The sequence below is a fragment of the Perognathus longimembris genome, chromosome 1 (genome assembly GCF_023159225.1).
Source record: "Perognathus longimembris pacificus isolate PPM17 chromosome 1, ASM2315922v1, whole genome shotgun sequence".
In the NCBI taxonomy this organism is placed as follows: domain Eukaryota; kingdom Metazoa; phylum Chordata; class Mammalia; order Rodentia; family Heteromyidae; genus Perognathus; species Perognathus longimembris.
In genome coordinates this window covers 103,239,246-103,311,334 of record NC_063161.1, presented here as the reverse complement: position 1 = coordinate 103,311,334, position 72,089 = coordinate 103,239,246, and the positions used below count along the sequence as shown (strand labels likewise).

General features: G+C 43.2%; 1 protein-coding gene across 1 annotated transcript; it reads right to left on the bottom strand.

Moving 5' to 3' along the window:
• Window positions 1–21,067: 21,067 nt before the first annotated feature.
• LOC125352446 (ral guanine nucleotide dissociation stimulator-like) lies at window positions 21,068–54,206 on the bottom strand. The gene is given in 24 exon segments (XM_048347539.1): window positions 21,068–21,130; window positions 21,133–21,221; window positions 22,815–22,929; window positions 23,807–24,049; window positions 24,225–24,429; window positions 24,728–24,823; window positions 25,020–25,141; window positions 25,434–25,466; window positions 25,949–26,035; window positions 26,468–26,533; window positions 27,911–27,995; window positions 28,439–28,542; window positions 28,860–29,075; window positions 29,693–30,477; window positions 30,741–30,934; window positions 33,821–33,880; window positions 34,456–34,643; window positions 37,941–38,002; window positions 39,049–39,128; window positions 46,325–46,482; window positions 50,775–50,934; window positions 52,141–52,148; window positions 52,270–52,391; window positions 54,122–54,206. Coding segments are annotated over 24 exon segments (3,426 nt in total).
• Window positions 54,207–72,089: the final 17,883 nt, after the last annotated feature.

Below are 72,089 nucleotides of genomic sequence, written 5' to 3'. Positions count from 1 at the left end.
AGTACTCTTGCCACTAGGCCATATTCCCAGCCCCTCAAATACCTTTTTGAATTCAGCAAGAGTAAAAATTCTGATCATTCCTGCTGACACCCCTTCCCCCAAAAGAGGATATGCTTACTAGAGTTGATATAGGCATAAGTCAATAATCCCAGCATAAATGTACAGCTTGTATTCAAAATTCAAAACTTCCTTTCCTGAAGGTTGGTGACAAGACTGAAAATGTGTGGAGTTTTTATATGGACCTTCTGGTGCTGGGTTATCAATGTGAGAGGATCAGAGCAGATGACAATTCCCTCTCTGTCACATGACTCCACAGTGCTGTGTGTCCAAGCTTGTATTATTGTGTTGTACCTCCTTTCAAGAGCTACTATCACTTCAGAAAACTTTGGTATTTAATAAGTTATATCACAATTGAAGAGCTCTGTGCATTTTTATCCTATTAACATCTATAATATATCTGCAGAACCCCTTGGTTAAACAGTTGGAAAAGGTACTGGCTTTCAGATGCAAGATCAGTATATCACTTTGACAATGAAATATTTTCAAAAAAGATATAGGTCCATTTAATGCTACAGCTCAACACCATATATTCTATAAACCAAGTCATAATTTTAAATCCATGTTACAAAAATGTTAAATTATTTCAAAGGAAAGAAAGATCACTCTAGTTGGAAAATAAGTTAGAATTTGTGGGTGGGAAAAACCAAGAGAGACTGAGGAAAGGGGTTACATTGTCTGAACAATATTCCCCTTTTTCCTGACATAAGCCCTCTGCATATCACCTCTATAAATAGAGATGAAATGACACAAAGAAAATAAAACAGAACATCACTTGCCCCTTTGAGGCCTACAACTGTTTTGGTAGGCAATATAAATAACTCAGAACATGAGGCACATGCCTTTATGGAATTTTGTGTGTTTATTGTGACTTGTTTTTCATACCAGAACTATAGGGCAACTGCATCGGGTTCTGAAGAAAAGAGGAATATTATCAGGATTAACTATGATTCTAAGAAAAAACTAAGAAAAATTTTACTGTCAAAGATTTGCATCAAGCATGATTGATTTAAACTAGTAGATATTTAAATAATTAGACATCTAGTTAATAAGTGTTCATTGTCCATTGCATTTCAACAAATGCTAGTAATGCATCTGGCCCCATTCACACACACCCCACTCCACAGTAATTCCTCTTTTATATCATTAGCCAGTTGGGTTTTGCTTCTCCTAGTTTCCACAAATAAAACAATGTGATACATGCTTTGTGGGAATGGCCTATTTTACTTAACATGACAATCTCCAGGTCTATACATTTTTTTTTTTTTTTTGCCAGTCCTGGGGCTTCGACTCAGGGCCTGAGCACTGTCCCTAGATTATTTTTTTCTCAAGGTTAGCACTTTACCACTTGAGCCACAATGCCACTTCCAGCTTTTTCTGTGTATGTGGTGCTGAGGAGTTGAACCCAGGGCTTCATGCATGCTAGGCAAGCACTCTACCACTAAGCCACATTCTCAGCCCCAGGTCTATACATTTTTTGAAGCAAATTACATCATTCATTCTTAATGATCAAGTAAAACACAATATTTTATTATCCATTTTCAAACAGTAAAATGGCAAATACATGAACAATAGTTCAACATTCTAAGCCATAAAGGAAATACAAATCAAAACTATACCAAGTATGGTTATCATCAAGAAGATAAATAAGAGCCAGGCTCCAGTGGCTAACGCCTATAATCCTAGGTACTCAGAAGGTTGAGATCTGAGGATCATAGTTTGAAGCCAGTCAGAGGCAGTAAAGTCCATGAGACATTTCAAAATCTGGAGCTGGCACTGTGGCTCAAGTTTTAGAATACTAGTCTTGAGCAGAAAAGCTTTAGGGCCTGCCCAAGCACTGATTTCAAGCCCCAGAACTAGCTTATACACACACACACACACACACACACACACACACACACACACAAAATGCTAGTGAGGATGCAGAGGGAACAGAACTCTTATTCACTGTTAGTGGGAATGTAAACCAGTCTAATCATTATTGATATCAATTTGGAGTTTTCTCCAAGCCAGATTCCAATATAATACACCCATACCACTCTGGGAACATACCTCTCCCCATCCCCTGCAAGAAAAAAAAATCAAATTAAGTTTACTATGTTACCCCTTTCACCATTCTTTGCCATCCCCTCTGAACCCCATTCCTTCCCTCAATGTTCTTAATTTTCTAAGATATGCATTGAATTTTATGACTACTTTCTCCCTTCCTTGCTTCTCTTCATTCATTCATTTCTTTCTTTTTATCTCACCATGTCTACCTTTAGAGTCCCTTTTCCTGGTGCTGATTTTATTGGACCATGAATTTGCCCTTCTAAGCAATTTTACCTTTCAGGTTCTCCCCAGAATCTAACAGATTATAAATAATTGTATTATTTAAAAATATATCATTCTAAAACCTAAAACACACATTTATAGTAGTAACTGTAAGGAAGTGGGAATTAAGTTCTTACTATCCCTAAAACACTCAGTAACTGCATGGAAAACATTAGATGACTTCCTGATCCGTCAACAGACAGCAAATCCATGATCTGAGCAAAAATATCAGTTACTCAGTATTGGCAATGCTGAGAATTACAAGGTAGAAAAAAGGAATCATTTGTTTGTATTAAATTATATCATTCTGAAATTTTATTCAACAAATTGAAATCACAGCAGTCTGTCCAATGTCCCCAATGGATATAGGGTGTTTGGGACACTTGTGGATTTACAACCCATGATTTCAGCATTTGAAGTACATACAGAGTGGTACTCCTGTCTGGAAATTAGTAATTAGGCAAGCACTTGTGAGGAACAGCAGAGACACAAGCCATCTCAGTTACATACCTCTGGCAAGATCATGTCCCTTGTAACTACACTCATATTCCATGACTGAAGGCACCAATAGCTGGAAGGCAGTAGTACCTGAAATGCCTGACAACCAACAAAAGCAAAATGTAGAACAAATTCAAATGAAACCCTCACTAAGTTTCCTGCAAATAGACTTTTCTGATTATTTTTAAGATGGAGATGTCAATACATTTAAAGTATGGTTTCTTAAGGACATTAAAAACAAAATGAACATGAATATTACAGCCTGTTCTTATTTCATCAATTTTGCAGATTGCATCAATTTTTCTTTTATATGTGAAATATGAATGAACTTTCAATTTTTAGCAAATGTTAATTTAATGTTGAAAAACTGAAAACTTGTTCAGGACGTTAAGATGCTCTTTTTAGTAACTCACGTTTCAAGGTATAAAAGGGTAAAAATTATATTGCATCAGGGTCCTCTTGCAAAAGGTGTATCTTGTACCAAATCTCATTCTTAAAATGACCTTCTAGAGGAACCTCACAGATAGATTCCAAAAATAAAGTCTAGGAGCACAGAGGTCTAAATTCACAGAGGTCTTGGGAATTTGTCATCTCCCCTTCACTACCCATGGCACCTTCACATCACAGAGGTGTAATGCTGTATCTTGGATTTCCTCCTGTAGCTCTGATATTGGTTCCTATATATTTTTAAATTAATTGGTTTTAGTTTTTCTTAAGTAGTTCATTTGTCTAGTCAACCTCCTCTAGCCAGTTGATAAACTAAAAAGAGATGACATATGTTGAAAAGATTTATAAAACCCAATGGTTCCCTTCTGACCTGATTTTCCTTTATGAGCATTTATTGTTATTCAGCATAAGGAAAATCAGTAAAACCACAGACAAATATATAATAAGCAAGAAGAAAGCTATAGATTATAATACCATAACAAGTTTCTTCAATTTGATTAAATACAATGGGGTTAAATTTATAGCTATAAGAATGAAAAATAGTTAGGAGCATAAAACTCTTTCTGAAGGAGTTCATAACAAATTTGCGAGAGGACGATAGCAAACTCACCATCTTTGAAAATTTAGACTCCTGAACACAGGACTGCAGGTGCTGGACAGCTATAAGTTGCTACTTAAGGACACCTGAAGCAAGGCTGAGGCCAGGGAAGCATCACCATATCTAAAGAAAAAGTCACACAGATTAGTAGACATGCTGATAGAAGCCTTCCTTTCTTCTTCTCTCCTTTTTAGTTAACAGGTAGGAAAATGCTTGAATTTGTAAGAAACATCAATCTTGACCAAGATGTGCCAGTAAATCTGTAATAAGAGGCTCCCTAGGAGAATAAAAACCATGATTTATACCATGTGTTCTCACCTTGACCAAAGATTGAATCTTAGCCTTACTTGACCTCAAGGTCCAAAAGTGATGCTCAGTTTCACATATTGTATGACTTTTCCTCGAAGAAGTTGGAAAATAGATGAACATCTATAGAGCTTAAAGCATACGTAGTTGTCATGAAATAAGGAACCAAGTTTGAGAATTGACCTTACATCATTTATAGTATTATTTTATTTTAATTAATGACTGGAGTGAAAAATCTACTGAAAAAGTAATGATTGGCTCACCCTAGCTAATGAAAATTCAAACCAATACCCAAGTGGTAAGTAAGAATTATTAAACATATTTAATTTAAAATATGGAACAAGACTTCAAGGAATCATGGCTTTTGTTAAACATTGCCCTAAAAATATAGTGGCTACACGAGCAGTATTAAAAAATTCAGAGCACACGAACTGAGGGAAAATACACAGCCACCAAAATTTCTAGAATGCGATGGTACAGCTAGAAAACCCAAAAATGTATGGTCAACTATTGACTCAATTTTCAAAAACAGTATATTTCCAGGTAGATCTAAAATTCCAACAAATACAAAATATGTGCACCCACAAATATTTGTGTTTGTGCAAAAACACAATGTTACAAGATAAACTATTGAAATGCATTAATATGAAAAATGATATATGTTACATCTATAAATAAATATGGTAAAACTAAACTTGCCAAAAGTTGTATCTTAGTCAGTGTCACCAAATATGATAGAACACAAGTGGGACATGGTCAGCCTGGTTATAGTTTGTGTTGTGAAACACCAGTGTGGGAATCCCTTTGAATTAATAACATGCACTTTAGAAATAAATGACAAGATTGTAAAGCAGGTTCTTCCCGTCCAGGGCATGGGGACTAGCAGAAATGGAGAAGTTGAACAGAGAGGATGAAAGATGGTGAATATGCTTGAAATGTGTATGTGTGTTTATGTGTATGTGTGGAAATGGGAAAATGAGCTTGTAGAAATGGTTTGAGAGGGGGAAGAGAGGAAAAGGGAAGGTGACTGATTGGATGAATCTGATCAAAGTACATTGTATACCTATATGGTCATATCAAAATGGAGGAAGCTTGTAGTCACCAACAACTAACTAATGCAAATAAAATGTAAATTAAAAATGTGAGTATATTTTACGATAACCCATGCAGAAAACAGAAGAGAGAATTTAAAATGGCAACAAAACATAAGAAGTCTCTAAGAAAGCAGGTTGGTGGTACATGCCTGTTATCCTAGCTATTCAGGAGGCTGAAATTTGAAGACAATAGTTCAAAGCCAGCCTGGGCAGGAAAGTATCTCTGAGATTCCACTACCAAAGGAGAACAAACAAAAAGCCAGAAGTAGAACTAGGGCTCAAGTGATAGGGTGTGAGCCTTGAGCCAAAAAGATTAGGAACAACACTCAGGGCCCTAGTTCAAGCCTCAGTATCAACACACAAGCACACACACACACACATACACACACACACACACACACACACACACACTAATAATTCTTTTTTAAATTATTTATTTTGCCAGTCCTGGACCTTGAACTTAGGGCCTGAGCACTGCCCCTGGCTTCTTCTTGTTCAAGGCTAGCACTCTGCCAACTTGACCCACAGCGCCACTTCTGGCCTTTTTCTATATATGTGGTGCTGAGGACTCGAACCTAGGGCTTCATGTATATGAGGCAAGCACTCTTGCCACTAGGCCATATTCCCAGCCCCATGAAAAAATAATTCTAAGTAATAGGAATGTGGGAGAAATTATTAGAAAAATCGTATGAAAGATATTTAAGAAACACTTCATAAATGCGTACTTATTATAAGAAACCTAGATGGGAATAATAATGGAAGGTTCTAGTAGTTTACTCAATGGAACAAAAGATTAAATTATCATTTATGGAGTTGGCAACTATGTCTTCATTTTAACTATGGCCTCAGGCTCAGCCTTTTCTTCAGTCATGAGTGTGGACAGCGCATAGGGTCAGCGCCATCTGAGTCTATTACTAAGGTAACTACAATCTTAACTACAGCTGATACATTGTTCATCTCATCAATTCAAAATAACATATTTAACACATTCACCATCTAATTTGTTATTTAATGTGCTGCTTAATAACCATAGATAGACACCTATCACACAACATTTCTTTCTTTCTTTCTTTTTTTTTTTTTTTGGCCAGTCCTGGGCCTTGGAGTCAGGGCCTGAGCACTGCCCCTGGCTTCTTTGTGCTCAAGGCTAGCACTCTGCCACTTGAGCCACAGCGCCGCTTCTGGCCGTTTTCTGTATATGTGGTGCTGGGGAATCGAACCTAGGGCCTCGTGTATCCGAGGCAGGCACTCTTGCCACTAGGCTATATCCCCAGCCCCGCACACAACATTTCTACTCTCTCAAAAACTTCACTTCCGTGGCATTGCTTTTCTTTGTAGCCTTCCTTATAGATTTTTTTCTGAGACTGCTCAAAGGTTTCAGCAAAGTGTAAAGGTGTTTTCCAGAAGGATCTAACTAAAACCCCAAAGTCTTGAGGTGTTACTGTGGCATGATAGGCATTTCAGAATGAATGGCAATGAATGGCAAGTTTTCTGCATGCTATGCATGCTATGTTGTGTGGAAAGCTAACATAGGAAGACCTTAGGTGCAAGGATGTATGTAGCAGACCGCCTGCACTGTTCCTTTTGAGTATAAAGGTAGGAATAGGGGCTGGGAATGTGGCCTAGTGGGAAGAGTGCTTGCCTTGTATACATGAAGTCCTAGGTTCAATTCCTCAGCACCACATATATAGAAAAGACCAGAAGTGGTGCTGTGGCTCCAGTTGGCAGAGTGATAACCTTGAGCAAAAAGAAGCCAGGGACAGTGCTCAAGCCCCAAGTTCAAGCACCAGGACTAGCCAAAGAAAACAAACAAACAAAACAAAAAACAAAAATAAAGGTAGGAAGTGTACCAACTTCCCTAAAGCCATATCATTGGTTGAGGCCAAGTGTAGATGAACTCCATCAGCGGTTTAAATAAGCCTGCTCCATTTCCCACACACACCTTTTTTAACAGTCTACCTGGCAGCCAAGGCCCATACTCCCTTGTCCTAAATATTAGTCTTCCCACAAAATAAGCCCCCAAACCTAAATCTTCCTGCAGATTGGAAAAACATATTGGCTCCATCAAAATGTAGGTTTAGCTGATTCTAGTGCACTGTTAGATTAATGAAGTGGCAAGTGTTCTGCAAAGAGAAAACATTTGTAAAACACATGTCCAAAGCACGTGCTGCAAATACCATTTGCAATGATAACAGATTTATGTAGCTTCTTAATATTTTTAGCAGAAACTTAACAGATCACACAGATTGATACCATAAGATTTTCAACTTTGTACTGAACCTCAAAATAGACCGCTGGACCTTATATAGTGTTTGACTCAGAAATCTAGTATCTGTACTGAAATATGGTTTCAGAAATTTTCTTTTAACATCAAGAAAGGATTTGTAATTTGAAGTTTACTGAGTAGTCTCAAACATTTTAAAATATAATTCAGTCTGTTATACTGAAAATGTTTGAGGCTTCTCAGCAATGTGTGCTCCCTCCACCCTCAATTATTGTTGCCTTTCATCCAAGACTGCACATTTTACACCACAGAAAAGATGCATTCTGAAATGTCAAAGCTTACAAATGTTCTCACTAGAATATCCATCAACCAAAGCAACACTGCCCAGAATTCTAATATCCCAGACACATTGCATCTAGCTAACTTCTCAGTGTCATACAGTGTTTTAAGTTGTATTCATTTGGGTGTATAAGGTTTTATACTTGAGTTTCTGAACATTGAAAGAGCTAGCAAATGCTCAATTTTGATGGTCTCAGAACATTGCATCACACATATAGACATGCAGTGTCCAGCAAGGTCTGAGACATAATCAACAGTTCTTAAAATATTGACTAGTTGCCAACACCTCACATCTGTAATCCTAGCATTGCAGATCAAAGCCAACCCCAGGAAAGTCCAAAAAGCAAGAAACAGAGCTGTGGCTCAATGGCAGAAATCTAATTGTGATTATCACAGTTCAGAGGCAGCTCCCAGGCCCTCAGTTCAAACCTCATGACTGGGATGTGAGTGCATTCATGCATTTCACCTGCATGTGTGCTTGCACACTCACAATTGTCTTTTGTAATAGATTTTTTGAATTCAAATGACTGTTGAAACAATGCTTTTTTATTTTTTTTTTAAAGCACTGAGGATGAAACCCATGGCCTAAGTTCCTCCTAATGCTGTGTTCTGATTATCATTGTTTGCTGGCAGGTAGATGTATGCCCTCCAGGCCCTTTCCTGGAGCTATTCTCATGTTTCCTGGTGCTGTTCCCCAGGATAAAGGCAGCCAAGAGACAGGGTGCCTGTTAGTTCCCCCCAAAAGTAGAGATAAGCAAGAGAAAGCTTTGTGAAGAAAACTCCCCAGCGAGGGAAGCAGAGATTCGACCCCGTCAGGGAAGATGTGAGATTTCTCCATCACCCTCACCTAGAAAGTGAGGTTGGACAAAACCCGTTTTTTCAGGGAACCAAAGAAATCACTCCCCTTCCAAGCCCCGGGTTTGAGTGTCATCGGCCTGGGCCTCTGCTGGTTTCCCAGCGGTTCTCACCTGGCCCCTCCTGGGACTCCAGGACACACTCAGAGGGGCCCTCCTGAGCCTCGGGCCAGGCAGATCCCAAGAAGGGCCCAAGGCCACCCAGCTTTCAAGTAAGGAGCCAACGGAGACAGCCATGTGTTGGCGCAATCACACTGTCCTCCAGTGTTCCTCAAGGACCACAAGCTGAGCGCGGCAGCCCTCACCAAAGCACATTCCTGTCCCAACCGCCAGAATAAACCGTCCCCGGAAGTACTCACTTGCTGTGCAAACTGAGTGCCCTCACATATAAATGTTAACCAATCAGAGTGTGGCACAGGGGCATCATTCACTGACAGAAAACCCACCCAGTAGGATGGCCCACCTGCATCTTTCATTTACATGAGCAGATCAGGGAACTCTGGGTAGGAACTTTGTCTATATAATCCAGGTTCTCTACTACTACCGAACAAAATCTTCTTTCCAGAAGAAATTCTCTCTCCCTGTTTTGCAAGTTGCTTATAGCTTATTCTTTTTTTTTAAATGAGGCCTCTCTTTTTGTCTTAAGTTCTTTCTTAGTGAATTCTTATTACAAGTTATAATTTTTTCACTTTTACTTTTTATTCTTCACCTCTAGGAAAACTGTATTTTGTTCAGTTTTATCAAGCCTTCATCCGTTTGCCCCAAAATTTATAGATGTTAACAAAAAGCTAATTATAGAAAAACTAATTATAATTTTGAGTACTCAGTTTGATGCCTTCCGTCAGCAAGTTGCTAGTGCATTCATCTATCCAGGATTTTCCGTGTTTGCTCACAAGTTCCTGAAGAATTTAGTCATTTCCTAAGCACTCTAATGAATGATACTGAAAGGGAGTTGTGGGGTCTGACCTCTGAGTCACAGGGTTCAAAGGACCACACAGAGTCATGGAGACTGTTATGAATTCATTAGCATAATATTTGCTAACAAAAGGTTTCAAAGTCCCTTAAGGAAGCAATTGTTTAATTTCCATGTATATAATTAGGTTCTGGAAGGAAAAGAGAATTGTGGGATCAGTCTCCAACTAATTTGTAATGTGCTCACTGAGAGCTGGAAGTAAGCATTAAGTTAGAAGGTAGGATTTTATTCCTGGGATAACCAATATTCTCCCTGGTCCTGGTTGACTCATTGCATGGAGAAATTACATAAGACAAGTATACGGAACTGCACAGGAAATAGGAAGCTAATAAAGACAAGATAAGTCTGGGTGCCAGTGGCTTAAGCTTGTAATCCTAGCTACTCAAGAGGCTGAAATCTGTTGATCATGGTTTGAAGCCAGTCCAGACAGGAAAGTCCATAAGACTATTATCTCCAATTAATCACAGAAAAAGCCAGAGGTGGCTCTGTGGCTCAAGTGCTAGAAGTACTAGCCTTGAGCAAGAGGAGTTCAGGGACAATGACTAGGCCCAGAGTTTGAGTTCCAGAGGGAGGGAAGATGAGAGAGAGAGAGAGAGAGAGAGAGAGAGAGAGAGAGAGAGAGAGAGAGAGAGAGAAAGAGAGAGAGAGAGACAGAGAGAGAGACAGGGACAGAGACAGAGAGAGAGACAGAGAGAGAGAGACAGAGACAGAGAGACAGAGAGAGACAGAGACAGAGAGAAACACAGAGCGATATCACCTAATAGTGTAGATTTTACAACCTTGTCTGCAAAATATCAAACATAAAGAAGATGGTTTTATTTACAATCTATTTTTAAAATGTGTGCAGTTAACTTTCTGATTATAATGTATCAAAATGTTAGAGGAAGTCTGCATAGTTATCTCAATCATTGAATCCAATGAGAGATTTCAGACAAGTCACAAATGATATTGAGAGCAAAGTTCATTAAGACAAGTTTATTAGAATAGAAGGGTACTCTCAGAGGTGAAAGTGGATCATATCAGAAAGAAAGGTCCAGAATGACAACCACATCCACCCAACACAGGCTTTTATTGAAGTTTAAGGGGGTTGGAGCATCAGTTCCTCTCAGGCTCAGCCTGCAACAGATGATAGACATGAAAGTTTCATAGCATTACACACATCTGAAGAATCATTTTGTGCAAGCAATTACTCATGATCACCCAAGAAAATCTACCAGAGAGAACATTCAAAAGTGCAATGAGGCCAGGTGTTGGTGGCTCATGCTTGCCATCCTAGCTACTTAGGAGGCTGGGATCTGAGAACCATAGTTTGAAGCCAGTCTGGACAGAAATCTCCATGAGACTCTGATCTCCAGTTAGCCATCAGAAAGTAGGAAGTGGAGGTATGGCTCGAGAAGCTTAAGGATAGTACCAGGCCATGAGCTCAAATGGCATTCCCCCCACCTTAAAAAAGTACAGTGTGGTTATAAGCACATAGTAATAAGCAAAGGCAATTAAAGCAGCCCACCTTAACTGTTTTAGGTCACAAGTCACTTTTCCTTTTGAACCAGATGAAGGACGTGGTGATGGAGTAACTTTCTAGAGCTCTTCCAAACAAATGGCCCCACATCAGATTTTTTCATATCAGTTATTATCAGGCATCCTCCCTATTCATAAATGTTTACATAGATTTATAAATGTTTAGTTTGCAGCATGTAGGTAAGTGGGGGTGATAAAAGAAGGGTGAGGGAAGAAAGGAGGGATGGAGAGACAGAGACAAAGAGATGCAGAGGGAGAGATGAACAAAAGCCAAGATCCACATCATTTGCCCACTGAATCAACAATTCTCTGTCTAAGGTTCCCTCTGCATATCCCCATGGCTCATGTCTAACTGCCACCTGTCAAAAGAAAGGCTTGGTGCTGCCATGACTGTAGTGCATTCAGCTGCTGTAGCTTTCCAATCTGACTAATACTTAACAGTGTTGGAATGATATAGAGTATCCCTACCAAGCCATGAATTAAACAGATATTAGACATGCAGACATATGAGAAGGCTTCCAGATAATATATACATTATTTCTTCTCCTTGCCATGAGTCACAGAAGCTAGGTAAGACTGATGTCTTATCAGAAAAAGCAAGCTAATTGGCATTGAAGAAAAAGACCAAATCAATTTTTATTGAAGGCCCTTGCGATCCTGTAGGCCTCTGAAGGGAGGTGTTCCGAGGAGTCCAGCACACCAGCAGGCAACATAGGAGCCTGACTCTCCATCAAAGCTCTTCAGAGATCCATGTCCATACTTCATATAAATAAGCTTATCTTTATTTTATAAAAATAGTTCATGAAGAATGGCTATGGAGAGTAGTATAGTGAGAGTTAAACGAATGGTTCCTATGATGACTGATAGAAGCGTATAATTATCCTTAACCATGGAATACCCCATCTGCTGCCTCTGGTTATAACATTGCTGTCAGACCAGATAAAATCCTGTACACTGAATTGTCCAATGCTAAGGAAGATTGCCTACAAGCGATACGAAGCCGAGGGCCCGGGAGCAGCAGTATGGCAGCCTTGAGGAGCATCTCCCCGCTGATTTGGAGACACTGCAGCTGGAGATTAGCATGGCTCAGGAACACTTGGATCTAGCAATTCTGGCCTACCATCATCAAAACAATCCCCATGATCCTCAGGGAAAAGGCGGCCAAAGTGGGATCCAAAGCTGGATCCAACTCAAGCAGTGGCAGTAGGAAATCAGGAGATGAGAAGACCATCTGAATTTAATCTCTGCTGGGTTCAAAGCTTGGGCTTTTCCTGGTTTAGAGTAAGCAACAGCTCACTGAATAATGACTTACGTTGAGGAAACATTTGGCTCTGGTTATCTTCAGGGATGCTGTTGGTTCATGATCCAGACTCAGGGAACTCTGAAGGTAAAGCTGGGATGAGTGAGGAGAGGGAAACTCAGTGTTCCCAGGCACAAGTTCTCAGAAATAATGCACCTGCAGAACTTTACATTCATGTCTTCTAGATCCAGAGAACAGATATATTTAAATCATCTTTCATTAAATTATTATTTAGATCCATTTTCTGCCTTATGTTTTGCATCTTTTTAGCATTCTTTTCCCCCCTTTGCATTCTTTATCATATCCTTTTCTGCTTCTGCAGAGTTGAACCTCATTCCTCAGCTCCTGCACATAGTTTCAACTTAACAGCCACATAAAGTATCTTGTCAATGCCATTCTGCATTTAAGCAGCAGCAGCACAGGCTTGATGTCATTTTTGGAAAAAGTTACACCTTAGGAATTTGTTACTTATGTGTAATCAGATTAATGTCATTGAATTTAAACTATAGAGACTCCCTATAATTATCAGGACTGATAAGTAAGTGGTGTTACAACTTAGAATTAGTATTATTGGATTGGACACTACTTGTACAAAAATGCCAAAATTTATTCCATCCTTGGTCATACTCACTGGAAGTAGACTTATCAAGGGCAGTAGCCAATTATTTCCCTGAATCCAGTAGTAGTCCACATTCAATAGTTGTTTTCCAATCTATGCTTGCTTAGCCATTTTATCAGTGCAGCCATGATACAAATGGTCACTTGCCCATATGTAAGGACAGTCATGACCACCAAGACCAGTCATTCTATTTTTTTGTGGGGGGGGAATCAAGGTATCCTTTTATTTTCATAGTTAAGATAAGCTCTTTTTAGTAGCATTTGGCATAAAGTTTTATGGGTTATACAAAAGTCATTTTAAAAATTGATGCCAAGGTATGATGAGTTTTGGCTTTATGAACAATCTAGCTAAGAAGATAAAACTACTCTGGACATAGAACATACTATAGGCTGTTTCTATGTTTACCTTCAGAGTGACATTGATCCATGTATGATCTCATTGCATAAGACCAGCAATTCTAAAAACCATCTTACTTTATTTTGTCTGTAAGTTGGCAGGGTAGTGAATGCTGTTTATTGTTTTGCCTTAGTGAGTGGACACACACACACACACAATACATACATAATTTTTTTTTGTCAGCTGGTCATGGTGCTTGAACTCTGGGCCCATGTGCTGTCCCTGAGCTCTTCAGCTCAAGGCTAGTGCTCTACCACGTTGAGCCACAGCACCACTTCTGGTTTTCTGCTAGTTACTTGGAGATAAGAGTCTCATAGACTTTCCTGCCCAGGCTGGCTTTGAGCCATGATCCTCAGATCTCACCCTCATAAGTAGCTATGATTATAGGTATTAGCCACTGGCGCCTGGCTTATATTTTTCTTCTTAGTGAGCAGTTTACAGGCAATTTTCCCAAATGCCTGCTGTACTAGAGTCTTTGCATCACAAAAGCAAATAAGTTAGATCACTTTATATCTTAATATATATGGTAAGTAAACACCTTCATTCTTATATTCATAACATTTAATTTTATTGTAGATGTGTATTTTTAAGTAAAATATTAAAAGTCATACCCATATGTAAAGTGATGGGACAAGGTCTGCATGCTAGTTAGTACATAATGTGAATAATTGTGTGTAGAGTATACATTTACACTTTAAAGCTATCAAAGTATGATAAGTATTGGATAAAGGAGACTGCCACTTAGTTCAGTCAGAAGAGAGTTTATTTGGGAGAGCCAAACTGCTGAGCCACACTGGTGTAGGGTAGAGTATGTGGCATCTCACCTAATGGTGGACAGAAATTATATAGGGAAGGGCGAGAAGAAAGTGTGATCACTGCATAAGAGAAAGTAACTTCAGAGCCTAGGGGGCCTCCACTGTCTCACAGGTGCCCAGTGCCCTGTGACCTGGGTTACAGATGCTGAGCAGGGACTTCTAGGGAGAGCCATGTGCAGTCTTGCACAGAGTACAAAGAGGCTTGAATTCAGCGTCTGGGTGCTATCTTTGAGATTTATTTTGCTCAAGACTAGGGCTAGACCACTTGAACTACAGCTCTACTCCCAGTACTTTTTGGCGTGTGTGTGTGTGTGTGTGTGTGTGTGTGTGTGTGTGTGTGTGTGTGTGTGTGTGTGTGTGGTTAATGAGAGAGACAAGTCTCACAAACTTTCCTGCCTGGGATGGCTTCAAACAGTGATGCTCAGATATCAGCTTCCTGAAGAGCTAGAATGACAGGCATGAGCCCCCGGCACCCAGCTCACAAACATTTTTAATTGTTAGAACTTATGAGTTAGGTATACTTCTAAACATCGTACTGTGCATAGCACAGCTCCCTAAAAGAATTAATTATGCCACCCAAAACATCAGTTGTCCAAGGTTAGAATTCCATGGCCTAGATGCTTGTCAGTGGTTTTATTTGTTATTCCTTCAATTTACCAAATGAAATACTTGTAGAGAGATGCTCCCCTTTAATCAGCATTTGTTCTTAGAAATTCAGATTTTAGGGGGAAAGAATTTCTAGAGAAAAGAGTTGAATTGCTTACTACTCATAGATTTAAATATATTTTATGTATTTTTGTTCCTTGTAGTTATTAGTGACATATTGTTTCATCTTGTTCTCTTAAGGCTGGCTCTGAAGTTTTTTGTGCTACAATTCTTTCCTGATTTGCCTTTTAGAATGGCTGGGTATTTTAGGCTTGTTTTGTGTATTTTTTATTTCAGACCTAGAATTAGTCATTTCTCCAGAGTCCTAGTTTCTTTTGTGGGAAGTGGATTTCTAGGGCAGTGTGAAATCTAGGGGTAGTGCTATTGTTGAATTTATTATTTTAGACTGCTTTGGCAGAAGTGGACACACACAGAACTTTCATGGCAAACAGGGCTTCTGGAGATAAAATCGCAATTTCCCTTCATCTGAAAATACCCTTTGCCCTTGTTTTTAAATTACAGTATGATTTCCTACCACTAGGTATCAATCAAGTGTGATGAAAGTTTTTTGTTGTTGTTGTTTGTTTGTTTGTTTTGGCCAGTCCTGGGCCTTGGACTCAGGGCCTGAGCACTCAGTGTCCCTGGCTTCCTTTTTGCTCAAGGCTAGCACTCTGCCGCTTGAGCCACAGCGCCCCTTCTGGCCGTTTTCTGTATATGGGGTGCTGGGGAATCGAACCCAGGGCTTCATGTATACGAGGCAAGCTCTCTCGCCACTACACCATATCCACCGCCCAGTGTTGCTGTTGTTGTTGTATTTTTACTAAACTATATCTATTTTATACTCATTTTAATGTCCTTTTTGCTGAAAATATTTTTCATATCTAAATTTTACTCGTGCATTTAAACAAGTAAAGATTATTAGTAGCAATACTGCCACTGAAAAAATGGTTACCAAAGGCAATTTCAACTTTTTCTTTCCCTGTTAATTTATGTGTAGTTCATAGCATTGTAGGGATATATAGACAAATGATTGTGTTTTAAAGATTTGTGGTATAGTTATTTGCCATATTGTTATTACAGACTTGATAAAAGGCTCATTAAAGAAATAATTATAGGGGCTGGGAATATGGCCTACTGGCAAGAGTGCTTGCCTCATATACATAAAGCCCTGGGTTCGATTCCTCAGCACCACATATATAGAAAACGGCCAGAAGTGGTGCTGTGGCTCAAGTGGCAGAGTGCTAGCCTTGAGCAAAGAGAAGCCAGGGACAGTGCTCAGGCCCTGAGTCCAAGGCCCAGACTGGCAAAAATAAAAAAGAAATAATTATAGAAATATATATATATATATCTAGTACCAAAGGAAAAGCTAGGAATGTAGCTTTTATTCAAATAATATGTTCCAAGTTGTGTGTTTTGACTTGAGTGCACACATGAAAAGCTAATAACCGGACTGGGCTTGGTAGCATGAGGCCTAGAGTTTAATAACCAGTACAACAAACAAAGAAGGAAGGAAGGAAAGAAGGAAGGAAAAGAGCTGGTAACAAACTCCAATCTTCTCTGTTTGAAGCTTCATCAATTTTCAGGTCGGAATTTTTAGATGGCCTAATTGTTTTCTTTATAATGTGTGTGATTATTACTTCTCTTCATGCTTTCCTTTCTATGGAATAGATTGAGTTTGTATAACAAATCTCTTGAATCTAGTCTCCCTCCAAGGTGCTGCTTGGTGCTTGATGATTTACATCCACATTATTTGTGCTCTGCTTTGTTTCCCCATTAATATTCTAGCTTTTATTTATTATTGAAGTTTCCTCTGACTTCTTTAACATTTTTGTGAAACCTGCTTACTTTAGTTATGCTATGTGAGTCCCCTCTCTTTTCTCCTCTTGTTTTCTCTTTTCTCTTTGTCTCTCTTTTTCTCTCTCTCAACTCCCTCTAACCTTAGGTAGGCTGTTGTTTCCACCTTTTCATTCACTGTAGCATGCTTATGGTTATGATTATAAAAGGTTTGGCTCCTCTGTCAATGCATCTATATGAATTATCTGTGCCCCTCCAACTTTAGTTTTTTTTTTTTCTTATAAGTACACTTAAACATTCATTTACTTTGGAATGTCAAGTTCTTTTATGGAATCAATCTGTCTCTGGTTGATTGCCCAGGCTGCAAAGAAACACTGCATCTGTTCTGTGTGTTAGGATCCCTGTAAAGTCCAATGCTGGAGTTCTTAATAGATGTTAGTTTTTTTTGGCTATGAAGAGGCAATTAGCTTGAAACTGAGTGAAGGAGGATTTTTATGTTTCATAACTGTACAGAATAGCGAATGATGTTAGGAAATAGATGAATTCATAAAAGCATAGAGCATGGAAAAGCATTTGATGTTCAAAATATTAGAATTCTACATTCATCAAATCTCATTAATAAAATGTTGTTACATAGCTCTTTTCAAACTTCTGTTATAGTGTTTCTTTGCAGCCTGGGCAAGCAACCAGAGACAGGTTGATCCCATAAAAAAAGAACTTGACATTCCAAAGTAAACTTGTTTATAGGTTATATATGTGATGTACAGGTGAACTAGTGTCTCTAAAAAGCATCTTCCTCAGTTTTTTAATTAAAAACAGCTAGTAGAATCTTAAATTCATATGTATTGTTGGATTTTGTTTTTGTTGATTTATTGTGAGTTTCTTAGGTCATTACTAAATTTATTTTCCAAGGTAAACTATAAATATTTTATAGCTCTGTCTGAAGGGCAAATTCTATCAATTTTGTTGTTACTTCTTGCCATTTTGATATTTTAGATTTTAGATTTTTGTCAGATGGGGATTATTTAGAAGCCTGTTGTTTCTTTCCTAGATAATATTTTTACAGTTATCTTTCTTAAGTTTCTCATTAAGTACCCTATAAATTATGTGTGCATATTGAATGATTTTGATTCTTTAAAATTTACCTAACATTTGGACTTCTTTTATTAATACATATTCTAGTTTAATATTTTATATCATGGGCTAGGTTGGTCTATTAGTTTGAGAGGGTAGTGTAAATTTATAATTGCAGAATTGTTTATTCCTCTCTTTAATTTGATTCATTCTTAGTTGAGCTATTTCAAGGACCTATTAGTAAGCTTATATACACTTTAAAATAGTATTTTCGTGAAGAATAATTATCTTATTATGAAGTCGTATTGTTTTATCTTGTTAGTATAATACCCATTCTTGCTTTTAAGGCTTTCTATCTACATAATTTGTCATTTTCCATCTATTTATGTTCAAATTTTCTGTGTCTTTACGTTTAGAGTATGTTTCTTGTAGACAGCTTATTTTGTTTGTTTTGATGCATCTCTCTCGTCGTGATTCTTTCTGGAGACTCCCATTGGACATTTGATCATATACTCTAATAGTTTCCCAAAATTCTGTTCTTTTTGTCCTTCTTCTGTTCTTCAGGTAGGATAATTATACATTCATGTTGTAGATATTTTTAATCACTACAGTAATTGGTTATTTTTAATTTCTAAATTTTCTGTGGATTTTTAATACAGCTTTGTTTCTCTACTATCTCTTCATTCATTTACATTTTACTAAATCTCATGAACTCTAGTTATTATTCAAGTCCTTAATTATTTAAACAGAGCCAGAGAAGGAAGAAGTCTCATTGAACTTGGCAGGTGCAGGCAGGGTAGGACCAAAGAGGTAGGGGGTTTGTCAAAATGGAGGTACATTCAGGGGTACAGTCAGAGGGGTACAGAGGGTGAAATTGGCAGCAAATAGTTGTCACCACTAGAGAGGAGTAGAGCCTTAGCTCATGCTGCTCAATGCTACAGGGGCGGAGCCCCAGAGAAAATGGCTGGAGCTAGGACAGGGCCTCTGCTGTCAGGGCTGGAGATGGGCAGAGTGTCTGAAAGCTGGGGAGCTCATGGGGCAGCACCAGGATAGGCTGCAGACCAGAGCTGCGGGCTTTGGCCTCCCCACCAAGCCCAGGAACAGGTCCAGGGCTGGGCTGTATTCAACATTTTCACTATTGTCTTTGGGTCCCTTTGGGTATGCTCAGAGGACTCATTTGCTTCTATCAAGTGCACATTCAATAAAAAGGAGGACAAGGTTTCAGGCTATTCACGTGACAACTCCATCTTGTGAGGCCCTTTTTAGTGCATGACAGGCCTTTTTCCAGATTGATAACTGTAGTCAAAAGCCCTGTGCAGGCAAGAGCCCTCCGAGACCTGGGGGGTTGGTGGGATCAGGAACACCTCACCACTGGGATCAGAATGTGCTGCCCTCCTAAAGGAGTGGTCTGTGCCGAGGAAAGCTAGGAAGCAAAGCCCAAATGGCCTCTAGAGCACATGCTGAGGCAGACTCCATTCTGCAGTTAGCTCCCAGGAGGTACTGGACCTGGGGGCTAGGATGGGAGGATGATGGGCTGAGGCACTAGTTAATAGCTATACCCTTATGAACACATAAGATGATGCTGAGAGAAATGAACTCCATGTTATGGAAACAATTGTTATATTATTGTTGTAACTACTGTCAAAGTGCTATGTGTAACTCTAGCTTCTATTATTGATGATCCTCTTGTATCCCCTTCCTGTGGTTGTACCTACACTATCTCTGTATCTTATCTGAGTATATTGGAAACCATGTATACTGGTAAACAGTGGTATATAGGGTAAAAAATTACAAACAACTAAAAAAGAAATACTTGCAAAACTGTTTGGTGTAAATGAACTGAACAAATCCTGGGGGGAAAGGGAAAGGGGGAGGAGGGAAGGGGGAATGAGGGACAAGGTAACAAACAGTACAAGAAATGTATCCAAAGCCTAATGTATGAAACTGTAACCTCTCTGTACATCAGTTTGATAATAAAAATTTGAAAAAATGCACATATACGTACAAATAGGAGTCTTTTACTTCTGTAGTTAAGGTTATTCCTAAGCAGCTTTTTTGAGGCTGCTGAAAAAGGAGCTGTTTTCCTGATGTCCCCAATTTCTAATTCTTATCCTCTTCCAGATGCCACAGGTATGGATAGTCTAAACCACCTCCTCCGACCCTGAGTGTAATTGCTGTTCCCCTGGAAATGTTATTTTTAAATTGGCCCAACGTCAGATTTTCTTCCATGGTCTATGGGATGACCGAGAACCTCCAGTCTCAGGATTTCTTGCACCATGTCATGGCATCACCCAATTTAGTAAACCCAGATGAACACTTGCTCTCTACAAGGTAGACATCCCCTGCTTCAGTAGAAAGGAGAAGGGTGCAGCATTTCCGAATTCTGCATAAAGTCCACTGAACTGAGCATAAGAAAAGGTTTCTTATTTCATATAAAGTGGAGAAGTGTCTCATTTACACAAGACATGAAAGTAAATCATGATGATCAGAATACAATGGAAATAAAATTTTCTTATAAATAACAAGTCTACATTTTCTAATTATGATATTTAAACATCTCCCCAATCAATAGCACTGTATTTTCTGCTATTTGTACAAATAATAACTATAAACAAGAAATATACACAGTGTCAATGCTTCCCCCAATTGAATCCATATGGTCTCAAATGCTCAGGATGCTTTTTCAGTGTGGTCTTGGTATGCCGTTGACTGTCTGCCCTTGAGGAAGAAAGACTGAGTTGTAAAAGGGGCCATTCCTCTCTGGAGCTCAAGAGACTCTTCAGTGTAGCCTAAAAACGACTAGAATGGCTGAAAGGCAGGGAGGCATACTCCTGGGACATCGGAATTCTCTCGGCAGGACAATAGAATTAAAAGTCATATTAACTTGGGAACAGGGTTTCCTGCAGAATAAATAAGCATAAGTGGTAGTGCCCTACATCAGAGAAAAGTAGCAGGTCGGGTTGGGAGGACAGTCCTCCACTCTAAAAAGGAGGGGGCTCCTGAGGCATTGAGGGAGTCCCTGGATGACTGGACACTCTGCCAAAGTTCAAGAATAATTTTGACAGCAGGAGAAGACTGGGACTATATGATTCTGAGTGTGTCCTGGACATGAGGTAAATGGCAAGCACAGTGTGGCTTGGGCCACTGGAGTTTGAAAGTGCTTAGTCCCTGGCCAGCCAGGGCCGACACACTAACATTATCTTTCAATTTTTCAATCCTTTCTCTTCAGGTAGGGTGGACCTGGCTCCATGCTTGACTGTTCCTCTGGGGAGTAGGTCAACTTCTGCAGCATAAAATTGTATTTTGCCATGCTGTTCATCGCATAGAAAAGATTAGCATCCCCAGGGATTCTCAGCTCTAGTGGAAGAGGAAGAGAAAACTAGTAAGCAGCACTGACAGAAATTGGGACAGAATCACTTGAGAGCCTCCTACAGATCAGGTCTGATCCATGACCTGAAATCCTCCAATCCAGCCCCAGAAAGATCAATGTTTATGACTCTTGCCTGACAACAAACTCTGCTGACTGCTGAGATCTATCCTGTCTTGCTCAGAACACAATGTGGGCCTCCAGCTCAGGCCAGTTCATCTTGCAAGTGGCACAGGGTATTCCTATTCTGCTCTTACTGCTGTGTGAGTTGCCAAGACCTGCAGGCAGAGCAGGCTTTCCAGAATGGAGATTACCTTCTGTGAGCACTGTGCCACTGAGAACAATGACTCCAAGGACCCTAACAGCAAGCATCCACCCAAGCTTTCTGCAATTGCTCACTGGGTCCTCCAACACAGTGAGCTCAAGCACTGAGCAGGTCTTGCTTTCAGGCTCTTATTTGCCAGCAAGTGTTCTCTGTCCTGGTGTCTCCTGTCACCTAAATCTGGGCAGGACATTGCTGCTTCTCATTGTAGTTTGTTAGCCTCCCTAAGCCTCTGACATACTTTCCTGAAAGAAGGGAACCCATGCTGCTTACATAGTGAGAATAGTGCAGGAAAGTAAGAATCATTTTATGGCAGATGCTGTCGGGAAATTGCCATCAATGCTGATCATCTACACAAAGAACCTGGGGAATTCCTCAGTTCACTATAAAAACAACAGAGGAATGACACCACGGAGTGGCCTTTGTGGTCCATGTACAGATATTTCCCTTTCTTTCTGCTTTGTATTTCTCTCTCTCTCTCTTTCTCTCTCTCTGTCTCTCTCTTTCCCCCTCCTGCCCTCCTTCCTTCTCTCTCTCTCTCTCTTTCTCTCTCTGTCTCTCTGTCTGTGTGTGCACATGCGTACCTTTTCCTTTCTGTCCTCTCTACCTAACTTCTTGGCTATTTTCATCCCATTTTAAAGAGGAACACACAGGAGAGATGACTTGGAACTTTCTTCTGACCTCAGAAATCTCACTAGCTTGCTCTGGGGCTGCACATGTGCATGAGTCTGCTTTTATCCCTCTGTGAACAACAGCACCGACTCAGCTGCCTATTGTATGCTTTTATGTCATTTGCGTGGGATACTGACATGAACTTGGATATGCTGAAAATGGGCATGGGGGCGTTTGTGTGGCATCCCTTTGCAATGGCCTGGGACTATATAGAGGATCTCATGTAAGCTAGGCAAGCACTTTGTCATTGAACTATACCCCCACTTTCAGATTGTTTTCTGATGCCACCATCTGATATTTTGGCAAGCAAGACAAAGCCTCTTCTAATAAGCATCCAGGCCACCCTGCCACATGGAAGCTGCCTCCACTCCACTCCTTATTTATGGTCTCCTTGCACTGTCTCTTCCCTCACTGGGCAGGGCAGGAGATATACCTACCCACACCTGGGGCAGTGATGAGACCTTAAGCATCAGATGTCGGAGGGTTGTGCTAGGTACACAATGTCTACCACCATGCTGCTGGATCCCAGATTTGGGTTTCTTGGGGCTGAGTACATGCTGACCCCTAATGACATTACTCAGTGACTCACTTTTATCCTCTGATATGATCTGGACCAGTTCCAAGTGCTCTGGCTGGTAACCGTGCAAGAAATGTTTCTTTACGGCCTTAAGGATGATATCCTGGGTCTTCTCCTGGCTTGTTACCTGGGTAAGAGCAGGAAGTAAGACATGAGGTGAATGCCAGTGTGCCTTCCCAGAGTTGAGAGAACAAGGATCCTCTGGATCCACCTCAGCACCAAGCACAGAAGTCACACATGGTGTCAAGGAATATTCTAGCTATTTCTTATGAGAATGTTCTCCACATAAACAACAATGACATTTTCCCAACTATTCCCACTCCTATACTTCCTCCAGACTCTCCTTCTCCCACTTATTTGCCCTTTATAAATAACAGCACGAATATACAAGGCAAAAGGAAACAATGACATCTTCTTCAACCCCAAGAAAGGGAGGAGTTAACCCAGTAGCCAGTCCTGCTCTGGGCTTATGGATGCAGTGGTGGTCATTTCTAACACTCCTCTGGGGTTCCAAGCGTAGGAGAGAAAAAAGATACAGAGTCTCCCTGCCAGGTGGCAGATAATGCCAGCCATTCTAGCATCTGGCTAAGAGAGAACAGAACAGGATTGGGTGTCATGGGAAGCACCCAAGCATGAGAAAGAAGAAGGTATCAATGCCTCTTTCCCAGTTGAGGACTTGGAAGAAGACAGAGACCTCGTCACTATAACGCTCTTGTTTGAGTACAGCCTATTGGCTCAATGGTTAACACTGGTTTCTTCTCCACAGACCTCCTTTCTATCCCCAAACCTACAGTTCCATTCCAGGCTGCAGGCTGTGTGCACTGCTCCCCACCCCTTTCAGCTCAGTTCCTGAACACTGCTCTCTTTGTGCACCATGATCATTTCTTCACCACTCACTACAGGGTCAAATTCAGGAAGGAAGCAAAGGGAAATGGGGAATTTTCCAGGTCTGTGTCCTCGCTGATAGAAAAAGACTAAGAAGAATGCCATGTTGCCCAACTTACCAGGATACTTTTGTATACATTTCCTGTGTCCTCTTGTAGGCTCACCCTAATGACACAGGAGTCTCCAATCTGCTTGTTATATAGAGGCATGGTGGAGCTCTTGCTTCTGACCTCAGATGCAGGACTCTTGATGTTGCCTCTGTTAGCCCCAGATTTGGTAATGACTGAGGGTGTGAAGGTGGTGGTGGAAGACAAGGAGGTCTCTGAAGTTCCTGGAGATGAGGGGGAGGCTGATTCCTTGACCTGTGGTGGAGAGCAGCAATGTCAGGGAAGCCAGGATATTTAAAAGTGCTCCAGACTGGCAGGCAAACATAGGGCCTCCCAGAAATTGTATTTAAACTGAACTTTTGGGGAATGTGGTATGGATATAGAGAAAGATGGCACTAGGAAGGATGGGTATGGGACAGACAAATGTCACCTTTTCCAGGACTTTGGAGGATTCATCTATGAGGCTCCTGTTGAGGTCCATGTTGGAACTTGATGAGACAGGCGGCTTCATGTTGTTGTCTGAGGGCACTTCTGTCATGTCCCCACTGCTGTTGCCAGGGCCACACTTGGCCAGGTCCAATGGCATGCGCTGGGAGCTGCCACTGCTACTGAAGTCAGTTCTCTGGGTCTGGTGGCTTTATAGAGGGGCTGGTTTACTGGAGGGAACTCCTTAAGGACACAAGAACCAGCCCCTGGTCCCCAGTACCCTCTGTCCTTGGTACCCCCATTCTAGAATTTTAGTCAATCCTCAGTTCCCTTTCCCCATCTGAAGGATGAGAGAGACATGCTAGTTTAAGAACTGAGAACCAGAGGACTGGGGCCTCTGTGCCCAGGAACAGGCTGGTGAGCACAAAGATAGCACGTGGGTATCTTCCTCCTGCTTCCCAGTCCAGCATTCTCCCTGGCCCGTGCCCACCAAGCCCAGGTACTTACTTCTTCCAGGCCTTGCCAATTCCTAAGCGCTTCTTGGCAGTAATGCTCTTGTTGTTGGTCTGGGTCCGGGGCTCCAGTGCACAGGAAAGTTCATAACTAGGGCAAAACATACCTATAAGGTGACGAGTGTCATGCTTGGGCCCTTCCCAGTGTTTAACTGTACTCTACAGCCTGGTAGTTGCTCCTCACTAGGCCCTAGATAGTGTCACAATGACACAGGTACAGACCTAGGGTCTCAGGACTCCATCTAAGGCAAACCCCACCCTTGCTGCCCCTGTGATTTCCAGCTCACCTGGCCTTCTCACTAAGCCGCTCTAGGCCCTGGAACCAAGCAACAAAGTGTGCCTCTCGTACGATGTTATAATAACTGCAGGTGGACTGCAGCTGCCTCACCTGCTCCATCACATCGTATTCCTGGAGAGGATAGGACAGGATGGTGACATGACTGGGCTGTTCTGGCTGAGGAATGGCCTACTGCTCTCTGTGATAGGGGTCCCTCAACTTAGTTCCATCCAGGTCCTCCCTGTTTTGCTACGTTTACTTACATAGATGTTCTCTGGATATGCTGCTAAATCCTATCTCAGAACCCCAGCTTTCTGCTGGAGGTCCCTAGTCTCTCTAACAAATGTCCACATATTGAGAGGAAACATCTGAGAATTCTACCCTTCAATGCCCCATGTACCTTGTGGGGACAGTTGCAACTCACCTTCCTCAACTTGTGGAAGTTAATTATTCCCTCCTAAAAGACAGATAGCAATGTGGTTAGAAAAAGTCCTCCTCCCTGACTGTGCTGCTCTATGCCTGAGAACAGGATGCACAGGCATGGAACTGAGTGAGGCCAACTCTAAGCTTAGGACTTTCCCAGCCCCTAGACCTTCCCTGGGGACCGAGGTTCTGGGACCCTCTTAAACTTAATGTCTTGAAGTCACTGAGTGACTTGGGATTCAGGCCAGATGACTTTGCAAGACAACATGCTGAGTGGCCTTGGGTCTTGACTCCATTTCCTGTCCCCAAATAGCCAGTCTTGAGGAATTTGCTGTTCCAGCTAGGTACCTGCCTTTGTTGCTATAGTCATGCAGACCTGATTGTCCCAGAGAAAAATGGGTGCATTGTTCTGCTCAGAGAGTAGACATAAGGTTCTCAAGAATGCTAGAGCTAAGGCCTCAGCAGGGTAATTTTATCCACTAGCATTAGGCCAGCAAGTGGGCTCTGGCTACTCACATCCAGGAAGTCTTGAAAAGCAGTGTCAATCATGACCAGGTCCTTCAAGAATGTTCCCAGGTAGGGAATAGTGCCCTTGACCATAACCTGAAAGATTGGTTAGGGTGGTAAATTAGGCCCAGGGCCCCTCTCTCAAGATGTGCTCAGCTATCCCTAGCCCCATATGGGCTTCAATATCAGAGAAGCCTGGGGATCATAGGGCAGTTCTGTGTTGAGCTCCTTCTTGACAGCTGGAACTCCAAACAGCATCTGCATCAAGTTTTGTCCTTGTCTGGCATTCAAGATCCCCAACTTGCGTAATCTGTGCCCACCAGCCTCCCTATAGATTGATTCCTGGGTCTTCTGGGTCCAGTCTCCCCTTCCATAATGAAAGCGGGACCACAATTTCCAAAGAAATAGGGGCCATTTCCAAGAGTGCCCATTTCCAATAGTGCATGCACAGTAGTGGGGAAAGGTAAGAAGTGCTGCAAGATCCCTCTCCTCCTTTAGGCAGCTGGGGGCTTGGGCACAGTTACTCACCATCTCCTTTGACTGCCTCTGACCTCTCTTGGCCTTCTTCAGCTTGGTGGAAAACTTGGAAGTCTCCTGCCAGGATTGGGAGTGGAGTAAGGGAGTTTTCTCTCCTCTCAGACATCACCCAGGACCCTGAGCATAGGGTTTCTTGGGTGTCTGAGACAATTGTTCTTCTGCCTGGCAAGCTGGTTCTAGCTCAGTCTCTGCCTAAGTTCCAGGAATGTAGGATCCCATGGGAGGAACCTGGCCTCACTGTGATGTTTCCTCATTGCAATGTGTGCAGGGAATACACCAGCCTGGGGGAGGGTTCCGGCTGGGAGGACTCAGAATCTGCTCTCACCAGTGCTGCAGTCCTAATTAACATCTGGGCCAAGGCCTGTTCTGAACTCCTGAACATTCCTTTCTCTGTTGGACTTCATCATTCCTTGTGAAATAACCCCCCAAATTCCTCATGTCTCCCTATGCCAGATGAGAAAAATGAGGCATATAGAAGGCTGGGAACTTGTCCAGTACCCTGCAGCTATCCAGGGAGAATTCCTCCAGGCTCATCTCGCAACAGAGAAGGGTCTGCTCCTTCAGCCTTTTAGACTGTTCCAGGGTCCCTAGAGTAATTGAGACTCAAAAATAGAGGATGACTAAAGCCCTCTGCCTGCCCCAGTTGCCTGCATTCTCTGTCCTAACATTGTTCCCAGGTCTAAAAGCAAAATTGGTTCTGTCTCTACAAATCCTCTCCTAGTCTCATATGGAAATCAGTGTTATTACGCTTGAGATGGGGACTTTGACTGGAGCCTCTGATGTGGACAATTATGCCATGTCATGAAGAAGTGAATCATGCTTCCTTTTGTTACATGGCAGTTGCTACAGAATTTAGGAAGATGATTGTTCCCTTCTATTGTTAAATCAGCTCCCTCTCCACAGACCCAGCTGTGTTGCACCTCCAACCATATTTTGTGATCATCAGAAGGCTCTGCTCTACAGCAGAGCACAGAGCCAACGCAGTGCCTCCCAATTACATCCTGAGCCTGGATTCTCGTCCTACCCCAATGACTTCCATGTCCAGTTGGCTCCAGAACAGCCCTGAGATCTCCCAGCAACTCTCCAGAGCAGGACTCTCCCCAATATGGTCCAGTCAACATGAAAAGCTGCAGAAGCCAGGGTTCCTGGGAACTGGTGGGCCTGGTGTCTAGGACAATATACTCACTCCCTACTAAAGACATAAAAAACTGCCTGATGTAAAGTCCCAGCAGGAAGCAAGACACAGCACTCTTGGGTTCCTCTGCCCTCCAGAGATATCATGTCTTCCTTTAGTACAACTATGATGAGATGTCTCTTGGTCACTGTCTAAGCCTCCTCTCTCCTTAGTCCAGATGACACACAAGGGAAATTTTTCAAAACACTTTCAGGGAGCCAATAACATGCATTGTCTTCCCCTTACCCAGTTCCCCTTACCTTGAATAGCAGCTCTCGGCACCTGCAGTGGTTATTTTCAGGAGAAACTATCTCTGAAAGTTTCTGGAATCTTCTGATGCTGTCTCTACAGGAGGAGCCAAGAGAAGGTTACAGTTGGAAAGATGGGAGATAAGGGAGTGGATCTACATTTTCTTTTAGAACTAAGACTTCCAACTGCCTGGACAAGAGTGTTAGAAATGTGGCCTTGAGCCCTACGGACACATAGGATTTGAGAAATTCTTGATCTTGAAAAACAGGAGTGCCATGTCATTTCCAATATGCAGTTCTGATTTGATTTCAACTAAGCAGCGATTGGTGGCATTCCCAGACACCTAGAAGTCTCCTGTATCTCACTATCCAGGTTCTGACATATAGAGAGCTGATCCCTGCCAAAGATAAAGCAGCCTGCATCAATACAAATGAAGTTTCACAACCAAGAAGTTCATGCTGTGGATGTTGGACCTTCGTTCTTAGTGTGGGTGATGCCAGGATTTGTGCAGGCACAGCTCCTGCAGAGCGAGGACATACCTGGAAACCTTTTCCCATGTCTTCTTCAGGCGATGGATGGAAGAACTCTGCAGGGCAGAGATGATGGCAAACAGGGAGGAGAAGTTCCTCAGGACTCGGCAATCCTGGAGAGAAAGACCGGTGAGAGATTTGGATGGTTCTAACACCAGATCGTACCATGGTTGCTGGGTCACCCTCTCATACATCAAATTCTAGGGAGATCAGGGAGTACAGTAGGGAGTATAGAACAGCCGGACAGGATTTTACTCAGCCCAAGACCTATGTGAGAAGCATGAGTGAGGACATAGACAGTAGTGGCTTTTAGTGGGAAAACTGTCTGTGGGAAGGAGGGACTGGGATCTATACAGGTCGTTGAACACAGTCCAAATTCTGAGACTAAGAAGGTTGAAAAGAGAGTCCCTGTATGCCACCTGTATCTTACCCAGGCTACCCCGATCCAGTGCTGAACCAAAAGGGCTCTCTCTGATGCTTTTGTGCTGTCATCCCCAAGGCAGCTTGTTATTACACAGGAGGATACATTGTTGAAATGTGTGATGCTGGCCCAGATGGAAGGGGCTACGTGCTCCTTGGCCTTTGTATCACTCTTGGACCAGATAGAGCCCAGACACTGGTAGGGCACTACCTTTTTGAATAGCTCCTGGGGAAGAGAAGGGTGTTACTTGTCCGTATCACAGAATGCAATGCCCAGGTGCAAGCTCGGATGACTATAGTAGGAGATGGAGCTAGGGAAGTGGAACAGGTGACTTGAGCCCATGGGCATCTCTGGGTCTGGTGTACTGACCACCTAGTACGACCAGCATGACATGGAAGGAAACATAGACAGGAAGGCAAATGTTGTATATTTCTCTACCTAATCTCACTCTATCTACTAGAAATCAACTGTCTACCTGGTCCCAAGCAGCACTGTCTGCCCCCATATAGGCACCTCATGCCTGTCTCCTGGTCCACATGCAGTTTCCTGCCTTTAAGGCCAGTCTTTTTCCCTAACTTCTGATAGAATAGGAAACTAAACAGTACTAATGCTGGCGAAGCTTCTTGCATGAGAATGAGCTTTGGTCCAGGTTGTTACTGGCAGAGGAGTGGGACTAGTCTTTACTTTAGTGTTTCCATGACAGAAATTTGTCTTCGACATCGTTAGGATTGTGGAGCTGGGATCTAGACAATGTCTTGGCCCCCTGGGAAAGCAACTACAGAACAGGGCATCAGAGGAAAGTGGGTGTATCAACCTCCATTCAGCCCTGCCTAGGACCTCACCGCATCCATCATGGTGAGTTGCTCTGCCACCAGATCAGGAGGAAAAGCCAAGAAATCAAGCTTCTCCTTGTTCATCCAGTTCTGTGAGGTTGCACATGGAAGACTGGAAGGGTGTCCTGAGGAAGCTAATGCTGCATCAGGCTCAGAATCAGTGGAAGCTGGGACTGCTGTCTCAAGCTCTGGAGTTGGTTCCTCATGTGGCTTAGGCTCTTGATCCGCAACAGGGACTGCCTCAAGCTCAAGAGCAGGATCTAGAGCTGACTTTTGTACAAGATCTATACATGGTGTTGGTTCTCCTGCTGAGCTGGGCTCAAGAGCCACAGATGGAGTAGGCTCTAGGTCTAAAGGATCTGATGATGGTTCTCCTGCTGCCATGGGCACCAAAGCCACAAGTGGCATAGGCTCTAGGTCTGACCTAGCTAATGATGGTTTTCCTGCTGAGCTGGTCTCTAGAGCCTCAGATGAAGTAGGCTCTAGGAATAAGCTAGCTGAAGATTCTTCTGCTGAGCTGGACACTAGAGCCACAGGTGGAGTTGGCTCCAGCCATGAAGCTGATGCCAATTCTCCTGCTGGGCTTGGCACCCAAAATGGGATTTGCCCAAATTCCGATTTGGGCTCCAACTCAGAACTAGAGTCATTGGCCCCAATGGGGCCAGGCGCCAGAGCCACACATGGAGCTGGCTCACTCAATGAATATGATGTTGTTTCTCCTGTTAGGCAGGGAACCACAGCTGAAGATTGGGTTGGCTTCACGTCTTCATAAAGATTTTGGCCTGATGAAAGATCTGCAGCGGGATACAAGATTCTTTACATTACTGTGCTGCCCTAGGGTTTTTCAAAGGTAGATAAAACAAAACCAGCCAAAATGTCCAGTTCCTTACTTCCAATATGATACCTTCCTAAAATACCTCCTACCCACAGTGACTTTCAGATTCCTCCTTGCTTCTAGTCCTATTCCACACTGAAATATGCCTCCCAGTGTGCTCTCCCCTGATTCCCCTGCTATGTTCCCTGGTCAAACCCCTCCCTTTAGACCCTGGCTTTGCACCTTGAGTCTCAGCCTTGTTGGACTCCAGGGCCTCCATCTGGGCCAGGAGAAAGGTGGCACGACATTCCACATCGGAACCAGGCATGTACGATTGTAGGTAAGCCATTAGGTTCTTGAAGCATGAACTTTGCAGGGGTTGGCAGAAATCCTCTGAGTACAGATCCAGCCACATGCCCAAGATGGAGGAGATGGCACTGGGAGGAGACAGGTGTGTAGCTGAGTCAGAAGCTGGCCTCTCCTTCTTCCCATTCCCTTCCCTAATCCCCCATTATTAGACAGACATTAGGGCTTGTGCCTAACCATCCAGTGTCCAGTGGACCCTAACCCAAGCAACTTTGGCTGTGGAGCAATGGCCGGCCAGGCAAGCCAGGCAGGAGCTGCAGTGAATATACAGAGATGGATCCTAGGATCAATACTATGAGCAGATCTCTTGTCTTCATGAAGCTCCACACTCTCCAATCTCTCTAACTTCTTCCTACTGAGAATACATTGTCTAAATGGCCTGTCCTACGTGGAATCCAGGAGATTCTGAGGGCACCTCAGTTAATGAATCTGCTGCCTCTTTATATGTGAGCCACATACAATAGGTCTTTTTTCTCACACTGTTCTCCTGAGGACAGCCTGGCCCTAGGCTCTCATAAAGGGCCCATTATCCAGTAGCAAGACCTCTATACTTGTTTTGTCACCTGATAAGTACTGAACTGGGCCACTTGGAATGAATTATAGAGGGGATTGATTCTTCCAAGGGTTTCTTCTGAGCCTTTAGGCATCCCAGTGTTTCCTGGTGCTCCACTATCCCCCCCACAGTCTCATGTCTTTCTCCTAAAGGCAAATACTTTCACCTCAGCACTCTAGTAAAACACAGGTTAGAAGCAAAATCACTGGTGCTGGAAAAATTGGCTATCCACACGCAGAAAATGGAAACTAGAGCCTGTAATTTCACCATGCACTAGTATCAGTGCAAAATGGATCAAAGACAATATCAATACAGAAACCACAATAAGTTACAGGAAAGGAGAGTGGACACACTAGCACCTCTAGGCACAGGTCAGAACTTTCTAAGTAAAGATAGGGAATTGTAAGAAATCAAAGGAAGTCTTGTGGGAGAATAACTTCTCTGACCAGTAGAAAACTTAGCCTTGGAACAGAAGTTCTGATGCCTTATTAGCAAACTAATAGGCCTTTGGGGAAACATCTGCATTCAGGATCTCCTGTGCTTGCTGGTTAAAGGAAACCAGTCTTTGTTATGAGAATCTCCCCTTTCCAGGTACCAAGCCTCCCTTGGGAGACTTGCTTGACCAGTTGCCATTAGCAAAAGTCTCTTCATAGTAAATAGGAAAGTCTTTCACAGTTAATAGGGTCTTGGTCAAAGTCTTGAGCAAATAGTAGCTAGGTGATAAAGTTCTGCCTTGACTGTCAACAATCTTTGAGGTAACTCAGCCCTTAATAGTCAACACTCTTTGAAGTAGCCATCTTTTGTAGTAGGTAAACTTTTGTATTATTTCCTACCTCCCAGTAGTAGCATCCTCAATTTTTGTATTTGAGATGGATATTATGCTGTATTAACTTTTACCCTGGAAGTTGTAAGTTGATTTCTAACCATATATAAACCCTGGCCCTCCTGAAATAAAGTGTGCATTGGCCCACTCGCCTGCATCCCCCGTGTCCTGACTACGGTTGCAGTTACCCATGTCCAACAAAGTCTGAATAAAGGGTATTTTTTCATAATTAATTTTCAGCATATCTAACAAGATAAATACAAAGTCAACATCATATCCAAGTGCTTCATATCCAAAATATACTTAAGAGGCCAAAATACAAAACCCTCAAAAAGAAGCAACTCAATTAATACATGGGCTAACGAGTTAGAGAGAATTCTCAGATACAGTAGTGAAAATGGCCAACAGACTCCTGAAGAAATGCTCAACACCTCAGGCCATAAAGAAAATACAAATAACAGCAATACTGAGATTCAATATCATGCCAATTTGAATGGCCAATATGAAGAAAAACTAGCAATAGCAAATGCTGGTATGAATGTGGACACAAAGTAATTCCATGATGTTGCTGGGAAGGTAAGCTTGTTTGTCCACTCTGGAAAGTAGTGTGGAAGTTCCTCAAAAAATTTAACATAGAGCTACCCTATGACTCAGTAATTCCACACTTGGGCATTCATCCAACAGAACACATAAAGGTAACACTAAACTACCAGTAAAACCGTGTTCATTCCAGCATTATTTGCCATAACCAATACATGGAACCACCCCAGATATACTCTTCCATGAACAAACGGATCAAGAAAATGTAGTATATATACATAATGGGATTCTATGCATCCATCAGGAAGAGTAATATTGTACCATGGTAAGACTTGGAAAAAATGTACTAAGTCTCATCCAGGGAAACATAGTTGGCATGGCCTTCCTCCTTTGTGGTAGCTAAAATGTGCCTATAAATCTACAAATAAACACAATGGGTGGAAATAAAGAGTAACCAATGGATTAACTGAAGTTAGTAGTCTCTATGGGGGACACAAATAGCATTCTTTAGAAAGACTTAGTCGAAGTTCAACCAAATGAATACCCAAAAAATGGGTACTTGCAAGAGGATAGGGTGGGGAGAAGGGAAGAGGAGTAGAAGAACAAATGGAGAAAGTGGGGAGAATGCAGGCAAAATTTTGTGGTACCTATCACAGAATTGAGAAGTATTAAGGGATGTGATGGGTAGAAGGATGAAGTTGAAGTGATAACAGATCAAGATGCATTGCACAAATAAATTGCTTTGTTAAATAGCAAAAAATACAATACCTAACTTAAAATTAAGATAAGTAGTGGAAAGGATGGGTTGGGAGTGGTAGGTGAGAATGTTGTAAGAGGTGACATTCATCTGGGTACACTGTATTCATAATTACTGTGTGGTGAATGACAACTCCTTTTTACTGCTACAAACACATAATTCAAGTATTCAGAAAAAGAATCACAAGAGTTTTGGTCTCAACTGTTTGTCCTTTCTATTAAGCACACAAATGCCCTTGTTCTGGAGACAGATGTGTCCAGCCTTATGACCTGAGGCCCACTCACTTTCTGAGCTGGTCTTGTGGGATGACATTCTCACTGGAATAGGGAAGGATTTCAGCATCTCTACAGGAGTCCAGAAGGGCTTCACTCCCGCGAAACCTGTTTAGAATATTTAGTGTTACTGGCCATCGTCCCATGTCTTGGATTTCAGGACAGAGGGGATTTTCCTGCTCTTTTCACTCAACTATGCTCAGTGTCTGCAAATCTGCCTTTATACTATATCTGGCTTTTATGTATGTGTAATATGGGAAGAGCCTAACCAGCTCCTTCTCAGATAGACCATTATGCCAGGATGTCTACATATGGTAGAGGCACTCCTCCCAGATATAACATGAATTTCTATCTTTAGAATGGAAGCTGCTTTGCCTGAGGTGTTGGGATAGTGCTGCTGGAGGCCAAAGCTGATTTCTAAGGGAAATAGGTCTCAAGGGAAACACCCCAGTCCTAGGCAGCCGGTGCTACAAAGATAGGCTGGGTAAGCACTGTCAAGGTTCAAACCATAGGACTCTTGCAGCAGATTAAGACTGATTTTTTTAGTATGCCACTTCCCAGCACCAAATTAAGGCTCAGAGTTTCAGGCCATTCCCCAGTTTCCACTTAGTGGGAAGGTGTCCCCTAATCTTAAACTAGGTGCTCACCTTTTGAAAAGCAGGTCCAGTACCTGCTGGGGGTTGCTAAACCTTCTGTAGGTGGACAGAAAGGTGGGGATGAAAATGGGTTCCCCCATCAGATGGGCAGGCACCAAGTGATCCACCAGCTCTTCCAAAGTGCCTGAATTGAGTGTCTTTGACCTTTGGGGCTCCTTTATTGTCATTTGATTTTCATCCTAGAATGGGACCAAGGAAGGTCAACTCAAATACTAAATGTAGCAAACTATAAGACTCATTGTCATTGAGGATAATGAAATCACCTGGAAAACGGGTTTTACACACACACACACACACACACACACACACAGAGAGAGAGAGAGACAGAGAGACAGCGACAGAGATAGAGAGACAGCTATAGACAGAGACCGAGACTGAGAGCAGGAGGTGACCAGGCATTGGGTGGCTATCCTATAACTGACACTCTATCAACTTTTTGTTCACCTGGGAAAATCTCTCAGGATGATGGGGTTGGGAGGTCACCCAGCGTCTCCAGACATGGGCGAGGCCCCCTCTTTCGTCTTCTTTTTGGCATGAGCCAAAACAATTCGGGAGACAGCAGCAGGACAACATCCTTCTCTCTTCCCAGTCTCAGTGCCAGTGAACTGGCTTGGCTGTTGTGCATTCTGGCTACCTAGGCAACAGGGTTCTGAGTTCTATCTCATCCATCATCAAGGAAGTGAGGTCATCTCCTCTCAGGTACCTTCACCTGAGTGGTTCCCTCACATATGACATTCCCAAATGTCCCCTGTGCACAAACACTTGCCAACCATGCCACAAATACAGCTGTACACCATTCTACCCACTCACCCTAACCCACTGTCCCAGGGTAGGCATGGGAAGAGATGGCTGGGTTCATAATATGTTCCATCTGCCATAGAGACGTGGCAGTGGATGTAAAACTTTTTCTTTCACCATCTCTCTTGTATCCCTACTTGCTAAAGGAGTTACTCCTTCTACTTCTTAGAATGTCATGATATGGATATGACTATAGGTGCCTGAGTATGCTTTGTTGAGATCACTTTGCTTGTGCACTTAAATAATAACAAGACATGGAAAGACAAGTAGGACACAAGTAATTGGCTTTGATGGGCATGCCTGATATGCCAGCCCTATCCTACTTAGGAGGCAGAGGCAGCTACTTGATAGGGGCATTGGATTATTGTTCATTACCCCTTAAGCTTCTGATAGAATTTAATTTGGCAGTGAATCCAGTTAGTTCTGGCATTTTCCTTTTTGACAACTCTTTGTTCCTGTGTCCATCTCATTTTTTTTTTTTGCCAGTCCTGGGGCTTGAACTCAGGGCCTGAGCACTGTCCCTGGCTTCTTTTTGCTCACAGCTAGCACTGTACCACTTGAGCCACAGTGCTACTTCCGGCTTTTTCTACATATGTGGTGCTGAAGAATGGAACCCAGGGCTTCATGTATAAGACGCAAGCACTTTACCACTAGGCCATATTCCCAGCCCCTCCATCTCATTGTTGATAAGACTAGTCCCTCTTGGTACAGTGTTGGTAATTCACAAAGATAGTTCTAGGAAGGTATTCACTTCTGGGCATTTGATTTTTTTAAGCGTAAGTATTGCCTTCTGATTCTTTGATTCCCATTGAAATTATTGAAATTATTTTGATATTCCCATTTTAATTCTAATATTAATTTGAGTTACTTGCCTTATTTTTGTCAAATTAGTTACAGGATTGCAAATCTTATTTTTTCCAAATTAGTTTCATCATTTCTTTGTTCAGTTTTTTCAGTATTAATTTAATTAATTGATTCTTCCTCTTACCTAATGGCTTATATTGGTCATTTTACATTTGGTTCTTTCCTCAGTTTGAGAGGCATCGTTAAACTTTTTGATGTCTCACTGTGTCATCCACCACCATCTAACTTTGTTTTCTCTATAATGTACATACACACAGCTCTACTAATTTTCTTCCCTTAGTGTCACCCTTGCTGCATCCTAAAGTTCTGATGTCCAATCTATTCATTTAGACTAGATTGTAGGAATATTTTGACTTTCCCTTTCCTCTTTTCTTCTTCAGTTACTGTCTGTCAGGACTGTACATGTGTTTGATTAAAATATCTTTGGCTGTGGATTTCTAGTTTATTTACATTAGACATGATAAAGGATTTGTTTCCATTTTTCTTTATTTGCTAAGATTTGTTGTATTTCTTTTATGGAAAATGTTCCATGGGCTGGTGAGAAGGAGTTGATATTGTGTGGCTAGGGGATGAAATATTCTGTAGATGTGTCTGAATTGTGCAGTTGTTCTGTGGTGTCCTTTCATCCTCAGCTTTCTTGGATTATGTATGTATGACAGATACATTTTTGAGTGATGGTAATAAGGTCTCCCAGTATATTATGATGAGATGTATTAGTCTTTGTAAGTCTAGAATTCATTGTTTAATTAACCTGAATATATTTTGGCCAGTTTACTTATTTTGATTGGAGAGTTAAGAACATTAACACTCATTATAAATGTAAAAATATATTGCAAAAAGCATGTTGCATTTCCTTCCTTTTATTGTATTGAAAGTGCTTGCTACTTTCCTATTCCTGTTACTAGTTTACCAATTTTATTTTGCCTTATTTTTAAATATTTTTTTCTGTAGGTAGAATTTGTTTTGTTAGTGTGAACATCCTGAATTCTTAGTGCTGAGTTCCTTGAAAGATTGCTTCGTTAAATATAGTAGGCCACATTGGCAATACTTATCTTTCTGGCTTGAATTATGTCTTTCCGCCTCATCTTCCCATTTTGTTTGTGCTAACAAGTCTGGTATTATTCTAAGAAATTTGTCCTTGTAAATTACCTGCATCCTCTCTTTTGTGGCTTTCTATATTTTTTTAGTCTGTATATTGTTTTTGAACAAAAATTTACCTTGAGGTGTTCTGCTCATCTTGCTTGTTTGGTGGTCTCCAAGCATCTGTTCCCATGGCAAATTGGGATGTCTCTTGCCAGGATGGAGGATGTTATTAGCAAGGGCTCTGTCCTTTCACTGTTGTACAACCACTGCCTGGACCTTGGGTATAGAATCACCAGTTGAATATGGCAAACCTCCTACCACATGGGTGTCACTTCTAATTCATTATGCACCCTTACCACTATGTGGGATCTCCAGTGAGTGACCTAGCCTCCCTGGCACTGTTTGTGTACCTGAAAGGTGTGCAGTGGAATGCACTTCCCTCATGGGATTGGGGGACTCATTGTCTCCTCACAACTTTGGTGCTATTCTGACTGCAATTGGTGCTTAGGCCTCCTAAGAACTCTGCCACATTCCACTCTCCCTTGAACCTCATCAATCCTGCAAGGTCAGTCCCAGTGTTCCACATCCTTCAGTTGGTGAGATCAGGAATATGAAGCCTAGAGAAAGCTAGTGAACTCCAGGCCATCAAGAGAAGAGGATTTTTAGCCATCACCATGGTCCAGTCATATGGCCTTCCTGTGCATGCCAGGGCCCTTACAGGATTGAACTACACAGAAAGAGAAGAGTGGAGACTCAGACTCCTTCTTGGTCACAAAGTCCTCATTTTCCTCTCCTGAGGAAGCAAAAGGAGATTGGAAAATCTTCTCTGCTCTCCCAGACCCCTGTTCATGTGCCCTTTCTGAACTGACTGTGCATTTGCAGTGGGGAGTTTTCCAGGGCACACTCCGGCAGACACCTATGCCATGTGAATAATAGGCCTTGCAATCTGCTCCCACTTTGTAAGGAAGCTGCTAGAGTGGTAGTGTGGTAGATGCTCAGTGAGTTTGGCATTCCCTATTTTGGGGGGATACTAGAGATATAACTGAGGGTCTTGAATACGGCCCTTGGCATTTTTGCTCTAGACTATCCCTCAATCACTTGATCCCTAGCTCCACTTCCCATTTTATAGTTAATTGGAGATGAGACTCAGTGATTTCTCTGCCCAAGCTACCGTGAAACAGCAATCTTCAGACCTCAGCCTTATGAGTAGCTAGAATGACAAGCACTAGTTCCCAGAAGCACTGTTAAAGTAACTTTTCTGTCCATAGGTCTAACCATGTGGGAGCTCTCTAAGGTATTTTTATGACCAATAGCAGCACTTGTTCTAGGGAAGAACAGAGAGCCACACAATCTCTCAAGATCTGCATTCTGGTACTGCATGTTTTGACCTAAGCCAAATAGTTACTATGTCCATTTGGCCCTGAAGGCAGCCCTAAAATACGCCATCCTAGAGACAGGGTCCTCCCCCGTGAAGTGTAGCTATCAAATAGTGGTGAGTTCTTGGCTTTCTGGTGAGAACAATTTGGAGGTAGGTAGACACATTCCATTCAGCCTATGGAATCTTCTAGCTGATGCTAAGTCCCAACAGGTAGCACAAGTCCCGAGAGCAACTTGACCTGATCAGCTCCCCTGGACCACCCTGTCTCCCACTACAACAGCCCAATACCAAGGGCCTTCTAATACTCAACATGCCCTCATCTCTGTAGGTGGAAACAGACCCTTTTCTTCCATTCACCAGAAGAGAAAATAATGAAAAATTTTAAAAGCACCTTCATGATAAGATGAACTCTCATTTATTTCATGCCTACCCTTCTGGCTTCTGCCACCACATCCCCATACCTTGAATAGGAGGGTCTCTGCTTCTGGAGTCGTTTTCAAAAATTAAATCAGAAATCTTCTGGAATTCTTGGAAGCTGATGCTACAAAAAGTAGAAGAGCAAGTGAGAGGAAGGGCCTGGACAAGAGAGGGAGTAACGATTTCATGGAGACCAAAGAGCTCATGGGGCTGACACCTGTTCTTCCTCCTGGCACAATGGGGTGCATAAGCAATTCCAGTAGTCAGCTCTGGTTTGATATCAAATGGACAAACATCTGAGGCTACCAGAGAAAACATGAAAACCTCTTGAGTGTTTCTGTCCAATTTCAGGTAGACAGGAAGCTGAGCCCTGCCAAAGATAGACTACACAGGGAAGCTACAATAAATCTGTACAAGGGAGTCTCTGCCTTGGACTTGAGGCCAGTTTCTTAGTAAAAGTGGTATCAGCCCATCTGTGCTCACAGCTTCCATTGGAGACAGGGACCCACCTGCAACATCTTCCCATGTTCTCTCCATGTTCTACCACCAGGTACTCTGCAGTGAAGAGATACTGGCAAAGAGGGATGAGAATTCTTCAGAAATCAACACTTCTGAGACTTGGCTGGCTAGAATTGCTGCCAACTCCTGCGTAGGTACTAGGATTAAACATCACTTGATGACAGAGATGCTAGGGGGTAGACAGGCTTCATAAGAACCAGGCACATGTTTAGCTCACTGCAAGGTCTGAGTGAGCACCTATCCAGTGAGTATCTTGTGAATGACCAGGAAACACAGCCCTAGAATGGAGTATCTGGGTCCACACAGAGATCTGACCACAGTCAAGGCCACAGATCCACTTCTACTTTTTCGGTGGCCCAGTTTCTATCTGGGCTAGCTTTTAGTTATCAGATCATAAGTAGCTAGGTTTACAGGTGTGAGACGCTGGTGGCAGGTGATGGTAATGTTCTTATAGCTTCCCTGAGGCTTAAAATTTCCTCACAGTGATTCATAATGATCTACCAACACACTGTTATGTAAAGTGTAAACACTTTTTTTAAAATTTTTTTTAATTTTTTAAAATTTTTTTTGGCCCGTCCTGGGGCTTGGACTCAGGGCCTGAGCACTGTCCCTGGCTTCTTTTTGCTCAAGGGTAGCACTCTGCCACTTGAGTCACAGTACCACTTCTGGCCGTTTTCTGTATATGTGGTGCTGGGGAATCGAACCCAGGGCCTCATGTATACGAGGCAAGCTCTCTTGCCACTAGGCCATATCCCCAGCCCCGAGTCTAAACACTTTTAAGAAAGAAAAATGTGGAGAGATTTGCCACCATTGTAACAAATTGCCCAATTGGAAAAATGACCAGAGATGAATGAGATGAGAGATGATAATCAGATGACTCTATAGGTCATGTTTATTCTTTGAAGAAACAAAAGTTGGAAAGAAAATTGCATGACAAAAGAAACCACTTACTCATTTAGAGAAGTCACTTTTCCTCTGTCCCTGCTGTTCTAGGCTAGTTCCTTGAATAGTGGTGATCCAAGGTGGACTCCTTCCTCATAATAGACTGAGATGCTACCATTTGGGCACAGGCCTCTTCTGCCCCAATGTAGCATAAACCTTAAGATTTGCATATACATTTATCTGAGTTAGAGAGGGGAAAGGGAACATCAAAATTGTGAGATGAAGGATAAAAGGTGAACCAATACAACAGCAATACTTATAGGACAACATGTTGTAAACTAACTGTACAACTGGTGGGGGGCTGGGGGGTAGGAAGTTGGGAGAAAAATGAGAGAGGAAGTAATGTTTGACAAGAAATGTACTCACAACCTTATGTATGTATCTGTAACCCCTCTGTATATCACCATGACAATAAAATTAAATTTTAAAACAGAGCCCTTTTCTATATAGAGATGTTCATAACTGAAACTTAGATGGAAAAATTCATGGAGCAGAGCCAATTTCTAGTTGATTTTCAACTGGACACTTGCTGGAGTGACATTTTAAATTTAGTGCTAACTAATTTTATTCCCTCATTTGAAGACAAAAGCCTAATCTACTGTCTGGAGTGGAGACTACAGAAATGATATGCTTAGAGTGCTATGCAGCATCTTGGACCACAAAATAGACAGAAGGATGACAGGAAAATATGAATGAGGTCTGCAGAACAGCCACAAGATCTGAGCAAGCCAGATCCAGGGAGAGTGGGGTTTATATCACTGAGCGTTCCTTTCCCTTTTTCTTCCTTTTAAGTTTTATTTATCAAAGCTTCAAGCACAGAAGAGGTAGGATGTCAAATTAAGTAGATTATACACTATAATATAGTAAAGTTGCTGGTCAAATACTAGAAGGCATGGTACTGCTGTTCTAAAGGAGTGTATTAGTATGCTTAAAACATGTTTTAAGCATGTCTTATAATCTCAACTGTGATCTCTCTGGCCCTTCCAGTTTTCATTGCTGGTGGACGCAGCTGACTAGCTGGTTGTTAACTAGGAGTTTACAATCTGATAACATCACTTGAGGCTTATGAGGATAACTGGCTTCTGTATTTAATATTAGTTAAAAATATGCAACTTAGAGGCCAGTGCTGGTGGCTCTCTCTAGTCATATACAGGGAACTATTCCTTTTTACATAGCTGCACAACAGAGTATGGAAAGCTGTCAGTTCCTCCTGAAGCAGGGAAAGGCAGGCCAATGTACTCACTTCCAGGTGAGGATAGGAGATGCTACTCAAAGTAAAGTGTCTAACAAGAGAAGTAGAAAACAAGTTGAATATAGTGGTACTTGCCTATCATCCCAGCAACACTGGCAAGTACAGTAGGAGTGTCACATCCTGGGAAAGACTGGGAAGAAAGTGAGATGCTCCTTTGAAAATATCCAACACAAAAGGGATTCAAGTGGTAAAGTGTTTGCTTAGAAAGCTTAAGGTTCTGAGTTCAATCCCTAGGAGTGAGTGAATGAGGGAGGGAGGGAGGAAGGAAGGAAGGAGAACAGGTGAGAGGGAGACGGGAAAGAGGAAAAACTTATATCTGAACACCTATCTGAAAATACCAATAGAAGACCCATTTCCCTATGAGGAAGACAGGAGACCCATTTCTCAGAATGGCAACTTGAGATGTGTATGGTGGCATGTGATATAGATGTGCCAGTTCATACTTTTTAAAAATAAAATCTATGGTTTGGATTTAGCCTGTCCCTCAACCTTCAAGAGGTAAGCCCTAAATGAAGGCACCTAAGGTTATTAGGGTACTTCCCAATGACCACAGGAGCCTTGGACATGATAACAGTAGTTCTCAGAACAGGACTGTTATAAAAGAAGGAGCCTGATCCTTGAATTTTTGGCTTCGTGTATTACCATGTGATCTGTCCCTCTCTCAGGTACTCTCAGTGATGCCATAAGCCAGGATGTGACATAACCAGCGGGTCTTTACCAGATAGGGTGCCAGGCTGACTTCTTGCTTCCAAATCACTTGAGGTAAACAAGCCTCAGATTCACCTATGTCATTAGAGCCATTGAAATGACTGATCTAAAGAAAAATTGGCATTTTACCTCTTACCTTGTGTGTAGAGCTCACATTATGAGTGACACAAGATACACAATACTTGAGATGAGATGCACTCTCGTCCATTAGATTCAATTCTGGTCCATTCTATCCTATTCTGTCTCTTTATAGAAAAAAGTTGTTCATGCTCATTGTTTTGAACCAACAGAAGTTCTCTGTGGGCAGAGGTGCTGGGAAGTAGGAAAAAAAGCTTTCTACCATATACTCTGTCTATGCTTGGTTATTAAATGTGTACTCACTTGCTTGGAAACCAAAAAAGAAAAAATGCAACAAAAAGATCAACCAGGGAAGAAAGGCCTTTCATGCCTCATGTGGGTCACATGACTTCTGCTACCACATGGCCTGTCCTGAGTTTTCACATGCCACTCAAGCCCCTAGGGCAGGAAGACTCCCCCAACCCCCTACACTGATAGCCAGTGGCTGCCTCTCACCTGTTCTGGATCTCTTTCAGCAGAGATGTGTTTTTCTTATCCAAACTCCCCTCAAGCTAGATGGAGTATGTTCATAATGTTAGCATGTATGGCCACCAGGTCAACTCGAAGTGGAGTCTTCAACTTGGTGCCAAAGGCTGAGGGCACAGAATAAACTCAGTCAGGACACAGTTCCCTCCTCTCTTCCCCCACCCCTGGCTAGCTCTCCTGTCCGGGTGAAGAGGTTATTGGCCTCATGCCTATGATGTGCAACTTGTCCACTGGCTGAGGAGCCTGAGCCCATTATGTGCTATGTCCCTCAAAAGTCCCAGGCTCACACAGCCATTCCTGAGCCTCAAGGAGGCTCCAGGAAAGACTCAGCACAAAAGGCAGCTCAGAACCTCCTTCACATACCTTCTGCTGAGTAATAAGGGAAGATTGGATCTCTGGTAAGGGGTTGCTTCCTACAGGACCAGAGGAAGTCTCTCAAGGCAGCCAGTTCCCAGAGGTTCAAAGAGAAACTGCATGTAACTCACACAGCAGGCTTCTTGACAGTGGGACTCTCTCAAAAGAAAACTTCACAAAGGAGAAGGCTGCAAAAAATGCAGCTGGATGGCAAATGAAGCTAAATTTCTTTTATTGTTGTCTTACTGGAACAAGAACTTGGCTGAAGAGCAGGGCATTTCCCAAGAGAAGGCTGCTTCTTCTGTTGTAGATAATAAAAGAAGTTCACTCCATGTCATCCTTCCTTTTAGGAAGAAAGACCACAGCCACAGCCAGACTTCTTGATGTCTTTTCTCCAGTGTGGATGGATCTGAATAGAGGCAGCTCATCCTGCTGAGGTCCTGAGTCCTTCTGGGACAGGAGTGAGAGAGTTATCCAAGGGGGATTCCACTCTGCACCCAGAAAGAATGAACAAGGTTCTTACATGCAGAAGCAAGTGAGAAATGGCTCAAGGAATTAATAAGAATGAGGCCTTTCAAGAGGAGGGCATCAAAGGGATCCACATTGGCAAAGAAGAAATCAAACTATCCCTATTTGCAGATGACATGATCTTATATCTGAAGGACCCAAAAAAAATCAGTCCCCAAACTCCCAGACCTAATAAACCATTTTGGCAAAGTAGCAGCATACAAAATCAACCCACAAAAATAAGCAGCTTTTCTTTATACCAGCAATGTACAAGCAGAAAAGGAAATTATGCAAAAATACCATTTACAATAGCTAAAAAAAGAAAAAATTACCTAGGAATTAGCCTAACCAAAGACGTGAATGACCTATTTAATGAGAACTATAAAAATCTAAAAAGGGAAATCAAAGAGGACACAAGGAGATGGAAAGACTTCCCATGCTCATTGGTAGGCAGAATCAATATAGTGAAAATGGCCATATTGCCCAAAACGTTATACAAATTCAATGCAATCCCCATCAAGATCCCAGCTACATTCTTCACTGAAATAGAGAAAGCAACCCATAAATTCATATGGAAAAGCAAAAGACATAGAATAGCCAAAGCAATTCTAGGCAAAAGAAGCAGTGCAGGAGGTATCACAATACCAGATCTCAAGCTCTATTACAGAGCCATCATAACAAAAACAGCCTGGCATTGGTATAAAAACAGACCTGAAGACCAAAGGAATAGAACAGAAGACCCAGAAATAAAGCTGCATTCTTACAGTCAGCTGATATTTGACAAAGGAACAAAAGACATACAATGGAAAAAACACAGCCTCTTCAACTACTGGTGCTGGGAAAACTGGGCAGCCATATGTAGAAAATTCAAAGTAGACCCAAGCCTATCACCATGCACCACGATAAACTCAAAATGGATTAAGGACCTCAACATCAGACCTGAATCCTTGAAACTACTGAAGGACAGAGTAGGAAAGACACTAGAACTTATAGGCACAGGAAGGAACTTCCTGAATATAGTCCCAGGGGCACAACAGATAGGGGAGAGACTCGACAAATGGGACTACGACAAAACAAAAAGTTTCTGCAGAGCTAAAGACATAGCCACCAAACTAAAAAGACAGCCAACTATATGGGAAAGGATCTTCACCAGCACAACAGACAAAGTCCTAATATCTGTCATCTACAGAGAACTCAAAAAACTAACCCCCTCCAAACCCAGTAAACCAATCATTAAATGGGCAAAGGAGCTAAAGAAAGACTTCACAGGAGAAGAGATAAAAATGGCAAAGAAACATATGAGGAAATGTTCAACATCCCTGGCAGTAAAGGAAATGCAAATAAAAACAACCCTGAGAAACCACCTCACTCCAGATAGAATGGCCTATACTCTGAACTCAGGCAACAACAAATGCTGGAGGGGATGCAGGGAAAGAGGAACCCTTCTCCACTGTCGGTGGGAGTCCAAATTAGTACAACCACTTTGGAGAACAGTATGGGGGTCCCTCAAAAAGCTCAGCATAGACATACCCTATGACCCAGCCATACCACTCCTAGGCATTTTTCTTGAACAACAGGTCTCACGATATCAAAAAGACATCTGCACATCCATGTTTATCGCTGCACAATTCACAATAGCCAAAATATGGAAACAACCCAGATGCCCCTCTACAGATGAATGGATCAAAAAAATGTGGTACCTATACACAATGGAATACTACATAGCGATTAGAAATGATAAAACATTGGTATTCGCAGGGAAATGGTCAGAACTTGGACAAATAATGTTGAAGGAGACATGCGCAGAGAAGAAAGGGGCATGGTCTCCTTGATATATGACTGTTAGGGTGGGGGGCGGGGAACAGTAGAAAACAGGTCTGCGAAACAAAAAACTTCTTGTCAAATGGTATTTCCACAGGTTTGGGTCAGTGATCTTACATTATGTATCTAAAACCAAACAACTACTAAACGTAAAAAAGTCTAAAATAGACCTCTCAGTGAATCACAATAGTGCAATAGCTAGGTATATATAATCATATAAGACAAGGATAAGCAAACTCCATTGTTGACGTTACATTTAAAGCTCTAGGTGAATTTCCTTTGGCATAAGCCACGTGGCTACTGTATATGATTTTGGTACACTGGGTATTGTATATATGCCTACCTGATCTAGGGAAGGGAAAGAAAAATGAAAGTGTAAGATATCACAAGAAATGCACTGACTGCCCTATTATGTAACTGTACCCCTTTTGCACAACACGTTGTCAACAAAATTTAATTAATAAAAAAAAGAATGAGGCCTTTGAGAAAGAAACATGAAAGAAAATTTCCCAGTGTTAAAGAGAAAAGAAGGAAGAAGTAACAGTTGTAAGTCCAAGCTGCAGGTTCATTGCAAGAAGACAGCAGGGCTCACACTGGTCCTGGGCTCAGCTTACCTATGACTTCTTCTACTGGGACCAGAGACTTCAGGAAACTGATCCAGAAAATCACTTGGTTCAGATGGATCTCGTGAGGTCATTTTCAGCAAAACTGCCAACAGCAACTGGTGTGCAAGGGATTTCCAGAGAACTCCAAACATAGAAATTGCAAATTGCTATGGGCAAAGGTAAGTACAGATTAGTATCCTGAAACATCTCCAGTGACTTCAAACCCAATTGGTGTTCGCACTTTAGGGATTCTGTATAGGACTGGTGTTCTTATGACATTCATTTACACATAGGAACATATATACAGTGATAAGGACACCACTTATGTATGTAGATATACACATACATTCAAGAGTGCACCCTTCTTGATGCACAGACCCAAAGCAGCACTTACCTACCTATACCAGCCATAGACATGTCTGTTTCTCTGCATCTCTCTAAACCTGCTTATATCTCTTCCTAAAAGCTTTCAACGCATTATCTTTGCTATAATAATATAAACAATACCTACTCAAAATATTCTGAAGAGGTATACATCCTGAAAACTAGTGTGTGCACATCTAGTTGCATAGGTGGAAATTATATACTATACATATAACTCTTTTTTTGTTATCTAGAAAGAAGGCATCCTTCTGGGAAAAGGTCTATCTGATTCCACAGGAACATGAATAGTAGCACTTCTAACACAGTATAGTTTTTGACACATATTAGCTTTATATGCACATTCCAGCTTTATCTATAGAGCTTACTCATAACAAAGAAGAAGCTACAAATTCAGAGGAGGATTCAATTAGACAACATATGACAAAAGATTCCATGGTCTTAAATAGGCATAACTATTTAGAATAGAATGAAATACAAAATATTACACATATCATTATATCACTATGAAATGAAACATTAATTTTGGTTACAAAGTAACTAACATTGCTTATCACAAGTTATCCAGGGATCTGTTCTGGCTGGTCAGAAGTCCATCAATCAAGTGAGTATCATTGTACATGCCTGGAAGCCCAGATCTTTGGGAAGGTTAAGGTAGAAGCACTACCGTTGCAGTCTAGGCTAGGAAAAGTTATTGAAAGACTCCATCCTTAAAACAAGCTAAAAACAGACTGAGAATGTAGCTCAAGCATATGAGTGCTTGCAGCCCTGAGTGCAATTCCAGGAAGAATTAAAAAACAGTCAGCAGGCTTCGATGCACAGGATAGGATGTGAAACTGAAGGGCAGTTTGAGATGTGGAAGAGGTAGAGAAATTAGGGAAGGGGATTTCATTAGTTAGGAAGGAGATAAATGGAAAACAATCATTGTGTGGAAGGAGAGGCATTGCTTTCCAACATGCTGCTGTGGGCATAGCTGATCTCCCCAGAGTCTGTGGCAAGATTCTGACAGGAACTTCCTATGGAAACTATGGCCTCCCAGTGACTGTCTAGACCTGTAACAACCCCATCTCTACATTGCCATGTTCCACTGGGACAGTGCCGTCTACCTCCTGGTCTCTGAGGCTTCTTAACAGGACTCTTATTTTTAGAATTAGAAATCTCTAGTTGGTGAGGCGAGGCTCAAATATCACACTGTAGCAGCTCACACTCATAGTCTTCAAAGCCAGGGTACAGGTTGTTGATGCTTACAGAGACTGTAGGCAAGAAAGGAAGTGTGTGAGACCTCAGTGGTCCAGGACTTGATTTGCCCTCCCAGCCCCACCCTGCATTTGCCTTTTCTGGAACTAAAAGTCTATGTAATATGTATGTGGTGTGTATGCATGGTATGTGGTATATATATTGTCTATGTGTATTGTGTGTGGTGTGGTTGTAGTATGTGTAGTACAGTTTATGCGCTGTGGAGTATGTGATATATATGATGTGTGCGGTATGGTGTGTGGTATATGTATAATATGTATCATATATATGTGACATGTATGTGTGGTATGTAGTGTGCATATGGTGCATATGTGGTATAATGTATGATGTGCATGGTGTGTGTGTGATATTTGCATGGACTGTTTGTGGAGTGGAGTGTATAATGAGGTATGTGTGGTTTGGTGTGCATGAAGTGTATAGAATGTGTAGTATGTAGTGTGGTATGTGGTGTCATGCAATGTGGGGTGTGGGGGGGCAGTTGAGACAGGTAGGAAGGTGGTGGCAGATATACTACCAACTAAATAAAGGTGAAAAAGGAAGGAAAGAAGCAAGGTTAGGGAAAGTCCTTCAGCTAGAAAGGAGTAAGAACAGGCCTGACATTTCTATAGCTTCAGTTTTTTCTGGGTTGTTAAATAAATAGAACAACTTAAACATGGTCAATCTATAGCACAAAGAAAGGTTGGCTGAAACAAAAAGGTTTTCTTACCAGAGTATCATCGCTGTGGGCCATGTTCATGTTACTTCTGGATAGGAATGACCTGGATAATCATGGCACAGTGATATCAATAGAACAAATGGCTTAAAAGAAAAAAAAAGACATTAAAAAGTCAGGATTGAAGAGCAAAGAGAGCTTATGTAAAAATGTTCAACTCAGTAGCAACAACACAGTCTATGAGAAGTGACTTAAGGACAGCATGCTTTCCCAGGGCAGTGATCTTGCAGCAGGTTGGACTAAATTGAAAGGTCTTAAAAGTCAAGACAGTGGTAGAGGAAAGTTAAGACAAAGGTAGAAACAGGTTCTTTGCATTTCATTATTAAGCTATGAACTCTTCTGGCTCCATACATTGTTCTCTATCCTTTGAGGAACATGGTAAAACTGACAATCCCTGCACAGGTTCCCTGGGGGGAAGTACAGCACGTTGGGGGATAGAGTCAGAGTCCTCTGATCCAGGTAAGGCGTAAAGATAGAAAATGTTATTCTCAAATGCATATGCTTATGGGAGCACAAAGGCAGGGGACCCCTTCAGATATCTCAATATGTTTATTTTATTGTTCTGGCACTGGGGCTTCAACTCAGGGCCTCATGCTCTCAATGGTTCTCTCTACTCAGTGCTGGCATTGTACCACATGAGCTACACAATCCACTCAGGCTTTTTGCTTCAGGTTTCTTTTTTTTTTTTTTTAACATATTTGTGTGCTGTTCCTGGGGCTTGAACTCATGGACTGGTTTGCTGTCTCTGAGATTCTTTTGCTCACATCTGGTGGTCCACCATCAGAGCCATGGCTCTACTTTTGGCTTCATTGGCAGTTTCAGTGAAGGTAAGATTCTCACAGACTTTCCTACCAAGGCTGGCTTCAAACAATGATCCTGAGTAGGTAGGATTACAGGTATGGGCACCATTGCCCAGCTTCTTTATTTATTCTTAACAGAGTAATAGAGAAAGAAACAGACAGACCTTATGATTTGTCTACTCACATCTTAACCATACTCTAGAGTTTCTTTGAGACTCTAATACAACACTCACAATTTGAAGTGAGTGAATGAGTGTGGGGGAAAACGTGGCATGGACATACTTTAAGTTTGACAGCCCTAAGTTTGATGGCATTAAGAGATGGCCCATGTACAAGCACCCACAAGGGATATAGGACAGACCACATTGTAAATTCTTCCAACTACTCACAAAGGCTAAATTTAGAGAACCATTTTACACATGTGTAGGTATAAATATATTACAATGTTGTTTGCCACAATGTTGTTGGCCTATAGTATTTGGAAAATGATTTCACAATGATTTTACTGGCTTTGTTGAAATCCACTAAGAAAACTTGGCATAGCTGGGCACTGGTGGCTCATGTCTGTAATCCTAGCTATTCATGAGAGTGAGATAGGAGAATCTCAGAACAAAGCTAGCCCAAGCAGAAAAGTCTATGAGAATCTTATCTCCAATCAACCAAAAAGCTGAAGTAGGACTATTGGCTCAATATGAAAGCTCAGAAACAGCACCTAAGCCTTGAGTTCAAGCACTAGGATGGGCAAACAAATTACATATATTTATGTATATAAACATATATATACATGTGTGTACACATGCATATGTATACATATATACATATAATCTATGTATTATATTGATATCTATAGTAAAAAATATGCTTAACAAAATTAAACTACAGATCATTATTCTGCAACCTAAATATTAGCACATATATTTGCTGATAGTTGGGTAAACTGATTTAACACAAAACCCATTTTATAAAATCAGTTATCTCATGTAATTTATTGAGTAATTGTATCCCAAGACACCATTCACCACACAGTAGACTGAAAACGGTTACAGTTTCCCTGGTGGCAGGTGACAGCTGTGACTTGTTGCTGTGCTTAGCATGAAGAAAATATCTTGGACCATGTAACACTGGCACAGGGACAGACTGACATTTGAAATGTTACTTCCACTGAATATGTATAACTTTTGTGTCACTGTAAAGTTGAAAAGAATCCTAAGTCAAGCAATCCTAAGTCCCAGACACTCTTTAGTATGAACACTAATGAGGATATAAATTTGAATGACAGTTGAAACAGATTTTTCTCAAGAGTCCCTACACTCAGGCCTGTATCTTCTAGTGTTTCAAATTCCTCATCCTCTGTTTCTCCCATTTTCCTGTCTTGGTTAAATTCTTTCAATAATCCTCCGCTCCAAAAAATATCCACGATGCTGGATGGTCTAGGTAAATCACTCAATATGGTTACTTTATGCATCAATCTAAAACCAGAGATTTTAGACCCTAGGCCTAAATTCAGGTCCACTTCAATATGCCAAATAAACAAACATGTGAAGTGCAGAGAAAAGAGATTTGTTAATGGGCAGCCACAGGAAGACAGCTCTTCAGTACTTTAGGTTCAGCCATTTGGCTTAAGTGAAACAGAAAGAACTGGCCATGGGGGTAGGAAAGGTAGGCATAGTTAAAACAGGCTCAAAGGTGGCCTACAGTCCACTGTCTCAGAATTGGTTGAACAGGATGGATGTTGTTAATTAGTCTGATACCAGGCAGGTGGTTGCATTTGCAGATGGCTGCATCACTGCAAGAGAGAATAGCTTAGGGCAAAGGGCATGAAACAAAATGGAAGAGGCTGGAATGCTTGCCTTTATCTGGCCCCCCGTTAACTGGTGGGACCAATTAAGAGTCAGTGTATCTCAAGGGGAGATTTGGGCTCATCTGAGAGACCTGAAGCGTATGGTTGGACCTCTGGTCCCCACTCAGCCTGTGGTCAGAGTGGTGAGTGAAACTCCTTTCTCACAGTGTGCCCTCTGCAGAAATTTTCTCCTGGGAAGAGATGTGGGCATGGAACCCAGAGGCTTCTCTGAGACCTTAAGTTCCTGGGTTTGGCTGTGTGGCCTCTTCCTGGAGCTTGTTAGGACTGGCAGTCTGTAAGGACATGATCCAGCAGAAATTGAATTTTTGGTGAAAGACAGGAAAGGAAAAAGCAAGGGTATGGATCAATAGGAAGATATAAGAATGTGTTGTTTCCTAATTTTACTCTTAGTTTTTATCACAATCACACCCTGATTCATATGTGTTTCTGAAGGGCTGAGGCTGCTGTCGAAATGGAAGTGCTTTTGTATTGCAACAGTTTTCCCCTTTATCCAGAACATGCTGACTTGGTCATTGGTCCATGAAGTATTAATGTCAGGAGACAGTCCAGTCCCAGCTACATCCAACAATCCACCACACCCCAGTTTTGTTTTATTTTTTTGTTTGGTTTTTTTTTGCCAGTCCTGGACCTTGGCCTTAGGGCCTGAGCACTGTCTCTGGCTTCCTTATTTTGCTCAAGTCTATCACTCTGCCACATGAGCCACAGCGCCAATTCTGGCCATTTTCTATATATGTGGTGCTGGGGAATCGAACCCAGGGCTTCATGTATACGAGGTCAAGCACTCTTGCCACTAGGCCATATTCTGAGCCCATACCCCAGTTTCTGAAAGAACCCATAAGCTCCTCATTAAAAGGCAGCAAGATCCTTAGTCTGTCAAGATTATACCATTCTATGAAATAAAATACAGAGAAACAGGCAGAGTAGCAGTTTCTCAGATACTTACCAGGAACCCTTCTTTATACACAGAATTGAAGGAAGCTTTGAGAGACTTCTGCCCCAAAACACTGAGTCCTGTGGCTATACTTGCTTGGGTCTCCCAGGTCCCGTGGGCAGGACCTTCATATCCTGTAATTAATCAGAGAACCCTGTTGGTAACTTCACAAACAAATGTACTGTCTTCTCCCATATAAACATATACTTCCACTCCTGAAATTAAGATTTGCAAAGCGTAATCTAATTTGGACTCTACCAAGACAGAATATTTAGGATACAGTGGGTAGGAATACAGTCAAGGCAAAAGGCTGTGAACTGTGGGAGCAAATGTACAGATTTAGGTCAGAAGCACGGGGTTATAGCTGTGCAGTGGATGGACCTCTAGGGAGGTGCTTGGAGTCACTCAATGTTGTCACCAGGGGCAGACTTAACCTGCAGTTTTCTTAGGAAATCTGTCTGAGAAATATTCTGGGGCAGTACTGCACAGCCCCATTCCAGTTAAGAGCAGTGACCTCACAGTTTCAAAACCCGATGTCACATTATCCTAAACCTAAGTGTTTCACAGATCTATAGAAATTCTTGGATTCTACAGTAAAATTGCTTAAATGGTCACAAAATAATCCAATATTCATTTTTTAATTCAGAGGATTATTTCCTTTCTACTGAATATATAGGCCATTTCACATATTGTTGCTTCATAATTCCATGGAGTTTCTGGTAAAAACTTTCATAAACTATGTGAGTTTCAAAAATCACTATTACTGTAACTTAATCTTAAGGTGGACAAAGATTATTAGCAGTAAGTGCTTTGGATATATTTTGCAAATGTTTTCTCTTGGCTGGGCACTTAAGAAATATGAAAGAATGTGAGTACAAAAGATAGACATGTCCTATGTGTCTGAGTTACTGCAGACCACACAGCTGGCACGCAGCTGTAGAACCAGGAATCCTAACTCAGAGACTCTACTTGTAAGTGTGCCACTCCATTATCTATCAACAAGTATGGATCATCAATTATACCAGGGCATCTTCAAAGAATGTTACTTCAATAATTCATTTCATAACCAGGTGTTCTCATATACCAGGTTGCCCTCTTTCCTGTAAATACTCTTTTAAATATTTTAGAGGGGAGAAGGACACAAGGGACTTTCTTAAAATTCCTCCAGGAAAGGAAGATCTCCTGATGGAGATACTAATTGAATGAAACTTTTTGGAACTTTTCTGAATTGTAGCCTTAAATGTCTATTGATCTGCTGGCTCCACTTAGCTATAATTTCATGGTGCCAGTACAGAAGCAATGAACGTTGCTCACACAAAACTCCAGAATCTGCAGCACAACAAATCAGGAAACAGCACAGACACTTAGAAGAGAAGGGATCCAAGCAGGCTGTTTCTCCTTTAAACAAGCCTCAGAAGGTGACAGGAGTTGGTGCTTCCCTGTACCTGTCTGGATGCTCTGCCTGAGGATGCTGTGGTCACCTGGGCAGCCCTGCATTTCTCTGGTCTGCTTTTGGGTGGAGTGCCAACTCCATACATCTACAAAGCTAATGCAGGACCAAGCCACCTGGGCCAGGCCCAGTGACTTCTTTTTTTTTTTTTTTTTAACATAGTTCATGTAAGATTTATCAACACCAAAACATGAGTTTTCTCAATGACTTCAAAACAGCAGCCTAGGCTTGGGCTCCCACAATCAAAACATGTTTTCTATCTTATAGATCGATGAAGCCAATCAATTATAAAACAACTCATGTTAGTTCCATTTTGTGAAGTAGGCCAGCAATTCTATTCATAAAAATTTATTCATAATGCAATGACCTTTCTTAGATTTCTTATGTAAGTTTTAAATGATTTGCTGTACTCACCAGTGTCCCTGGCCACTTCTGTGTTCCAGGTCTGCACAGAAAGAAGTGCAAGCATCCTTAGGTAGGCTCCTGCCATAGGGTCCATGTCTATATTTTGGAGGCTCCTGCCACTGGGTTTCAGTCTTTCATTCCTCCACTTGTACTAAAGCTTCCTTGCTCCTCCTCTTTCTTTCTGTGTTTTAGGGGAGGCCAGGGGCTAAAGAACATGAGCCATAACCACATCCTAACTTGCCAGCATACTTAGACGACAAAATCCTCAAAATTTCCAAGCTGAGGAGACTGGCAAGTATTCCTTATAAATAACAGTGGGAATAGACTGATGCCCACCCTAAACTCATTCTAAACAATTCAATATACTTCACTCTATGCAGGTCAGTTATGAGATAAGAGAAGCCTTTGCATTAGTCTTGCACAGCATAATATTAAGCACTGACTTTGCTAAATTGGAAATTAATTGAAAATGAGACACTAGGACAGAATTAACTACTATGGCTCTGAGAAATTAATCATATAGAAGAAACTCTTCTCCAGTGTTAGTATTTTATTATGTCTATTCCTGCTTTGAAACCTGACAGTTATAGTCACTAAATGAACAAAAACCTATGAGCTGTGGAAACTGGTGGCTGATGCCTGTAATCCTAGCAACTCTGGAGGCTGATATCTGAGGATCACAGTTTGAAGTTAGCCTGGACAGGAAAGCACATGAGAGTTTTATCACCAATTAGTCACACACACACACACACACACACACACACACACACACACAAAGTATGGCTATGGCTCAAGTGGTAGAGCACTAGCCTTTAGCAAAAGAGTGCAGACACTGGAATTTTTCCAGAGCAGATGTACAGCCTCATGAAACATCAACAGTCATTAGGACAAAGTCACAAGGTAGTACCCTTTTATGTCCACTAGGATAGTTGTTATAAACAAAGCAGAGGCAAATGGAGCTGTGGCTTAAGTGTCAAAATGCTAGCCTTGAGCAACAATCTCAGAGATAGTGCCAAGGCTCTGGGTTCAACTCCCAGAACGAACACACACACATAAAACCAAACTAAGCATAAAATCGATGTTGGTGGGAAATATAAAAAAAATGGAACCCCAATTGCATGCTAACTTTTTCTTTTAATTTTCTTTTTGGCAGTAGTGTGGAATGGGCATCACACTTACTAGGCAGAGCTAGGGCTCCATTTTTTCTTATATTTTAGTTATTTTCCTGGTATTTTTTCCCAAAGCCATCTTGGACTTCAATCCTCTATCATCCATGTCTCCTGCTTAGCTGGGATTGCAGATGTGAGACACCAAGTCATGGAGGATATTGCTCATTTCAGCAGGAGGCAGCTAGACAACTACAATGCCCTCTCCATAGAAATCTACCAGCAAAACTGACAGTGGGGAAAATGTAACAGAAACCAACATCTAAGTAAATATGCTCACCTGTGAAGTTTTAGCACATGAATTACCTATGATGCTTTCAGATACACAATGCTTTCAAAAGGAATCATTTTTTCTTTCCCACTCTCCTACCCCCAACCACACTTAATCCCTTGCAATTCCCCAGGAGAGGAAATTGAGGATGCTTTTTATAGATCCAAGCACGGTCATCACACTCCTCTCCTTAGCTTGCCTACCATGGTATTGAAGAAACATTCTGGACAAGGACTACATGTCCAGAGACTAATGGTCAGCATATTTAGAAATGAGCAGGCCCAAGACCACCATTCCGCTGGACATCAGGCCTCAGCACTTGAATCCATCAGGAAGTCTATGCTGTCCTTCCCCCCCACCCACCAGGACATCCTTCTCAGACAATAGCTCAAGTACTTCTCATCTCATCTGCAAATCAATAAACCTTTATTTCCTTTACTTTTTTGGAATAATTACTTATTTTTTGTCAAAGTTCCTTTACTTTTAAGGTACTAATCTTACTATTTGTGAATTGATATTGAATTCAGGGAACTGAATTTCCAGGAACATGAGAAAGTGGGGAGTTGCAGACAGAGATGATCGTGAGACTACAAAGCTATGTGAAAGAACACAATTTCCAGAGCTAAGTCCAAATTTTCAAAAAACTGAAAACTATGGACTTCAAACATTGATCTCCAAAGAAGCAGGTAATGTCTGGGCTCAAGGGGGAAGGCATAGGAAATGGGTTTGCTCCTCTCTTTTCAACCTGCCTCTGACAGGTTGAGCAGGTGAACTTGGAGGTGGAAATCTAGAGGGCCCAGGAGTGAAAGATGTGCTGAGCTAGAGGCAGGTGGGGGGGGGGGGGGGAGGCCTTGTTACATATCACTCCTCCCCCTTAGGGACTTACTAGATAGCTAGGCATAGGCCTTCATTTACTATATATCGCCAAAGGAAACTCCCAGAGCTCAATTGCTCTAGAGCAATACTGTGATTCAGATGATGGAGAATCCTCTTCTTTCACTGAAAAGTGTCAGTATCCCATGGTTGAGCCCCGACCTCACCACTTTGGCAATGGATATATTCCTTGCCATTGTGTGCGGAGTGGGGCTCTTCCTCCTGCTACTGCCCTTCTTCAAGGGAAACCCATTGTCACCAACACCTGAGAGAAAGAACAAGCAGAGGAAGGTAAGAAGCCGAAGGACAGACCACCCCAAAATGGATATATATATATATATATATATATATATATATGCGCAATGGAATTTTACTCATCCATTAGAAGGAATGATATTGTATAATTTTCATAGACATGGGAAAACTTGGAAAAACTGTTAAGTGGATTAAGTTAGACCCAGAAAATAAAGGATACATGCTTTCCTTTAATATGTGGAAACTAGATTTAGCTTCATAAATAAGTATAGAAATGTATTAAGTGAATACAGTATATTCAAGGGAGATCTCAAAGTGTAATTTCCTAAGAACCTCAAATCAAACTTCAGCAATATAAAACACCAGGAAGTATGTACTTGAAAGGGGTAAAGTGAGGGTCAGGGGGAAAGGAGTAGTCAATGAAGAGAAGAGGGGAAAATGCAGACAAGATTCCAATATATATTCTACAAAATTAAGAAGAATGAGGAAAGGGGTGAGTGGGAGAGAGATAGGGAAGAATGTTGCGAGGGTTATCATTGATCAAGATATATTGTTAAATGCTAACTCCTAAACTGTTAAATGGTAAGTCCTTTATACAACTACTTAAAGAAAAAAATGATCTTTTCTCTACTGCTGTTTCCACTTCTCCAAATCAAGACCATGGAAAAGGACCTTCTCCTAGTCACTGTCAGAACAGGGCAGGGTGAGAGTAGCATAAGGCACTCTAAAAATATGTGTAGGTGCAGCAAGTGCCAGGGTTAAATAAAATCCTAAAACTCAGCCAGAACTGGGCTTCTGAGAGCTGGGGATTTGAACACTCAAACCCATGTCACAACAGGAGACTGAATACCATACTTTTCCCAGTGTTGTTGAGAAGAGGGCTGTTCAAAGCCCATGTAAACCTCCCATCAGAGGCTAAGGTCACCTTTGGACTCAGGAAACAAAAACCAACCTGGGAGCTGAGAGGCACCAGGAAACCTGGTCCTTAGAACAGAAAAAGTACTAAGGATCTGTATCATCTCATATAGAAACCTGATGAAATCATTTCCAACCTAACTATGAGGAAAAGAAATGCAGGGACACAGGTGAAGACAACAGTATTTTGTCCAGGAGCAGCAGATATCTGAACTTGTCTAGGGAAGGAAAAGTAAAGAGGTCTACGTCCCATTTTTCTCCTCTCCTAGCATCTTGTGAAGAAAGAAAAGAGGCCAGATTAAGAGCAGGAAGAAACGAGGTGCTCTGAAAGGTAGGCTCTAGACTTTCTCCAAAGGGGATCTGATCTCTGTCTCTGTCAACCAAAGCTAGGTCACCAAAATGTCAGTTTGTATAGCCCTTAGAAGGAGTCTGCTGAGAAAGAAATCAGAACTAGAGACACTTATCAGGGTCTCTGCTTGAAATGAGGCTGTGATACACTTCATCACAAGGCAGGAAGGTTTAAGAGGCTGCCTTGATATGGAGGTGTGACCTCCAAGCCCACTTGTGAACCAATCACTTCTCTAAAAACTCTGAATATTAGAGGTGACATGTCCTGGTCCACAAGGGAGGTTCTGTAGGTTATGGAGGCTTGCAGAGTGGGAGGTACCTTGTAAATAAAGAAGCACCACTTTTCTTTTTGCCTTCCTAGCACTGACACCAGTCTTGTGGCCATGAACTAAGAATTAGGACCCACTTTTAATCTTCTATGGTCTCTAATAAAGTGATGTTTCATTCAGCCTCCCTCATCTGCCATAACCACAGTTTCTGTTTCTAGCTTGTGGAAACAGCTCAAGGAGATTCATGAACAAGTTACCATTCTGAGCAGGTAAAGATTTTCACATGTCTTCTGTGCCTCTATTTCTACTGCAGGGAGTGGGTTTTTCTTGGGATTGAGGAAGACTTCAGGTTGGCCTGAGATGTGGCTAAAGCTACAGGATGTGGAGGAGTAAAGGATGTGCAAATACCAGGGTGTGGTTCAGTGGGTGCCATGCACAGCAGGTAATCACCCTTGCCCATCTTTGAATAAAGTTTGTCTCCTGTCTCCTGCAGCTTTCACTACTTCTTAAAAGGGAAGATGAAGTTTTCAACTCAGAATCTGCTACAGCCCAACAGTTACTTTAGCACTCTAAGGATTTGTCCCCAAAGACTTACTCAACTCCTTCATCTGATTTCTCTCAGCCTCTGGCCTCTACTTTGTCACAAGTGCAGATGTGTTCCTCAGTTTCTGTTGGGTCACACTCATTCCAGACTGTGTCTCAACCTCTAGAACCTTTGATTGCTCCAGAACATTTTGTTTTTTATTTTTTTTCCAGTCCTGGAGCTTGAACTCAGGGCCTGAATACTGTCCCTGGCTTCTTTTTTTTTTTTTCCGCTCAAGGCTAGCACTCTGCCACTTGAGCCCCAGTGCCACCTCTGACCTTTTCTATTTATATGGTGCTGAGGAATTGAACCAAGGGCTTCATGCATACAAGGCGACCACTAGGCCATATTCCCAGCCCATGCTCCAGAACATTTATTTTTACCTGCACAGTCTTCTCCCCCTTCTCAATCTCCTCAACCTATGGTTTACCCACCACCCAGGCTTGACTCAAAATTGAGTCTTATTCCATGTACCTTCAGGGAAGTCCCGCCAGAAACCACCCCCACAGAGCTCTCCAACCAACAGCTGTAGGTTGCCTCTACTTATCCCATCCCTGAGCTCTGAAATCCTGGAGCTGCTAGAGATAGTGATTAGAGAGAGAGCAAAGCTAAAAGCTTGTCAGGAGAAGGAAAACCCTCTGGCTTCTCTGGGAGATACGTTAAAATCAACAAGTTAACACAAAGGGAAAACCAGAGCAGCATCCTGATTCAGAGTCTTGGGGGACCACATATAGCAGAAATGCATCCAGCTGTTCTGGGGCCTTCCCTTTCTGCACACCAAGTCTCTGGTAGCTACTGTAAAAATGTCTGGTCATTCACTACACTTATCCTCTATTTTATTCAATAGATCCTCTAAATACATGCCAGTAAAAATCCAGGCTAAAGTACCTCCATAATTCTTTCATCCCCAGCCCTCACTGCTTCACTTGGTCCAATATCAACACTTCAATTCAACCTTAGCCTGATCCCAGCCTCCACCAATGGCTGAGTCACAGGCCCACACCAATGTGCCATCTTATGTACCATTCCTACCATGTCATCCACCTCCAATGAGGACCTGTACATTTTCTGGGCTTAAACTTAGAAAAGGCCAAATGTACTATTCCACCTACTGTTGAACAGGTAGAAAATCACCTTGTAGAGAAGCACCTGGAAAGTCATAAGATTTTACTCTCTGTAGATTTCACTCTCTGTGGTCAAAGGTTTCACAAAACCTTTACTCATGATCAGGGCCCCTGGCAAAAGAGAGGCTTTATTAACCATTCAGGTGATTTCATCATCTTTGAGATGAGGGAAAAGCTGGAACACCTCCAAGAGAGGCTCCTACAGTGCTCCTCTAAACCAAAATTCAAGATCCAGTTGTCTCTTGATGAGAAATTCCCAGGAATTGAACAGGCAGAGGTCAACCATGGGTTTTTACAGAACTCCATATCTGTAGATAGCTGCCAGAATATACAGAATGTAACCTCTGAGTGTTCAGAAATATGCCAGGAAGGAGAGAACTCCAAAGAAAGGCTTGGGACACTGTCTGTGCAGGGTAGTTAAAGATCTGGACAGGGTTGCAGAGAGCTCCTCAGTGGATTTTCCAGATGCCAAAACTGAGAGAATTAGAAAATGACTTGCTAAGACCATCAAATAGTGATTCACAATATTTTTCCCCAATTCATTCAAATAAGAACTAAGAGAAACCCTAAAAGTCCATCTCATCACAAAATGAGAGCATATCAATGGGGACAAGGTCCCTCTGTATGCTCGTCATTCCAGGGACACAACTGACCATGCCTTGGCCCCCCATTGAAAACTCCAACTCTAGCATGGAAACTGGCAGAGAATCACCCTCAGAGACTAGGGAAACCTCCAAGAGGTTCTCCCAGATTTCACACTTTGATGCTGCCACTTGACAGCTGCTAGAAGAACATATTAAAAGCTTTGGGTAAAGCACAAGTGGGGCTTGTCCCTAAAGATTCTCAAGTCCATAAATTACCTTACTTTGAAAAAGTCCCCCCGCCCCATGCCAATTTCACAGGGAGCTTCTCAGAATCTGGCCTGTAGTGAACTCAAGGCCAACCCGACAGTGAAGGGGGGCATGTTCCAGGGAGAAGCTCTTCAAAGTATTGAAAAAGGTAGAGACAGAAAAAAACTGAAGGTCACACCTTACAGCCTTCTCAATCACCATCACCACAGGAAATGCTGATAGAAACACTCTATAGCCCAAACTGTGGGCCCTCAGAGGTCTTTCCAACTGGAGAGGAAGGCAAACTGCTTTCTGAGACCAAATCTTTATATCCTTGTAGGAAGAACCTGGCAGTGTCCCAGGGTCAGAGGGAAGTAGTCTAGAACCAAGTACAAGAATGGGTATGTCTGAGACACAAGAGGAAGAAAGCTTCCACCACAATGTGTCCATACAAGAGGTCTTTTCTGAATTCATATCAGAAAGGACAGAAGATCTTGGGGACATGGCAAAGGATGAAGAGGAACAGCTCACTAATTTGACAGTCAACAAGGACTCCAATAATTTGAAACATTGAAGTTTAGAATTTCTGAGGACCATTCAATCCCCATTCCCCTCCAGGATTTCTATTTCCACTCATCCATGGGATTCTGAAGGAAAAAGCAGGGTCTAGCAGTACAAGAGAGTTTGGCTCACAACGTGAGCATATTCCGAATAAGTAGACAAGGGGACATACTTTGTGAGTGCAATGAATAGAGAAGCTAGGTCAGGGAGGGGCATCTGGCAAATGGAGTGCATTTCACTCCATCTGAATAATGAGGCAAGATGCTAACAAATGTAGCAGGTGAGGCAGCTGGGGTGATGGGTCAGGAATGGCCAGGTATGTCTTGGGGCAGCTAGGTATAATCAAGGGTTAGTTGGAGTGTGAGAGCAGACCAGAACAAGGGTCCTAGGGTGTAACCCAAGTCTCAGGGAAGCCTGAAGCAAGGGGATAAAGCCCCTATAGTAGGTAATGGGTAACCTGAAGTGAGGGACTGAGGATCTGACAGCTCTCAAGATGGCCTGGGGCCAGGATGTCTTAGGGCAGCTTAGGCTGAGGGCTGGATTAGATCTCATTGATGCCTGAAGCAAGGGGCTAAGAGCAAGCCAAGGTATAAGGGATGCCTGTGGTTAGGGACTGAGTGCTGAGGTAGTCTCAGGGAAGCCCCAGCCAAGGGTAAAATTGCCATTTCCAGGAATTGGAATCTCCAGGAAACCCTGTAGAAAAGGATGATGGTCAATAAGGATCTTAGGGAAAACCTGGGCAAAGGGCTGGGGATGGATCTTAGGATAGATGGGCTGAGCAGCTTAAGGTTGGCAAGTGTCTCCAGGCACAAGGGCATGAGGAGTTGAGGAACTACCTGTGTCTCAGGGCAGCATGGGGCCAAGAGCTGGCCAGGGTATCAGGGAAGCCTTGGGCAAGTGGCTGGGGACTGGCTGGGTAAGTGGGTCTATGGGGACTGCAGGACCAGAAGTTGAGGCTCAGCCTGGGTCAGGGCCTAGGTTGTGTCCTAGATCCAGAAGCTCCGAGAGCTCATAGTTCTGAGGATTCAGAGACCACACAAGGGGCTTGGCACCAGGACCTGGACCTGTTTGGGCAGCTCCAGCCATGGCAAGGCTCCTGCAGTAGTCTGTACTCTGGCTCCCATTCATGCCCACAATCACTCACCTCAGCTGCAGGTAGCAGGCTGCTCTTTGTGCTGCCACCAGCTACTTGCAGCAGCCTACAGTGGCTTACTGCTTGCTATCCCCTGCTACAGCTTACTACCAACTATAGTAGCTTGCTGCTAGCCACATTGTTTGGCATGGTCCATCACCTGACATGCTGTTTGCCTTCACTTGCTGCTTGCTGTTCAGCTTGCCACTGTGTGTCGAGCCATTTTGTACTTGCTACTTGCTGCCTGCTCTGCTTGCTGCTTGCCATTGCATACCTGGCTGCTATCTGCACCATTTGCGGCTTTCCACGCAGCTTGGCACCACCTGCCAGGCCTCTTGTACCACTTCTTGATGTGCAGCTTGACGCAGACTGCCAGTTTCCACCAGCTACCCCTGCAGCTGGCATACCACCTGCCCAGCCATCTGCTTGCTGTGGGCTACCTGCTGCTTGCTGTGCTAGTTGTCCTCCCCCACACACAGCTTGCTGATCTGCTGTCCAGTGTCGGTCCCTTTGCTGGCCTCCCGGGCTGCCACACCACTTGCTGCCGCGTGCTGAGCCGCTTGCCCCGCTTGCCCCACTTGCCCCGCAGAATGATTTGTCACTTGCCGCCTCACTTGCCCACCTGACAACCATCCACTGCCGTCTGTGGCTGGCTCGCTGCTTGCCACCTATTACCACAACGCTGGACCACTACTTGCTTATCCCTCTGCTGGCTCTTTGGGTTGCCAACACCTGCTGAGCCCTGAGTCCTGCTTCTTAACCAGCAACTTGATGCAGCCTGCTACCCCTTACCGTTTGCTGCACTGCTGCCCCAGGCACGTGTTCCTCTGCTGGCGCTGCTGGTTGCCAAGCCAATAATGGCCATCTGCCAGACCCTTTGCCCTAATTATCCCACTTCTGACCTGCCACTTACTGCTTTGCTTTTCCCTTGCTCTGCTACTTGCGGCACCTGGCCACCTACTTGCAGCCACTTGAACCGTACTGCAGTGGCTTACCACTTGCCACCACCCGCCATAGCTTGCCACCAGCTGAGGTCGTTTGACCTGGCCCGCCACCCGATGCGCCACTTGCCATGCAGCTTGCCTGTAGGGCCATTTCGCACTGCCGCTTGCAGCTGCGTGCCACGTGCTGCACCACCTGCTGCCAGCCATGAAGCTTGACACTCCCTGCCGGGACCCTTGCCCTGCTTCTTTACCTGCCACTTAAGGAAGCCCAGGACTTTCCACCAGCGGCCCCCTGCGGCCCACCAGCTAATGCCGGCCGCACCCTGCTGCTTTCTGCCTCCTTACAGCAGCCCCGATGCCTCACCCCATCCCTCCCCTGGCCCCAAGGCTTACAGCCACTTGCCGCCGACCCCTGGCCACTGCCCAACAGTGTCCACTTGCTGCTAACCACCGGCAGCTAACCGCCGCTCGACCGGTTTCCGCGGCCCCGCCTCCTCCTCATGCCTCCCCCACCATCTACCTGCCTCCACTGGCTGCGCAGCCTGCCAGAGGCACCACCACCGGCCTCAGCACCAGAGGCCGCCCACCACTCCAGCTGCTTGCTGCTGCCACCCGCTGCCTGCCGCCATTTGCCTTGGCCACACTCCCCGCCCCTGCGGGCCGCACCGCCTCAGCTGCCGTGACCCGACGCTGCAGCCCCCACGCGCCCTCTGCCGCCATGTCCGTGGCGGCCTGTCGCCTCATGCCTCGCCATGGCTGCCTGTCGCTGCCTTATGCCAGGCCGTTTGCTGCTTTCTGCTGCCTGCGCTGGTTTTCCCTGGGGCTCCCTGTGCGGCCTGCGCTTCCGGTGCTGCCTGAGCTCCCCTGCCGCCCTGGCCACTGGCTTCTGACACAGGCCATGCCGCTTGCCCACCTGGAGCTGAGGGGCCTCACGCCTCTGCCCCTCCTCCACAACTATCGCGAGATTTACAGCTGTACTCTAGTGAGACTTGATAGATCTATGCCGAAAGTTCACTTTTTGCAGTTTTCTATACTGCCCTAAGGCTATTGCTACCCATTATCAGAGCCCTTGTAACCTGTATTCCCCGCAGTGCACTATCAAAACCCTGTCACTCACTGCTCCTGGACCACAATTTCCTCTGTAAGCTCCCCTGCATCTCCTTTAGGATGTTCACCAGCACACAAAATTACTTGTATGCCAGTGAATCCCCAACACACACACACACACACACACACACACACACATTGAAAGAGATGCATACATTTCCATGAGTGAGACACATTCTGACAGCTGATCCACCTGACCAAACCAGCTATGATTTGCAGAATGCTTCAGACCTCTTCTGCCTTAATGAAGGGAGTGCGTATTCCAAGTCTTCCTTGTTAATATTCTTTTTATTTATTTAATTTTATTATCAAGGTGATGTACAGAGGGGTTACAGTTGCATAAGTAAGGCAGTGAATACATTTCTTGTCAAACTTGCTAGCTCCTCTTTCGTTTCCCCCCCTTTATATATATTCTATGATTATTAAAAAATGAAGGCAGATGCATTTGTAACTACTCAATTTACTCATTATATTTTGAAAAGGTATCTCTGTTTTCAGTTTGTTTTCTCACATGATCTGAAGAAAAACTGTCAATGTACTGGTTAGGTCCTAAATCTTAATCATTAAAAACTCTTAGACTTTAGTTTTACTTTTCTAATATGAGTGATTAGGACACTCGATGGAGCAGTAGTCCAGTAGTCCTATTGATTTTTTGGAGTTTTAATTAAAGAATAGATTATCTCTGAAATAAAAATATTAAAGATTACATATTGAAGATGTAAGGCTATCTGTGAGAAAAGCAAATAATTTTATTACCGCGATGATAATTTTTATGTATTACAATTGTAATAGGGAGGTCAGATCTAGCCAATGCCATCATTAACTGTGGTGGGACTTCAGTTTGACTCCAGCTCAGATAAGAGCAGAAGCCAACTCTATCTCCACTAAGCTCTCCCCCACCAGATCCAGGGAAGCTCCTCTTTATTATGCTAAGTTATGTAAATTGACCACCTGGGGCCTGGGAGCTTCAAGGTAACCTGTAACCTCCTAAGAGTAGGCTTATCCACCTGCATCATGTGAGCCCTACCAAATCCATTAGCAAATTCTTTTTTTTTTTTTTTTTTTTTTTTGCCAGTCCTAGGGCTTGGACTCAGGGCCTGAGCTTCTTTTTGCTCAAGGCTAGCACTCTGCCACTTGAGCCACAGCGCCACTTCTGGCCATTTTCTGTATATGTGGTGCTGGGGAATCGAACCCAGGGCCTCATGTATGTGAGGCAGGCACTCTTGCCACTAGGCCATATCCCCAGCCCTCATTCGCCAATTCTAACTAGAATGATAGGTTGGTTCAAACAGATACTATGAGACAGACTGTAACTCTATTGGCCACCTGCGTGTGGCCTAGCATGCTCTGTAAGTGTTGCATCCTCATTGGTCACCTGCATGTGGCAAGTTTGCCTGTGATGTTTGCCTTATAACCAAGCTGGAAGGCCACACTTACGCGTGGTCCCAGCTCCTGAGTCTGGGCTGCACACGTGCAGGCGGTTCCAGCTCCTGAGTCTGGGCCCTGATCCTGCACATGTGGTCGGCAGTTTGGGCTCCCGAGTCTGGGCTGCTACCAAGGCCTGTCGGTTCACTTTTTGTTCACTTTTTACTTCCCCAATAAATCTGTCTTTTTGTCATCTTGTAGCTGGAGACTATGTAGTGGACTCTTGGGGGAACCAGGAATCCCCTCCCGTGGGGGGGACCCCATTTCATTGTAGCGAACCCCCACTCTACTTCATAATCCTTTCCCCATTTTTTTCTTGTACATAAAAATCAAATCATTGATTTCTCTTGGAGAGCTTAATCTTGCCTGGACTGTAGCATGACTCCACCCAAAGGTTTCTGGGGAGAGCAAGGTTGATACAAGAGCCAGTCTGATGTGACTGCTGCTCTTAAGCTTGTACCCAGAAAGAACCTGGTTATCTATGAGGTCCAGCCCCAGGACAGCTGCAGGTGTTCTCACCTGTTTTAAATTGCCATCCAGTTACCTAGGTAACTGGCACACCTCCTCTGAGGTCGCACCCTAGTTCATCTGGACACTCTAATACACTTGGATACACCTCCCACTCCAAGCATTTCCTGGGAGTGACTCTGTAGCCTGCCACACATGTTTTTCTTAATAGAGCTCCTCAACTCCAGTTAACTTAGAGGAGTGGGAAGGTTACCACAGGAAGAATGTCTTCCCAATATCTTAGCTTTACTACCCACTATCACAGATGACTGGCAAGTTCCTGCCCAGTAGAGAGGCATGGGCATTTAGAAAGGCATGTTTACAAACTGTTCTTTTAGGACCTCCCACCTCTAGTTACCTTTTGAAAGGCCAAACACAGGTGACTCTGAGATCTGACACTGTCTCTGTCATCCAAGCAGTGGCTTGCTGCCTCTGGATGCTCCATTTGTCCCAGGAGTGACTTTTCCACTCGGAGGTAAATGCACCTTTGGCATTTCTCTTGGTCCATCGCTGGACTTGGACTCAGGGCTTGAGTGCTGTCTCTCAGCTCTCCAGCTCAAGACTAGCACCCTACCACTTTGAGCCTCAAAGCAACTCATAACTCTGTTCTCAGCACTTCTGCAGGTCAGCTAGAGATGAAGACTCTCACAGGGACCTCTCTCTGCCAAGGCTGGCTTCGGACCGCAGATTTCAGATCAGTGAGTCTTACAAGAGGCCACTTTACTCCAATTAAGGCAGCAAGGTGGTCCACACAGAACTAGTTTTTAAGTATCTCTTACCTGGAACTTGTTAAGGGCCAATGTTAGGAATCACCCGTCCTCTGTGGGTCTGTTGAAAACTGTTACAAAATGCCTATAGACAGACTGGAAATGCATTTTTTATTTCAAAGTCTTTTCCTTAGTTCCTCTTTTGACAATGCAATAAACCTCCAAAAATTTGGTAATGCTCTAACTCTGAGTTTAAACTTAAACTCGCCCATTCTTATCCTTTATCAAAGTCACAAGAACATTACTAGTTCACATGTTTCACAAATGTCCGTTTTAGTGGGTTATCACCAGATTGCACCACCTTCCACTTGTCCTCCTTGGTCAGGTTAGCTACTTTGATGTGGGAAGTGTGGATCCAGGTCCTTAGGCCATCTACCTTGACAGCAGTAGGAGTGGTCAAGACTACAGTATAGGGGCCTTTCCAGCAGGGCTCCAAGGACTCAGTCTTATGTCGCCTTACCCACACCACCTGTCCTGGCACAAAAGAGTGTATGGCTGGGGCATCTTTAGGCAGCTTCTCATGAGCGGTCTTGATCTGGGAGTAAAGTTCATTTTGGATTCTCTGCAGGGCCTGTAAGGACTGTAACAAATGCTGTTTAGACAATTCAGCTGTTGTTTCAGAACCAAGCTTAGGGCATAAGGGTGGAGGACTCCCGAACATTATCTCATAAGGTGTGATGCCCTTAAAGTATGGTGTACAGCATACCCGCAGAAGGGCAAATGGTTGGAGGGCCGTCCAGTTTTCACCAGTCTCAAGGGTCAATTTGGTTAAGGTCTCCTTTAGAGTCCTATTCATCCTCTCTACCCGACCTGAACTTTGGGGGTAATAGGCACAATGTAATTTCCAATTAATCCCCAATGACTTACCCAAAAGCTGGGTTACCTGAGAGATGAAAGCCGGGCCATTGTCTGAGCCTATGGCTACTGGGAGTCCAAACATGAGAATTATCTCCTCTAGCAGCTTCTTGGCTACTGTCTGTGCTGTTTCCCACTTGGTTGGGAAAGCTTCCATCCATCCTGAAAAAGTGTCTACAAAAACTAGCAGGTACTTATATCCATACTTGCCTGTTTTTACCTCAGTAAAGTCTACCTCCCAATAGGCTCCAGGCACCGTTCCTCTTTCCCTCCTTCCTTTGATGGCTACTCCACCAGCAGCATTTGTCCTCTGTAATGGCATGCACCGGCTGGCAATATCTTCTAGCATTTTGTCTATTTCAGGTATATAGTAGAATTGGCGGATTAATTCCGCTAGCTTGCTCTTTCCTAGATGGGTTCCCTGGTGTATTTGCTTAATGAGAGTCTGTCCTAATGCTCGTGGAAGAATAATTCTTCCTCTGTGAGTCTGTTTTTAGTTTCCCTTTTCACTTACATTGTGAAGAGACTGTGTGGGGATGCTGGCTGTATAGACAGAGGGGTGGTCCCCAACTGACCCTCCCCTCTTCCCGCCCTGGGGCCGCCTGGCTGGAAGCCACTCCTACACCTTCCGGGTCCGGAACCGGAAGGAGTATTTCTGGCTCAGCCCCGCCCCCCTGCCTCGATCTCGGGTCCACGTGGATGCCTCCAAGATGGCGCCACCGTAGCCCAGGGGTGGTTCTATTGGGGCATGACATCAGCCCGTGGGTAAGTCCCAGGGTATTACTCTTGTGGAACAGCCCGGCTCAGCTAATTGCTAACTTCCAGCTAGTCACCCCAAGTCCCTCTCCTTCCTGCCTTAATCACCGTAATAAATTCTTCTGCCCTCCCTCTGAATAAATGAGACTGGTGGAACATCCAGACCTGCTCCCCAAAATCTCTGTCCTGCGTTGGCTCCGGACACGTGAGGGGGACGGGGAGGGGGACTTGGGCATCTCTCCTCAGCTTAGCACAGTCCATAAAGATATGCTTTACTCCTTCTGCAGGCGGGAGGGGTAGAGCCAAGTTTCTTTCATAGTTTGGGATTTGGGCATCTCCCCGGGAGAAACAGGGAGATGGGGAATTTGAGCCTCACAAGACTGGAGAACCTTTTGATCTTCAGTAGAATACTGGGGCTCCTCTGGGAGGGCTGGCGACGGGAGAAGGGCTAATGCCATCAGGCCCCTATCTCTCGCAGCCACTTCCCGTGCAGCCTCATTCACTCTCTGGTTCCCCTTTGCCTCCTCTGTCTTTCCCTTCTGATGTCCCGGGCAGTGCATTACAGCGACTGCCTTTGGCAATCATATGGCCTGAAGTACGCCTAATATCTGTTCTTTGGTTTTTATGCTTTTGCCTTCTGCTGTCAGCAGCCCACGTTCCTTGTAAATGGCCCTGTGTACATGTACAGTGGCAAAAGCATACCTGCTGTCTGTATAGATGTTGACCTACTTGTCCTTTCCCAGAGTTAAAGCTTGGGTTAGGGCAATGAGCTCAGCTCTTTGCATTGAGGTGATCACTGGTAATGGCTCGGCCCAGATGACTTGGTCCCCTTCCATGACTGCTGCTCCTGCTAGCCTCACTGCGCCCATCATGTAGCTGCTCCCATTGGTGAACATGGTCTTTTCCGCATCTGGTAGTGGGACATCTGTGAGGTCTGGTCGAATGCTGTGGACATGGGCCACAACCTCCACACAGTCGTGCAGCACTGTCTGATCAGTGTCTGGCAGCAGGGTGGCAGGGTTGAGGGTTGTGGAAACTCAGAAAATCACTTTAGGCTGGTTGAGCAACAGGACCTGGTACTTTGTTAGCCTGGCATTGGACATCCACCAGGCCCGGGGGGCTTTGCAACAGTTCTCAACCACATGGGGAGTAGTTACCACTAGGTCCTGCCCAATGTTAGCTTGTTAGAGTCTTTAACTCGCTGAGCTGTTGCTGCAATCACCCTAAGGCAGGTAGGTCATCCTGATGCAACAGGGTCCAATTTTTTAGATAAGTAGGCCACTGGCCGATACCAGGGTCCTAACTTCTGAGTTAGCACACCTTTTTCCACTCCAGCCTTTTCATCCACGAATAAGTAGAAAGGTTTGTGGATATCCGGAATGGCCAGGGCTGGAGCTGAGACTAGCTGCTTTTCAAGGGTCTGGAATGCCCGCTTCTCTTCTTCTGTCCATCTAATATTTTCTGCTGGCCCTTTGGTAATCTCATATAAGGGCCGTGCTACTTCAGCAAACCCCAAAATCCAGAGTCTACAGTACCCCACAGTTCCCAAGAATTCCCTTACTTGCCTCTTAGTCTTGGGAGTGGGGATCTGCATGATTGCTTGTTTCCTGGTGCTCGACAAGGTCCTGAGTCCCCCTTCGAGATCATACCCGAGATATGTGGCTCTCTTGGTGCACAGCTGGGCTTTTTTTGCTGAGACCCGGTAGCCAAGTTCCTGTAGTGCCTTTAGGAGCCCTTCAGTCGCTTGTAAGCAGATCGCCTCTGTTTCTGCAGCTACCAACAAATCATCCACATATTGTAACAAGGAAACCTCAGGGAAAGAGTCGGTACTCATGGAGGTCCATGTGCAGTGCCTCATCAAAGATGGTGGGGGAGTTCTTGAACCCTTGAGGCAGCCTGGTCCAGGTCAGTTGTCCTTGATATCTGTTCTCCAGAACTGCCCACTCAAAGGAAAATAGGGGCTGACTGGCCTTTGCCAGCGGGATGCTGAAGAAGGCGTCCTTCAGGTCTAGGACTGTATAAACCTGTTTCTTGGGGTCAAGCATGCTGAGCAGAGTATATGGGTTAGTTACAGTTGGGTGAATGTCTTCAACCCTCTTGTTTACTTCTCTCAAGTCTTGCACCAGCCTATAGTCGCCTGTCTCTGCCTTCTTTACAGGAAGAAGTGGTATATTCCAAGGTGACTGGCATGGGACCAGTATCTCCACTTGTCGGAGGCGGTTGATATGGACCCTGATCCCCTCTCTTGCTTCTGAGGCCATGGGGTACTGTCTCGCTCTCACAGGTTCAGCAGAAGCCCTCAGCTGGACCAGCACTGATCTCTGATGGACAGCCAGGCCTGGTGAGTTGGTTTCTGCCCACACTTAGAGAAACTTCTCTTCGAGCACCTGGAGGAGTTTGAGAGGGCAACTGTTTTCATTGGCCTGGTGCAGAACATATTCTTGGGCTATTGGCAGTGATAGCTTTAGGATCTGATTCTCCTGTGGGGGTTTCAAGTCAACTTTAATCTGTATCGCCCCAAACTTGATTTGTGCTCCCAATTTGTGTAATAGGTCTCTCCCCAACAAGGGGCATGGACACTCGGGCATTACTAAAAAGGAATGGGTCACAGTTCCTTTGCCCAAGTCCACTTTTTGACTTGTAGTCCATTGATAAATTTTAGATCCCGTGGCCCCCTGTACTTTCGTCTTTTGGTTGGTCATCGGCCCTAAGGCCTGCTTTAAAACTGACATGTCTGCTCCAGTGTCCACAAAGAATCTGACTGGTTTTCCCTCCACTTTTAGAGTTACCCTAGGCTCTGGGAGGGGAGACCCCCGACTCTGTCAAGGCCAGTGCTTTGGTTTCCCTTCTCTTTGGGCATTCTTCTCTCCAATGCCCTTTCCTCTTGCAGTAGCTGCACTGATCCTTCTCTAACTCCCACGCTCTTTCCCTACTTCTACTTCTCCATAGTCTCCTCTCACGGGGCTCAGAGCCTGTTTGCGTCTTCTGTTCCTCTTGGTAGATAGCAAAAATCTTAGCTAATTTCCTAACCTGTCTCTCTTCTGCAAAATCCCTATTGCCAAAAACTCTGGTGGCAATCTCCACTAACTCCGACAATTTTTTTCCTTCAAACCCTTCAATTTTCTGAATCTTTCTTCTAATGTCTGGAGCTGCCTGTCCCACAAATGCTACATTAATCGCCTTTTTATTTTCCTCAGCCTCTGGATCTATAGGAGTATAAGTACGGTAAGCATCAAGAAGCCTTTCTAAATAGGCTGCTGGGGACTCATCCATTCCCTGTCTTTCTTCC